Genomic DNA, 71,167 nt, shown 5'->3' with positions numbered 1-71,167 from the left:
TAACCACCCAGCCCAGTCCTCCCAACGCTTTCTGCCCGTCACCCGCGACCACACATGCCCCTCTTCTCTGAGTGCTGACAGCTGTGCTCTCTGAACCCCAACCAGCCAAAGAGCAGGTGTTCTAGGTCTTCCAGCTGTCGTCTCCCCAACAGCTCTTTGAAGGCAGCGACGGCGTCACATGCACTTGAGAGGCATCAGGATAGAGTGAGAAGAGCAGACTTCAGGCTGAAGTCCTAACTCTGAGTTTGCTGGTCATGCGACCTCCGGGACTCAGTTTGTATATCTGTAAAAGGGCACATGCAGCAACAAGAAGTGCTTTTGTAAGGCAGGTTCCTTTCCTTCGGGCACAACTGCGCCCCTGCCGGCCCTTTGCTCATCTCTGTCATCTCTTGGATACCTGCTGCCTTCAGCTGCTTGGCCACACCCCAGCCAGGGACACCCTTTCTCCCGCTGCACCACAAATGACCCTGGCTCCGGGAACCCGGAATGTTGAGCTCCCACGCACAGGGCTTTCTCTCACGGCCTCCCAGGGATGCAGCCAAGTGGCAGAATGGGTTGGAGAAGGCTCTTCTCCCAAGCTCCAGTAGCAGAGCAAAACCATCTGGGCATTACCTTTGCCTGGGCCTGGGAGCCCCCGCCCCCCTGCCCCTTCTGCCTCTGGGAGGTGCCACATGGGGAGGGTGTGAGTCTGAGGGGAAGGGTGTGTGTGCGTGTCCGAGCTGTGGGTGCTGGGGGAGAGGAGAGATGCTTTTCTAAAAGGGAGTGGGCCTCAGGGCACGTATACACCCTCCCTCTTGCTCCCTCCTCACCCCACATGCTCCCTGATGATCATCTGTCTGTGGTTGTTGCCTCACTGTCTGGTGGGTTGGGGTGTGTCCCCTCATCCTCTGCGTCCTGGAGGCCTCCTGCCTGAGGAATAAACGAGACTCTTTAGGGCCAGATCCACACTAGGTGTGGGCAGCCCTTGCAAGAATAGAGTCTTGCAGCTGGGACCCCCGTCAGTTCACGCTGGAGAGAAGGGACGGTGGAGGGGAAGGTGACTCCCCTGAGTTTTTCCCCAGGGGCTGCGTTTAGGGGACACGTCTAGAAAGATATCAGTGTACCTCCCCAAAGAAAGCCTCATTTGTTGTGGCTTTTTTTTCAACTTTCCAAAGTTAGAGCACCTAGCACCTTGATTCCTACCTCTTCTTTCCCCGAACTGCTCACAAAAGGCTAAGGCAGAGGTGGGACCATTGTCAGGGGTAGGTTTTCAGCCCTAGGGAAGGGGCTTGTCCACTCTGGGTAGGAGACTGGGACCAAGACAGGGCTTCAGCCTGGGACACACCCAGGGTTCCTCTGTCCAGTCAGTTCTGAGCAGCTTGAACCCCAGTCTCCCTCTGGGAGTCAGGGGGATGGGAGACGTGCATGGTTTCAGTGTGAGGGTACAGGAGAGGACCAGGGGCCACTTCTCTGGGTCTCCTAGCAAAGTAGGCAGAGGTGGAGATGCTGGAACCTGGCTGAGTGGCTCTGGGGTCCGAGGCTTAAGAATCACATGTCCTAACTCCTCCGAGTGCAGGAAACAGGCCACAGCAGAAGCGGGTTCTGAGGAGTCCTGGGGACAGCTAGGTTGGCTGGGGCAAGTTCCTGTCAGCCCTCCAGGGCTGCGCTGCGGCCTGGGCTGCTCACAGAGCCGCATTGTTCCCTGGCAGCCTCTTGAGCACTTAGCTTGTCTCGTCCTGCTGGTACACTTGTTGGCTGTGATTCCCACTGAAGCACTGAAGGCATCTTCAGGGGCAGGCAGGGCGCCAGGCTTGCGGGCAGGACCCGAACTGCTCCACTGAGCAGGGAGCTCGGAGCAGTCGGGGCTCGTCAGCCTTCGAGGTGACCGTTGGGGCTGTTTGCCAAGGGTAGCAGCAAGTTCGTCTGGGACATTCTGATGCCACTGCTGGCCCTGGCGATGAGGCTGACAGCAGACTCTGCAACCAGAGTGTCCTGGGATTGGCTCTGGCTCCCTAGGAACAAGCTGTGTGATTATAGGCAAGTTACTGCACCTCTCTGAGCTCTCAGTTTCCTCATCTTCAAAATGCGAATAATGACAGCACCCACCTCAGAGTGATATTGGGGAGATTAAACAAGGTGATGCATGAAAAGCATTTAGTGCAGAGTCTGGCAATTTCCATAGCACCTATCCCACCTGCCCTGTCCTTTCTCTTATACCCTGTCCCCATCTAGCTTGAAATGTTCTCCCCTCTCTTTCAGTTCTCCAAGTCCTTCAACTCAAGTCCCACACCTCCTCCATGAAGTCCACCCTGTTTGCTCTGATTGCACGCACTCTCAGGTGATAACCGCAGGTGGACACTTAACCACGAGCTTTTAGGGATGTGGCTCTGATGGGTTACAAGAAGCTACCTTCCAGTAGCATCGGATTTGGGTGTTTCGCTTCTATCGTGTCCCTCACGGACCAAATGTACTAAGCATACGAACAAGAGTGCTTGTTGTTGACTGACCTACCTATTGACCGAATTCCCATCCTGGGTCCTGCCCCCGGCAATTATAGAAGAGCCATCATTTATTGCGGTTCTAGCCATGCTCCATGAAGGGCCAAGGGTTCCAAAGAGGTGCTTCATTTGCAGCCACACCCCAGCAGCTGGTGAGCTCATATTATCGTGACTTACCCACATTTTGCCTGTCGCGCCCCCTCCCTCTGACTCAGGGCCTGAATCCCCTCCCCGGCCGCAGTTCCCTGTGGTTAGGCTTGCAAGGTTCCCGGGGTCTCTGGGAAGGGGTTTCTGCTCCAAAATCATTCTCACTGTCCATTGCCCACCTGCTACGGAGAGAGGGCCCCTCCTGGGAGCTCTGCTCTGCTGCCTCCTGGAAACACAGCCCTTAAGGGTCCAAAGCCTCATTGCCCACTGTGACCAGAAACCACTCCAGGTGGCAGCTTGTCGCCAGTCTGTGCCACATTGTGTTGGCTCAACCCTAGTGATGCCGTGGTGCCAACTGCTCCCTGCCTACCAGAGACCGTGTTATGGAGGGCACATGGCGGCAAGCTGGACTCCATGTCCCAGGCTCCTTTATGATGTACCTGAACCCTCATCGAAGCATCACAGAACAAGGTGAGCCACTTCCAGGTCATAGCCGTAAGGGCCTGGGCGTGCTTCCTCCACGCTCTTGCCTCTTCCTGCCACGCTGGTGACCCAGCACCGACCATGCAGGGTGACGATGGCCTGGCAAAAGGGAAAGCCACAGATGAAAGGGATCTGAGCTTGTGAACGACCTCATGAAGCCAAAGGCTCCAGTAGCCTGCCCACCTTGGGAGCTGTAGGAGAGAAAAATTCCTATATTCTGCAATCCAGTGTGTTGGGGTTCTTTCGACTGCACTGCAGTTCAGTCTTTAAGAAGCACAGGGGCCCTGAGTGTGATGAGAACACAGCCCCTTCAACTTCTGCTCACAGGCCTGTACCCCATCCCTCTAAGGTCTGGACTGATCCCCAGGGCTTGACTCGGGAAAGAGGACATAGAAGTCCATTTCCTGGATTCTCTTTCTCTGCCCCAGCGACTTGACCACAGGAACTCTTCCTCCCCAGTAAATAAATGTCTGGAGGGCCTCTGATTCACCAGTTCGTCAGACACACCCAGTCTCTGGATCCCAGTTTGGGCCAGTGGGACTCCCAGCCCAGTGCTTTGTAATGGATGCCCCCAGGTAAGGCGAGCCTCCCTGCGCGAAGGCTCAGCTCTCCTGCCTGGCTCACCTCTGTCTCCTGCTTAGAATGAAAAGACAGGGGAAGGGTCGGGGGTCTTCAGGGTTGAAAAAGAGCCTTGTAGGTTGGTGGCGTCTAGACTCTTAGAGTCTCCCTGGGAATAACAAGCAGGTAAGAGACGGAGTTTTGCTACTAACTGAGGTTAAGGGGGAAAAAATGGTGCTTTAAGAACTCCTACATTTGTAGAACACTTAGAGTTTCTAGAATGCTTTCTCATGCACTATCTCATCTAATTTTTGGCCCCAGCCCTGTGACGTGGACAGGGACTATTTATTCCTGTTTTACATATGTGTTTTTCCCAGTTACCCACACCTAGGAAATGCCCAAGCTTGCATCAGATCTCGGGGTTCCTGACTTTCTAGCCTTGTGCTTTTATTTTTATATCCTGCCAGGCTGAAATATGATGTATTTTGACTTATACTTGGAACCTGTTGGACACTGAGGATCGAAGAGGGCATTGTGGAGACTTCGGGTGAGCTGCTTAACCAATCAGCCCTCCGTTTCTTCTTCTGAAAGGGGAAAAGACATCCTCGCCATCCCCAGACAACGTGGAGGATTTGTTGTTTTTCCCACACACCCTGTCTCTAACCAGTTCCTGCCCTTATTCCAAAACCGCAAGGCAAATGGGTCTGTGGACCTAAAGTGATCTGGGGAAGTTGGGGTCTGGGGAGGAAGAGGTGTCCTGGGGCTGCTGCCCCGAGATGGGCATGCCTGGGGTGAACCATACTGAGGAGGTGTCACCTGAGAAAGTCCTCAGCCCAGGAAGACTGGGGGATGGAGACTCGCTCTTTCACCTCGAGTGGCTCAGCCACACCAGGTGCTTGGGTGGAGTGCAGGATAAAGGCCAGCGGGGAAGAAAGGTTGGTTTGACCCCAGTGTTCCTGATTTTGCTGCCCCACCAATTACACAAACACAGCCCTGCGCACCTGACACGAGCACATTCACATGTCTAGAGCAGAACAGACCCCAGGTCCCAGGCCTCATTGGCTTCTATAGTAAAGCAGCATGCAGGATTTAAGTTAGACACAAAGGAGAACTTCCTGGGGTGCGGGTATTAGATCAGAGACTAGACAGCATGGAGTCTTCTGAAGGAAGACTGTATAAATGTGAAAGAAATGCTTATCCCTCTGGTTTTTTGGGGGTGAGGGAGACACTCAAGCTGGACTTGCTGGTGGGGGAGGGTGGTAATAGCTCAGCAGTAGGGCCCACTCATAACATGCACAAGGCCCTGAGCTCAATCCTCAGTACCTCCAGTAAAAAAAAACCCCAAAAAAACAAACAAAAAGCAAGCAAACAAACAAAAACTAGACTTGCCCAGAGATAATCAGATGAATAAGGTGTGTAGTCCCTACTGATGAACACCTTCAAGCTAGGCAGATGGAGAAGCAATAAAAGAACAAAGTAAGGGGAGCGTGGGAACTACGTCCCTTACTTATTTCCTTGCCTGGGAATGGGAGAGAAAGAGGGAATTCTGGGCTTGGGATACTGCAGCCAGGGCGCTACTTGCCTGCTGGTCAGAAAGTTACCAAGGAAGAAGGACTCTTTGGTCCTTAAACAGGGAAATGGTGAGGAGTCTGTGAGATGACATTTCTCTGAGTCCATCGTGCCAGTAACATCTGGAGTGGTCATCAGCTTGGCTTGAGCCAGAACTCAGGGGACAGAGCAAAAGGGAAGTGGGGTGAGGAGGGATAAAGAAGGGTCCTGGTCCCCCTGTTCACTCACCAGAGTCAAATGAATCAAGACCTGTGAGAGGGGCTCAGAGGGTCCCAAGGGGGCAGCACGACTCCCTGATGCTTTAATTCTTTTTATTTTCACATTTTCTTATGAAAATTTTTAAACATACAGAAAAGTTGAAAGACTTCTCCAGAGAACATCATATACCCACCACCTAGATTCTACTACCATTAACATTTTGGGGGGAGGGTATAGCTCAGTGGCAGGGTACATGCCTAGCATGTGTGAGGTCCTGGGCTAGATCCCCAGCACCTCCAGTAAAAACAAATGAATAAACGAATAAACCTAATTACCTCCCCACCGACACAAATAAATAAAGAGCTAAAAAAAAGAAAAACATTTTGCTGTATGTTCTTTATCACATGTCTATCCAGCTCTATTCATCCATCATCCCTCTTATTTTTGGATGCATTTTAAAGTTAGGTGCAGACATCGAGCAGCCATTTGGGCCAAGCTGTCAGCATCATATCATGAACAAGGGCTCAGCATTTGTTGCAGTTACTTTGGGTTTTTTGGTGGTAAGTTTGACATACGATGAAATGCACAGATCTCAAGTGCGCCAAGGATGAGTTCAGACAAATGTGTACACCTGTGCAGCTCAAATCCCTGTCAAGCTACAGAGCATGGCGATGACTCCAGAATGTCCCCTCCTGCTCCATCCCAATAAATCCCCACTCCACCCCCGCCCAGCAACTCTTCTGATTTCTTTCTACCACGCGTAGTTTGGCCTTTCTGTGGCTTCATTCACATAAATGAAATCATACAGAAGGTACTTCTGGGAAGGCTTCTTTCCCTTAGCATAACAGTCCTGCATTTTTTGGGGAAAGAGTCTGCTTTATAATAAAGTCAGACTGTTTTTTTAACCACCAAAAGACATGTCCCCAAATCTAACCTTCATTAAGTGCAGGGACACTGTGTTTACAAAAGCATGATCAACACTTCAGCACCCATTCTGTTTGTCCTTGACCAGCTAAAGGTAAACAGGGCTGGCCTGCTCCCCTCCAGCCTCTAGGGAGATCTGCGGTGGGGGGCATCGGGGGGAGGAGGGGGTGCAAGGTTTCTCAGCACCCTCTCTCCTCCTTCAGCTGCGAATTGAACTGCTCTTTTGGGCACCCCCCACCCCTTATATCTTCTTCCCACTCTGGGCACGTAGGGCTCTGCCTTCACGCCCTCCCCCATCTCCCTAACCCCCACCAGGAGGATCTGATAACCAGTCATTTACACTAGATAACTGATAGTCCGGTTACACTGTAACTGGACCGCCTTCCCTTGAGGTGCTGCCTCTACCGGTATTGACTTGTACCCGCTTTTATCTCCAAGTGGGGCCCGACAGGCTCCCCAGGCCATGCCTCTCTGACTCCCCCAGAGGCTCCCTGAGGACAGGGAGCCCTGACTGCTCCCCACAGGGGCCTGATGTCACAGATTTTTAGTCATTCTTAGAATCAACCATAGATAAAGCACAGACGCCTTAAAACTTCGACGATATAAAGGCAAGGCTGTGCTGGGAGAAACACGGAAGGTGGAATGGGAGAGATGTCAGTTTCCAGTTCTGCGTCCTTCCCCTGAGGGGAGGCTGTGTCACTGTCTAGAACTGACACGTTAACAAAAATCATAACACATTTAAACATATTGAAAAACCCAAAGGCAGCTGCCAGACGACTCAAAATAACAATAATTGTGAAAAGGAGGAAGGGTGATTAGAACAGTTTCAGAAGTGTCATTGAAGAATTGTGTATTTCCTCAAAAGTGTATGTGAATGAGACATCCCACTACCCACTAAGGTCAGGTAATATGACACCACCCCCGCTAAAAAAACCTTGCTGAATCTCTGTGTAACCTCGAGACTCTAGGATCTGTGCCAGGTTCTCCCCTTGGCTTGGGCTCCCTGACTCCCCCAAGCCCCACCTCCCAGCAGGCCCTGTGATTGAAATTTGCACAAAGGCATTCTAGGCGTTGGTGGGAAGTGGGAACCAGTAAGTGGGATGCCAGGGACTCAGAAAATCACTCTAAGTCCACTCCACTGGCCCTGAAGGGAAGTCCAAGTTGACCTACTTATCAGGACGTAAGTTGTGGGCGAGGGTGCACAGTGGTCTGGTGGCCTCTCTGCAAACCCCACCCCCCACCCCAGAGCCTCTGCTTCCAGGGGGGACTGCGCTGTGGCAAATTTCTTTCTGAAACAGCAAGTCCAGTTTCTTCCTTGACCGGCTCTCCCAGAATCAGGAGGCCCCCACGAATGCGCGCAGAGCTCCCTCCTCCCCACTGTCCTTCCTTTCTCAGACCTGGGCTCCCTGCCCCTTCCCGCCCTAACCCAGTGGTTCTTCCCCCCCAGACCCCATCCTCATCTTAACCACAGTTAGGATTCCCCAACTACCTGGAGGGTTCAAAAAATAAATGTACAGCTTCTCAGACCTTGTCCTTAGATATTCAAATTTACTATGTCTCAGGGGACCTGGGCATGAGTATTCTGTAAATGATTCAAATTCATAGTTAGGTGAGAGGAATCCTGCCTACCCCTAATCGTGCTGCTTCCTCCACTAGCCTCCCAGATATGTTCTCTGGGCACAAATGATGGGATTTTGATTGGTAATTGATGATTTTTCACATCATCACTTTAAAAATCATCATTCTCTGAAATGTCCCTCAGTCTCCTGTGCTGTTTCCACCCTGATATTGAAATCCATCATCTCTGTCATCAGCAGTGTCATTGAATGAGACATGTCCCTATCTTCTGGAGCTGCTCTTCATCCACTGAGGCTCTAGAAGGCAGACCTCCCCTTCAGGAAGAGAGAGCAGCTTCCCCTCATTCTAGCCAAAAGAGGAGTGGTCAGACAGGAGAGTGGCCCCGAACCCAGAGGCTCTTCCTCTGAACACCTGGCTTCTCTCATTCTTTTCTTGGGAGACTCTCCGCAATCCCCAGTGTGGGGAGGGCGTGGGTAATAAGGCACCCCAGCCAGGACCCCTGATCTGTCCCCAGGGACCACTCCCCTTTCTGAGCTCTTTAAGCGGTAGAACCAATAATATCAATTTGGTCTGTGATCTCTGCCGAGGAAAACATGCACCACCAACAAACGTGCGTCAAGTTGTTGGGATCTATCAGATCCTGATCTTCCCGGGCATTTGTAGTGGGCGTCGGGGGACGGGGAAGGAGAAGCTATAGGAAGAGGATGAGCAGTGCCTAACCCTAAAATAAAATTCCAAACCCCAGTGAAGGAAAGGTTATTCTGGGTTGGAGACATTGTTGATGCCCCTCAAATTGCAGTGACTTCCTCCAGACCCAGCGGAATGGATGAAGAAACTGGCAGTGTCCTTGTGTTTGAATGATACACCTGAGTTCCAGCTTGCAAGTTACTCCCTCCGTCCCATTTGTCCCAAAAGACAAACAGAGAAAGATCCTACTAATACTGAGAGTGGTTTTTTTTTTGAAGATGTCTATAGAAAACTCCTGTGAAGATCAAAAAAAAATTTGTTTTTGTAAGTGACCTTGTTTAAAGAGCTTCATGCATTTCGTCCTTCACTGGTCTAGTCCAGTTCCAGGCTAGAGAGTGAGGTGGTGGAACAGAGACAGGGGCCAAGAGAAACACCCCGATGAGGCGCCTAGAGTTCCCTGGTGCTGCCAGTGGGCCCGTCTCCCCAGCTCACTTCAGCGTGAGAAAAGTGGGAGCTTTAGCTGGCAGCCCCGGAGCCCCAAGGATCTGCTTGCTCCCTGGAGCTATAGCTGGAAGACATCCCGCTCCAGCTGCCCTGCGGCTTTCCTGGAAAGGACTTGCCCAATTAATGAGCCCTGCAGCCATCGCTTGCGGGCTGGAGTCAGACCCCACTGCTGCTCCAGGCCCTGGGGACTTTTGACAGCTCTCTTCGTTTTCTCCTCCAATTTTACACTCCCCAAACACCATGCTTTTCCAAATTCTATCATTCACAAAACATTCTAGTGTTTTGGTGTACTAGTTTTTTTTTTTTTCTGCTGACGGACGTCATCCCTGCTCATTGTAAAACATTTCAAACAAAATTAAAACGTGCAAATAAGAAAGCCAAAGCCTGCACAACCTAATTTTCCTGAGATAACCAGCCTCAGCAGTGGAGGATACACCCTTCCAGATCTTTCTGTAAGCATGCACAAGCAGCTGACGCACGTCTCACTCTTTGTTTCCCCATACCTTTGCTTGTGCTTTTTGCATCTGCTTCCTGGAATGTCCTTTCTTCTCTGTCTTGCCAGGTTTACCTCTATACATACTTCTGAACTCAGCCCACTCTCTCCATCTGCCGTCCCCCAGCCTGGACCAGGTGCCCCTTCCTGGGCTCCTTGAGCCCCTGCACAGCCTTATCAGAGCATCTGCCTCAGCGAATGGTCAATTCCTCCTTGATGTCTCTGTCTCCCCTGTTAGAACACAGGGAAGTCTAAGAGGCGAGAGCCAGGGAGGACCCCAGCCCCCCTTGGAGCCCCGTCCCCTCTGGCTCTGCTGACTGTCCTAGCCTCTTGAGCAGCCTTGGTGCCTCACACATGGCCCGACACATGGTGTTTGCTGAATGAGCGAGTGAGTGAGTAAGTCCTGGCTCACAGTAGCTGTCCCCACCATGGGACTTTTATGTACAGGTGGAGGGTTATAGGGAGAGGCAACAGCCCAACAACAGAAGACCTCCACGTGGCCCAGTTCTGAGAGCCACCACTAACTTACAGTGGTTGTGAAACTTTGGAGACAGTCCCGTCAAGATGTTGTGAGGATAAGAATTTACGGAGTGAGGTCTCCTCTCACCTCCTCCCATGGCCACCCTCCCACTCCCACTTAGGAGGCAGAGGGCCCTTTTCCCTTAAGCCCATGAAACACAAAGACCTCAGGTCTCTAACAGAGCTGGTCTTGATTGGCTTCTGAAGGACAGAGCTCTTGATGTGTTAGCTGTGTGACCTTAGGCAGGTACCATACCCCCTCTGAGCCTCTTCCACTACAGTAAAATCAGAATGCTATGGATAATACCTCCCTCACAGGCTAGAGGAGAAGACTAAATAAAAGGTGAATGTTCCAGGGCTTTGTACATTTCATGGCTCTTTATCCTGGCTCCCTCCCAGTAGGGTTCTGAGTAAGATCAGGGTGCTAGGAAATCTGGACTTGAGCTCTGTCCCTCACTCCCGAGGTGACCTTGGACCAGTCACTTCCTGTTTCCTTGTCTGTAAAGTGGAGGTGGGAAGGGATGTGGGACTAGATGTTCCCTAAGACCCCTTCCAGCTCTAATATTCTATGTTCTCTGAAAAGTACATTGCAAAACGCCCCAGGTCCTCATAATACCATTTGGCTATGAGCACAGAGGTCTTCGTCAGCGGCCAGCATGACCAGGGAGGGTCTCTCTCACCAAAGCCTCTGAGAAGGAATGGTGAACACTGTGGCTGGCAGGCCACCAACTGGGACATCCCCAACCCTGAATTTCTGTGCTGGGCCATCATGACATCACCTGATACTACAGAATCCTCTGCTAGCTTCCAAGTCCCCAGAGAGGGACAAATTTGGGAATGGTTCGTGTGATGTGCTATGACATTTGACTTTTTTGGAACTGTATCATTTAAAGCTGGGATCAAACAGGCAATTCCTAGAGTTTGCTCTTGGGGAATGTGAGGTCTAAGTGGGGAGAAAAGACTAACAGGTGACCCTGATTTGGGGAGCGATGAAAGCATTCCTTGCCAGCTGGAGTCTGCAGGCTTTGGGAGATACATGTAGGTATGTGAGGGAGGGCGTGGGGGTGGTGCAGAGGGCAGGATGTCTGAGGACAGGTGACAAGGCCAGGCCAGCTGGGGCTGAGCAGGCGATGTCTAGTCAACAGAACGTACATTTGATTGATCAAGCACTCCTTTTCCAAGAGTACCAGGTACCACCCTGAAGAAGGACAACAGTGAGGGCATCTTTATTTTGAAGTCACCTCCTTGAGCATCAGATAAGCTGAATAGACGTCTCTCTTCATGGTTTCCCTGGATGGGGCTCTGGTAGGAACACAGAGAACATACCAAACTGGGTGCCTCCACATGGTTTATTTCATTTGATCCTCATGGGTTCTCTGGGGGGTGGGGATTATCAGTCCCACTTTACAGATGAAGTAACTGGGGCTCAGAAATGCTGGGAGGCTGCTCTAGCTCACACTGCTAGCTAGAGGGCCAGGCCTCCAGATATAAATCCGGAATACCTGGAGCTCCCCGGGGATGGGGTGGGTTTGCACAGAGCCTGACAGAATCAAAGGGTCCGTCGGGACGGTGGTGGGGGCCCGAGACCAATGGAGTGAAGGGGTGATGAGGGTGTTTGCTGCTTATCTGTGGATGGGGCATCTGGGGATGTCAGGAAGCTCAGGAGCCTCGAGCTGGGCTCAGTTTCAGGGGCCGAAATGACTCCCAAGAGACAGAGAGGCAGAGACCGGAGGGACAACTGGACAGCCTTACAGATCACTGAGGGACCATTCACCAGGGTTAGGGTTGAGGACCATTGCCTTGCCCTTCCCCATCAACCAGGCGGCCAGTCTCTGCCTGTTCAGTGCCCTGGGACAGAGCAAAACTTACTCTGTCACTGCAGAAGCTGCCCGACATTTCTACTCCTGGGGGTGCTTTCTGCTCCTCCCTCCACTGGCTTCCTGCAGCTCTGGGCTCTGAGCTGGAGGATGGTGGGAGGGGATTTCACTGTCTTGAGGTGGCCAGATCCAAGGTCCTTGCCACTGTCCTGCCCCCACTGCTCCATCTGCCTCTTCTACCTGGGAAGGGCAGCAAGACCAGGTCCCTGCCTCCCTTTGGTTTCCTGGGGAGATGGTCCGTGAGTATTTCTGGACCATCAGCATCTTGGGGGCTGGCTGAAAATAAGCCTCAACCCAGATCCTTGGAATCAGAATTTTTGAGGATGGGGCTTGGGGATCTGCATTCTAACAGGCTCCTCCAGGGAGTGCTCAGGAATGGTCAAAGTGGAGCGCTGAGAGCCGGGGCACGAGATCATCACACTGTATCCTGCTGGGAGGGGCTCGTCCCCCAGGATGCCAGGAAGGGGTCTGGGCTGGTGGTGGTAACATAAGATGGCTTGAATGAGCAGTTTCAGAAACTCGGGCAGGGAGGTAGTGCCCTGGCTGGAGGCCCTTGAAGTGGAAAATTGCTCTCACCTCCGGGTCCCCACCCCCACCCCCACCTCAGGCTTCTTCACACAAGGGCTCTCTCCTTGGCAGAGCTGGCCAGGAATGCTCAGGGTCGGGTCCAAGGCGGAAATCTGAGGAAGGGCTTGGAGATGGGCCAAGAGGAGAGCCAAGGAAGTGATGAAAGATATTTTTAGGATTACTTATTCCAGAAAAGGCTGCGGGGGCAGCTTATCTCCATCCAAGACCTTGGAGAGGCTACTTACTAGCTCTTGACCCAAAAATCAGGGATTAAATGGCAGCTGAAAGGACTGAGGGGAGGTGAGAGGAAGGGGCCTGTGAGGTTCTGATGCGGAAGAGGCTGTGGGAGCTCCTGTCCCGGTGGTTTTTGAGGACAGTTCATCCCGTTGTTCCTCAGGTGTGCGTAGGCGCCTGCTGTGTGCCTGACACTGGCTCAGCACAGGGGGAAAACCACAAACAAGGGCCTGAGCCCTGCCTTCCCGAGCAGCTCGGGTGGAGAGTCCCTTCCATTTGGAAAGCCTTCCTCCTTGTGGAGCAACCTCGTCCAGGGCAGACACTTGGATGGTGGTGCCCCACTTCCTGCCAACTGCCTCTGTGCCCTTGCAGGGAAACATCCAGAGAGCTTACTGGCTGCCAGCTCCCAAGCATGTCACCACTTTTCCGTGGAAGCCTCCTTCCATGTGACTATAAGGCAGGTCAGCAGGCTGGGCAGCCCAGGCTGCCTTGGGCTCTGATTGTCCTTTTGGGGAAAGCCCGTCTCATAACCAGTGCCCCGGCCCGACTTGCCAGGCCTGTCAGGTACCCTCCCAGCGCGCCCCTCCCCAGGCTGCCAGAGTCACCTGGGCACCGCTCCCCACCGTGGGACCTCTGGACCCCCCAGACACCCCTGGTCAGCACGGGGCTCCTTAGTTCAGCTTCTCTGTGGAGTCTGGCGGGATCAGGGGACTGCTGCTCTGCTGTCTGTCTCTCAATTCATCAGCCATCCCACTATTTCTTTTTTGAGGGTTTTTATAGCCCAGCACTGCCAAGCAGGTAAGAGGGACACGAGAGAAACTTCTGTCGCTGCCTCACTGGGTGGCCTGGGCCTGCACACACGAAGTAGTGAGAGAATGATTCAAGTCCAAAACCATGAGGAAATGGGAGTGGAAACTGGGGCGTCCTGGGTCTGTGTCCACCTCCCATCTCTGAGTCACCGCTCACCTCTGGTCAGTTCCGGATCCTCTCTGGGTTCTCCCTCTGTAAAACGGGAGGATGATCTCTGCGTTTCCCTGAAACAAGGTGAGGGTGAGTGCAGGGACGGACAGGAGCAATGGGCTGTGTGGATCGGGCACTTGTTAGGGGCTGGAGACAGTGCTAAACACTTTATCTAGTTATCTCATTTAAGCTTCTTAGCAATCCTGTGAAGCAACACTGTTATTTCTGTTTTACAGAGGAGGAACTCGAGGCACAGAGAAATGAGTAACTTGCTCACTAAGTGGTTGGATTCAGCCCCTGGCCTGTCTGACCAGCCTTGTTGCTTCACCGGGAGAGTGAAAGGGCAAGTGAAAAAGCAGGGTGAGCTGGCCTTCAGGCTTCGGCGTGAGCCGCCCAGTCCCAGAGGTGCACCCTCAGACCCGGAAGCGGGACCCCGAGTCTCCATCCCAGCGCCTGTTCCCGGGTAGCAGCAGGGGGCCTGCTTGGAGAACTCCTTCCTCTTGTGAGGGGGTCAGTCCCTTTGCCTCCAGCCAGGGTCCTTCAAGCCCCCCACGTGACAGCTCATGTATCAACGCCTTTGCGATTTTCAGAGCTTTCTCTCACTCCATCTTCCCAATGTTATTCTCCCCATTTGCCAGATGAGTGGACCAAGGCTCAGGTGCGATCAGAGGCTTGCCTGGAGTCCCCTGGTCGGTGGACTCAGTCCACTGCTTTTTGCTAAACAGAGAAGTCTCCATAGATGGCAGTGAGAGATTCTCAGTCTGTCCCTCCCTGGGTCCCTTCGTGGGGCTGAAACACAATTATAGTTAGAATTCAGAGGGCTCAAGGACCAGGCATAGCCCACACTTGCTGCATTCATTCAATCATTCATTGGTTCAGCCATATTTATCTTCCATGCTCCTTAGAGCAGTGCCACATGAGGGCACAGTGATGAGCTGCCCTGGGAACCTCAGAGGCCTGGGTGTCGGTGGGACAAGGGAAGAAGACAGTGAACAGGCAGTTACAATACCAGGTGTGAGTGCTGAGGAAGGACACCTAAAATTGGGAGGCAAGGATGGCTTCCTGGAGGAGGTGATGAGACAAAGTCTAGGGTAAGACCAGAAGGATGAATAAAACTAGCCTCTGAAGATTATGCTGGGGAGTGAGGGAGGAATGTTCCAGGCAGATGGAGCACATGGTACACCTGCTGCTGTGTCCTCAGCTCCACCCAGGGCTCTCTTGCCCCAGATCTTTCCACCCCCAACAACTGTCTGTGACCCCTGTTCACTCCCAGGGTGCCCAGCTCCCCACTTCTCCTGTGATGGGCAAGCCCAGGCGTGGGCACCACTGCATCTGCCGCCCACCGCCCTGGTGCAGGGATGATGGTGTGAATGTGGATTATTTCCCTTCGGGTGTAACTGGAGAAGAAGCGGCAGGTGAGGCAGCAGGTACAGTATCCAGGAACATCCTGGCACTGGCTCTGTCCTGGAGCCCCGTGGAAAGCCTTTGTCCTGAAGGCCTGTAATGGGTTTCAGGAGAGAGCTTCAATATTTGCAGCAAATACAGTCACAAAGGATGTGGAGGGCTATTGTGGACTCTCCAAAGAGGAGCTAATCCTCAGGCGAGCCGCTTGGGCCAGAAGGAGTTCAAGTGCTGGGCAGGCCGCTGGGGGAGTTGTCATTCATGCGCAATTGTAGGGGATAATAGCACAGGTGGAGGGAGGTGGCGAGAGGCACTCCCCACGGGGGATGAAGGGGGACAGCACCTGTCCTGGAAGCTCAGCACACAGGTGATACTCTCCCCGCCCCCACCCATCTGACCTCTGTGCTTCCTCCAGGCAGCCTGGGCTACCTTGTCAGCTGTCCTTCACCCAGGGTCACGAGTCTGGGGAGGGGGACTGTCACCAGGGCTCTCAGGCCTCTCTTTCTTCCCTTCTCTCTAGTTCTCTCTCTGGGCCTCTTTTCGGTCCACTGCACATAGACAAGTCATTTCTTGGCTCCAGGGGGCCAAGAAAAGGAAACCAGCTGTATTTGCATATCATTAGCATAAAGAGATTCTATTTGCATAAGTCTATTTTCAGCTCCTCCCTCCTTCAAACTTGCCCTGTCATCGCTGAATACGGTATATAAAAGTCCTGTACAGTCACTGGGACAAGGGACTAGTTTGAGGGAGTCAGGGTTGGTAAAGGATTTCCCTTTACCATTATCCAGGTCCCTTCCAGTGATGCCTTGTGGCCGAGTGGAGGGAAACAGAACCAGAGTAAGAAATCTGCAGTCCCGGGGTTGGGAGAGGTTGGAAAACTCAACTCTGCAAGCTTTGCATCAGCACAGGAAATTCTGGCAAGATCCTCTCACCCCCGACACCTCTAAGAGTACAAAAAGCTGGGGTTGGAAATAAAGAGGAAGAAATCGGACTGTGCACTGATTTCCAGTCTGCATAATTCTATCTGTTTGCATGGGGGAGATAACTCAGTTGTCCAGAAGTTTTCAAATTCAATCTTTTTGTTTCTTAAAAGTTTTCTTTCTTGGAGTTTTCTTTCCTTTGCTTCTTGTCAGCTTCCTAAGATTGTGGATCAGCTCCCTCTCCAGGAGAGAGAAGAGGGCTGTGTAGGAGCATGGTGAGGGGGATGGGGAGGAGAAGACAGGCAGTGTAGACATCTGAATTGGAGAAGAGGGGCAGTGCAGACATCCAAGGTCTCTACCAGGTCCCAGCAGTGCCATCTCCCCTTTCCATTGTCCCTATTCTGCGGGATCTTGTTTCCACTCACAAATTCATGGTGGTGAAGCAGGAATGAGGCTGGGCTTGTCTGCCTGTTTCCCAGAGGGCAGCCAAGGCTACACAATAAAAACCCAGAAAACCTGACTCGGGCTGCATTCTGACCAAGACTGAACTGCATCTAGAAATCAAGAGCCTTGCTCCTGGGGAGAAGGCGCTGGTCTTAAAAATCCTCCTCCAAACTATTCAATGGATACCTTGCTCCAGAGAGCAGATGGGTCCCCACACCCTTGGGGTTCTGGGCCACCTCTCTCCTTGAGGGTGGAAAGAGAAAAGGGAAAAAAATCTGATCTCTCTCACAGCAGAGCCCCAGAAATCTATTTAGTTATTTCCATTTACAGCCCTTTAATATCATATATAAGATAAATGAGGCTTAATTCTGCTGAAGCTCAGATGAAGGGAGACACCTGCAAAAGTCAGTTGCTGAACCACTGTCCCTTCCCCCAGCCTAAGTCCACCTTCCCAGACCTCTTCTTCTCACTGTCTCTTGTCATCTGAGCATTGTTATAATTATTATTGGCAACCTCCATGCTATTTAAACAATTAATACTATTAATAGTATTTCTTCTAAAGCATAAATTCGATCACATCGCTCTTCTGCCTGGAAACCTCGGGTGGTCCCCATGCTCCTTCCCGCAGTCTATGAGGCCTGGCAGGTCCAGCCTTCTTTTCTTACCTCTCCTCTTACCACTGTCCCCTTTCTCATGACTCTTCAGGTCAGTCCACTGACTGCCCTACAGCGTGAATGGAGCACATTCCCAGCTCACTGACACCTCATCTTCCTTGCTTCATTGGCTCTCCCTCCAAGGTCTTCTGAAAGCCAGCTTCTTTTCATGTTCGGGGCTCTGCTCTGCAGTGCTCAGTTCAGATGGGCCCTCCTTTGCCTCTCCACCCAGATGGACTCCCAGCGTATCACATCTGTGCCTTATTTATTTATTTATTTATTTATTTATTTATTTATTTATTTATGTATTTATTTATTTATTAACTTACTGATTCTGTGCCCCAGTGTCCAAAGTGCTCAGAAGATTGCCTGGTACATAATAATCCTCAATACATATTTGGTAACTTAAAAAGAGCCAACCAACCCACCAAAGTATCATGACTCCAAGCCTAGTGTCCTTTCTCTACGCCGCTATGCAGAGCTGTATAGTTTCCAGGCAACTAACATATTCATGATTTTATTTTATCATTCTATCATCCTTGTGAAGTGAGCAAGGAATAATTATTGCTCCCATTTTACAGGGGAGAAAGCTGAGGCTAAAAACAGTACTGGCTCAAGATCACACAAAGGCGTGGTTAAAATTACCTGATTTCAAATCCATGACTCTGTGATTCCACAAGTCATTTCCTCCCCTAAATCTAGCCTGAAACGTTTGGAAAAAAATTCAAATCAGTGACTAACAGAGATTCTCAGAAGGCCTAAAAATCTCAGTCTCTCCTACTTTCAGGGTTTGGAAATCCATTTAATTTTCTCCAGTCACGAGCTGTCACTGTGTATGAAACAAATGTTACTGAGACTTTAAAGTCAAGGGAAACTCCTACAGATTCAATAATGATGGATCCAAGGCTGCATATATCTGGGTAGCCCCCTGCTGACCAAAGGCCTTTCCTCCCCAAAAGTAGCCCTCATGGGCCTAGAACTGTGCCAGGTGCATGAAGCAGGGGTGACACCATGCACAAAGGTTCCCTCTTCTCCACATCTTCTCCAGCATTTATTATTTGTGGACTTTTTGGTGATGGCCACTCTGACCAGTGTGAGGTGATGCCTCATTGTGGTTTCAATTTGCATTTCTCTAGTAATTAGCCGTGTTGAACATCTTTTCATGTGCCTGTTTGTATGTCTCCATTGGAGAATTGCTTGTTTAGGTCTTCTGCCCATTTTTTGATTGAATTGTTTGTTTTCTGATATTGAGTTGTATGAGCTGTTTGTATATTTTAGAAATTAAGCCCTTGTTAGTTGCATCATTTGTAAATATTTTCTCCCAGTTTGTAGCTTGTCTTTTCATTTTGTTTATGGTTTCCTTTTTTGCGCAAAAGCTTCTAAGTTTGATTGGGTCCCATTTGTTTATTTGTGCTTTATTTATTTTGTCTTGAGAGACTGACCTAAGAAAATACTGCTATGGTTTATGTCAGAATAACATTCTCTGACATGTTCTGTTCTAGAAGTTTTATGATGTCATGTCTTATATTTAAGTCTTTAAGCCATTTTGAGTTTATTTTTGTGTATGGTGTGAGGGTGTGTCCTAATTTCATTGATTTATATGCAGTTGTCCAGCTTTCCCAGTACCACTTGCCAAAGAAAGTGTCATTTCTCCATTGTATATTCTTGCCTCCTTTGTCAAAGATTAGTTGACTGTATGTGGGCAGGTTTATTTCTGGGCTGTCTATTCTGTTCCATTGATCTATATGTCTGTTTGTCGTGCCAATATCACACTGTCTTGATTACTATAGCTTTGTAGTGTTGTCTGAAGTCTGCAAGGGTTATGGCTCCAGCTTTGTTCTTTTTCTCAGGATTGCTTTGGCAATTTGGGGTCTTTTGTGGTTCCATGTAAATTTTAGGGTTATTTGTTCTAGGTAATTTGGTAGAGATCACATTAAATCTGTAGATTGCTTTGGGTAGTATGGCCATTTTAACTATGTTAATTCTTCCAATCCAAGAGCATGGGCTATCTTTCTATTTCCCTGAATTTCCTTCAATTTCCTTTATCAATGTTTTATAGTCTCAGCATATAAGTCGTTTACCTCCTTGGTTAGGTTTATTCCTAGTTTTTTTTTGGATACAATTTTAAACGGGATTAAAAAAATTCTCTTTCTGATATATCATTGTTAGAGTGAAGAAATGCAACAGATTTCTGTGGGGTCAGCTGGCGTCCTTCAACCCCAAAGACCCCCATTCCTGGGCTCTCAGATGTCTACCTGCGATCCCTCAACAGATAAAGTACATTCTTTACTGAGTGTGTCTGCGCTAACAAACTAACAGCCCTAGGTAACGCCTAATCTCACAGTAGCTCAGGCTGGCTCATTTCAGCCCACCTTATCAGAGTGATAAATCTCACTGCCCCTTCACAGAGCCTCAACTTCTTACCTCACCTACAACCAACCAGAGACTTGTGCACCAGCCGATCGGGCACCTTGTGACCCTCCCTTATAAAAGACCCCAACAAACGACCCTTGGGGCTCACCCAGGCACCTCTCATCTATGTGGCCTGCTGCTGTGTGTGGCAGTGTACCCTAATAAGCTTTTCCTTCCACTTTTCTTTGTCTCTAGTAAATTCTTTTACCACCTGAGACACCAGCCCGCCTTGTCCCCTGACATTCTGGGAGTCCTTATGGGGATCCCAAAGTATGGGGAACCAAGTTATGGGGAGCCCTACGAGCAGATGTCCCTTTCTCCCTTTCTCTCTCTTCTCTCCTTTTCCTACTCGGGTCTCCCCCAGCTTGATCGGAATCTCTGCTTAGGAGGCCAGATCGCCAAGGCAGGCTTCCTCTGTTCCTGTCTCTGCCCTCCCTCGTGTTCAGGACTTCCCCTATGTCTTGCCGAGGACTGAGGAGCCCTGGCTGGGCTACTCTCAGCGGGCTCTGAAACTCAGTCTGACAGATGGGAATGACCCCCACCCTGGCCCTCTAGGGTGAACACAGATGGGAAGTGCTTTCCCTTCTCTAAATACTTGACCCCTTTACTCCTTGCTACTACACACCTCGCCCCTGGGTCAGAGGGGGCTCTGTGTCTCGGTGGGGAAGGCACACATAAGGACAGGCCACCTAGTGCCTTGAGACAACCAGGACCCTGTCTCCTGTCTCCCCGGACACATGATAGGGAGAGGCCCGTCTAGTGGGTAAAAGCACTGGAAATTCCTCCCCAGAGCCAGCACACCTCGACCCGAAACCCATTTCCTCTCACTCCTGCTTTTTACTCCCTTCTCTGCCCCTCCCCCTCCTCTGGCTCTGGCCCTCAGGAAACTCCTTAGTTCTCAGGCCCAACCACTTGGTGTACCTCTGTGCCTTCTCTCTGCTTTTTGGGGATCACACCTCCAGACTGGCCGAGCCTTCCGCCTTTGGTAGCCAAGCCAGGTAGAAGCCGCGGGTGGGTGAGCTCCCCCTACACTTTTTCCCTCGCTTTTGGGCCCCTGGTGCCGGCTTTTCAGCCCTTGCACTGGCCTTTTCCTCGGCTTCTGCCCTGGTGGGCTTGGTGCCGCTTTGGGCCCTTGCACCTGTTAGCTCCTGTTTCTTGGACGGTGCCCACAGTAAGAGGATGCTGGGAGTTTAGCCTCTCTCTTTCTGGGGGACCCCCGCCCAGAGCAGAATCTGCGCTGGTTTCCTTCTTTCTTTGACACCTCTCTCAATGGCTGTGGGAAACACTTGCTCTGCCCCCCAGGACTCACCTTCGGGTTGCATTTTAAAGAACTGGGGTAAGTTTGGTCCCCAGACCTTTAAGAGACAGCTGGCCACAATATCAACTCCCGGATCAAGATGATTGGCTCCTTAATGAAACCCTAAATGATAACACCGTCTGCCAGCTTGATCTCTTTTGTCGCAGCTTGGGCAAGTGGTCCAAGGTCCTGTATTCCAAGCCTTCCTGGCTCTCTCTCAAAACTCTGATCTGGTTTTAGAAGGGGCTGCCTGATGAGGGCTTTCGCGGGTCAGTCTGTGACGGCCATGCCTGTGTGTATTTTGTACTTTGTCTTCCGTCTTGTGATCTGTGATTGTCACGCCGTCTTGGGAAATGGAAACTTCTGGTTCTGGCCCACCATGGAGCCCTGTTGGGCAAATTCTGTCTGGCTGGGAAGATTTTAGTTATGAGCCTATAAGCTGTTATAACACTGTGCGGCCACAATATTCTATAGACTCAGAGAAAATTGGCTCAGGGAAGCTCTTTGAAAATTCCAAAACTGGTTCTTTTTGCATATGCAGTTAGAAAAACTAAAAACTAGCTTGACACCCTTTCAGAATTCTGACCCTAAGGAAACAAAATCATTGCAGGAGGAGCCTACTTTTCTATGCCTTTGAGAAGCAAGCGTTCTCCCCTGGTCTTCTCCGGGATCCTTTATCTTGCCAGCTTTTAAGAAGGCAAATTATGAGAATGGGGGTAAGCATTTTGGCACCTGACCTGTTAAGGACAAATAGACATCTTACCTCTTTTCCATAAGTATTAGTAAAAAGGATTCAGCCATCTGGATGATTTTGACTTGTTCCTTCCATCAGAAACACAATTTGAATCCAGCCTCTTTTGTAACTGATGGGTTTTACATCATTGTACCTGATTCATAGCTAAAATTTTGAAATGGGAACTGTAAGGTCTCTGTGTTTTGTGTGTTTGTATGTGTGTCATACGTTGGGTGCCACGATGGGCCTGTGCGTGGGTGGTCAAAGAGTTTACCGGAGACAAAGGAATGTTTCAGAAACAAAGGGAAGTTTAATGTAACAGCAAGCCACACAGACAAGAGGTGCTTGTGTGAGCACCGAGGGTGAACATGCAGGGTCTTTTATTGGGAGGAAGGGGCTGTGAGCACAAGGGTTGGGGGCTGTATGATCCGTTCGTGCACAGGCACCTGACTGGTGGTTAGTGAGTAAGACTTCTCAGGGGCGCCTCTGCTTAATAAGATTTAGGACTCTGCAGTGACGCCTGTCCACCCAGGAAACTGTGAGATTAGCCATTTCCTGGGGGCAGTAGTTTTATTAGAGTAAACACAAGTCAAGGGAAGATGTTTTCATCTTGCATAAATGTAGCTATGCAGAGGTCCTGAGGTGGGGAGTGGGGGTTAAGGGTGACAGTTGGCTCCAGGCACTCGGAGAGCCCAGGAGTGAGTGTTTTATGGACTTCAGAGTGGCTGTAGAAAGCGCCAGCCGGCTCCGCATTGCAGAAGTGTGTTTTGTACATTGTGTTCTGTGTTGTGACTTATGATTGTCATCACACACACAGCCTGCTGTGCCTGAGTCTTCGCCTCGGGTTAACTGGTAGAACTTCAAACCAAAGGAAAAAGTGGAAAAAGGCTGTTTAAAACTCAAGCAGGAAAACTATATCTGTGTGTGTTTATCTGGACGTACATGTCTGTGTACAAGAGACATCTCTACCTCTAAAAATGTTACCAAAGTTAAATTCATAAAGTAGCTCTATTTAATTGGCTTAAAGGAAATTAAGCGCTTATATAAATTCTCGGAAATATAAAAGGAAATTGGCCAGAATAACTTTCAGTTCATGTGAACTGGGAAGTATTCAGTATTAATATCTGGTATTAAAGTTTGTGGATTTGGTTGATATATAGGTGTGTCTTAAGAGTCATCAATGTTAAGCATAATACTTCTGTTGTACCTAGGTTTAATAGAAGTCAAGTGAGATCTTGTCATATCTGTTGCAAATTCGTCAGCAAAAAAAAAAAAAAAGATTTGTTGTGATGAAATTCTTAAAATTAAATTAAATGCAAATGAGATAAGAGCTTTTGGATGAACTCTTTAGAAATAATTATGTTTGAGGAAAGTCTATACTCAAAAATAGTCTCTCCAGATATTTGGTTACTCAAAATTTCACAATTGTGCTAAACTATGATTTTATCTGATCAAGTGTTTTGAAACTTTTTAACAAGCTTTGCAAATATCGAATTTTAATTAAGATCCTTTTGACTTCCAGCTAACTTTGGGATGCTTCAGAGGGCCCCTGAAACGGCTGAAGAGAGATATTAAGCTAATTAAGTCCATCTGATATGTTAAATTGCATGGGAAGTATTGTGAAATAAGCAATAAATCTTCTTAGGTTATACTGTATGGGAAAATGTTATTAATATAGATATTCTAAAAATTATATGGAATTCCTAAAACTCTGGTATGTCTGAAATGTTACCAGTCATAATTCTAGTCATTGTAACCAGGTTTCTTTATCAGTTACAGTGTAACCTGGTGTTTAACCATACTTAAGTCTTTTGTCATTCATAAACAAGTGTGGTTTTACTCTAATGCCTTTGAAAAATGCTTTCTCTTTAAAAAGATTTATAGAAAGGACTTTTTGACAAATGCAGGTTTCCGAAAACTTTTATTTATTTATTTATTTATTTGTTTAATTGTTTTATTTTATTTTTTTCAGGTATATTTCTTTTTTTTAACTTTTTTTTTATTGAGTTATAGTCATTTTACAATGTTGTGTCAAATTCCAGTGTAGAACACAATTTTTCAGTTATACATGAACATACATACATTCATTGTCACGTTCTCTTTCGCTGTGAGTCTGAAAACTTAAATCATACTGATGAACTGGGTAAGAAATTTAAAAAGTCGGATGGAAACTCTGATTTCATAAGACTGTTAACAAAAAGGATTAGTTACATGGGAGCTGAGTGATAAATATAATTATAATTTTTGGTTTTGTCTAAACTATTACTGGCTTTTAATCCGTGTTTTCCAAATATAAAGAAACCCTTCTTGAGCTAACTATGCCTTTGTAAGTAGAATTAAATCATTTGTCCTTTTTCTCTCTATCTGATCCCTCCAGAGATTGGAAACTCTTAGGTTCCCAACAACTTAATCAGATAAATTAGGAAGATCACCTTCTAACAAGTCCAGGAATCTTGAGGTATTTTGGAACCTCAAAAAGAGAGGAATTCACCTAAATCTGTAAGGTAAGAGCTGTGACAGCTCCCTGGCGTGGCTTTCCTGGCCTCGAGTGTTTTGGGGAATTCCTTCTAAGGCTCCTTCTAAGGAGGTTCAACACAGCCAATTTAAAAGAACCTATATGATCTATTAGTCTTCATTTGTCTACATTTGATAAAAATGAAGATACTTATAGAGAGAAAAAGATTATTCTTCAGTGGCTATTAAACTCGAGTTTTATTAATTGAGGTCTGTATTTACTAAGATTCACTTCCCAGACCATTCTTTACCCTTAGGTTATAAGGAAGGGGGCAAGACACTGCCAGCAAAAAGCTGTCTTGCCCCTGGGGATCATTACAAAGTTTAATTACATTATTTTAAAAAAAGCTCCAGGTTTATTTCTAAAACTCATCTAAATGTTTTTCACAATCTTATGCAGAGTTAAAATTAATCCAATTGCTACGTTTACGAAAAATTACATATATCCAGTACTTCTGGGTTACCTTGGTGGATTTCTCTACTCTAAAGGTCTAACTGGAAAATTATTTTTCAAAACAAAAGAAAAAGAAATTATAGTTCTGTTCAGGCCCCTAGTGATATTACTAGGTGAGAGTCCCTCACTTGGCCAGTTAATACCTGCTCTGATCCTGGCCGTAAAAATACATTTTCTTCTAAAGTTACTCGAGCTCAATCACAGCAACAAGCAGCAATGGAGTAGTGAATCACATGTAGAGCTTATGGGAGACTTGTGATGATAACAGTGTAACTCTAGATACGGGAAGAAGCAACAAGCAGGAATAACTTCCTGGACCATAACAGACTAATAAGACAGGTGGTCCAGAGGCTTTTTGCTACTGTTAATAAAGCTTCATCCCATAATAGCACATTGAGAGACCTATCAGCGAAATCCTTGCCTGACCTAGGAATGCGTTTTCCTAGCACCGTAGGACGAAACAGCCACGAAATGCCTCCCGAGCCTTGGTCGAATTTATGCTCACGGGGGCACGTTCCATCTGCCTCTGCGAGGGTGAAATCACCAGCCACTGAAGTCGCTGCCCTTCAGCACACCCTGAAAGGAGCTCAGGGTGGAGATCGAGAATGAGACACTCTGTGCTCTGGGAAAACTGGCAAAACAGGCCTTCAGGTAGTTAGATATTTTCTGGGAAGATATTATGAGCCCAAAGTCTTGCACCTCCTCAGATCTAGGAAAAAGGCACTAAAGCCATTCATGGTGACATCTGCTTTGGCCATAAAGGAGAGCTGTCTTACAAAACCACATGGCTCTTGACATCCTTACAGCCTCTCAAGGGGGAACATCGGCAGTTCCACGTGCTGAGTGCTGTGCTGAACCCTGGATGAGTCAGACACGTCAGCGCTTACAGCAAAGCAAAGACTGGTTCTCCCATGCCTTTTCCTGGATCCCTGAAGAGATAAGGTCTTTCTTTTCAGACATCTGCTGGGTTTATCCATTTATCTTGGTATATGCTTAGTTCTGTTTTGTATTCCTCTCTTACAAAAACGGTTATCTCTCTTTGAGGTCCAAGAATTTAGGGAAAAACACACCCTTCCTACCAAGATTGCCGCCATGAACCAAGCCAACATCCTGGTGATGCAGCCCTTGGATGTCCCTGGGGTCTCCTTCCGCTCCCACCTTTAAGGCTGCAGGGATGCCAGGGCCCCGTAACCCCGAACAGACTGGCGTGATAGGCAGGGCCAGCGCGACGCCCTCATTCGGCAAGAGGTAGATACGGAAGAAGAGAAATTCACCCCTATTCCAAAGATTTGCCACTGCCAATCTGTCTGGGAGTGGGGGGCATGTGGGGCCAACAGGCACCCCTCTAAGTCCAATGACCCCTATTCCTGGGCTTCCAGATGTCTGTCTGCAGTTCCTGAGCAGATAAAGTGCATTCTTCATTGGGCATGTTTGCCCTAACAAACAGCCCGAGGTAACGCCTCATCTCACAGTGGCGCAGGCTGGCTTGTTGCAGCACACTTTATTGGAGTGATAAACCCCACAGCCCTTCACGGACCCTCAACTTCTGGCCTCACCTACAACCAGTCAGAGACTTGTGCACAAGCCGATCAGCCACCTTGTGATCCTATCTTATAAAACACCCCAACGACCGGCCCTTGGGGCTCACACAGGCACCCCTTGTCTGTGTGGCCCACTGCTGTCTGTGGCAGCGCGCCCCTAGCAAACTTCTCCTTCCACTTTTCTTTGTCTCTGGTAAATTCTTTCACCACCCGTGACACCAGCCTGCCTTGTCCTTGACAATTTCTGCATATTAATCGTGTATCCTGCTACTTTGCTGAATCCATTCATCGGTTCTAGTAGTTTTTATGTGGAGCCTTTAGGATTTTCTGCATAGAGTATCATGGCATCTGCGTATAATGACAGTTTTACCTCTTCCCTTCCAGTTAGGATATCCTTTATTTCTTTTTCTTGTCTGATTGCTGTGGTTAGGACTTCCAGTACTATGTTGAATAGAAGTGGTGAGAATGGGCATCCTCGCCTTGTTCCAGAATTTAGTGGGAAGGCATTCAGCTTTTCATCCTTTAGTATTATGTTGGTTGTGGGAGAAAATTCTTGATCATGTCCTCTGGTGCACCAGCAAGGGCTGTGTATATGCAGGGGTGCAATTGCAGGGGTGGAGGGTCTGTATGCAGTGCCTTTTACTCAGTATAGCCAAAAAATAGTTCTTCCAGTTTACTGTGGTGTCCATAAGGTAGAGCAGCATGTTTTCAGGGGTCAATGTAGGCTTAGGGAAGGGGACTCTTGGGTGCCGACAAGCTGGTAAGCCCTGAGATTTAACATTGGGAAATTTCTACCCCTAAGTATAGTCATTTATATGGTAATTCACAGAGCCCTGCACAGACTTGATAGTTTATCTCCAGAGCTGAGCTTCTTAGGTTGGAAACATTCGCCCAGTTATTAGCTAACACTCCAGGAGACAGCTTCCTCCTATAGGACACAGGAGAACCAAGAGAACTTGAGGTGATCTCACCACATCCCAGGGGACTTGGCATCTTGGCCAGAGCACGTGGGCTTGGGGGATTTCTTAGGCATGTGCCCTTCTCTGGCGGCAGAATCCAAGTTTGTCAGCCTTGGATTCAAGGCCATAGGGTGTGACTGACTGGAGGCAGCCAAGTCCTGGTTGGAGTTTTGTTTCTCTCTCTGCTTGTTCTTTCTTCTGCCAATACTTGTTTTCATTTTTGCAAATGATTGGTTACATAATGTCTTACAAGCGTTCAAAATTTGCAGTGTAAAATGATACAAGGAAAACTCTTGCTCCCACTCCTGACTCCTGCTTGCCCAGTCCCCCCTGAAAGGTAACCACTTTTGTCCATTTCTTATCTATCCTTCTAGAACTTTCTTTATATACAAGCAAAAATGATATAAAATCTTAGTTAAGCCTCCTGTTGTAGAAGAGGGCATGGGCTACCCATGGTTCTGCCATTGCTTTTTTACAATGCGTTATTACACCGGACGTTTCATTGTTCTTTTTAAAAAAATTATTTTATTTTATTTTTAAGAATTTTATTCTATTGTATTCTACAATAGTTATTCATCATCTACAAGCACCGATCCTCTATGCTGAGGGCTGGCGTTAAAACAGGCCCAGCCTTCAGGAAGACTACAGTTTTAGGGCTGACAGCAAATAATTATGATACAATATTGCAGAAGCTGTTCCTTCCAAAAATATTTCTTGAGTCTCAACCACTTGTCACGCACTGCTCTGGGCACAAGGGAGGTGATGGTGAAAAACGGATGAAAACACAGATGGAAACCCCAGCCCCATGGCACTCCCATCCCAGCGGAGCTGATGTTCTGGCCCTGTGATCGTGGGGGCTGTGGGGCACATGCTGGGGCCCCTAACCTGGTCTTGGGATGAGGGAAGCCTCACTGGAGGAAAATGATGCTTTAGCTGATCACTAATAGCTGAGGAGGAGTTAGCCCAGTGAAGCACCAGAGAGGGGCCAGTGTTTCCAACACAGGTCCGCCTGCCAGGCAGGGCAGGGAAGCGAGAGGCATCCCTGGGGACTGAGAGCAGGTCCTCTATTTGCAGCATCAAGAGAAGTTGTGGCCAGAGCTGAGCCCTGACGAGCAGGCGGTCGCTGGCGGTGGAGGGCCTTGCAGATCACATGAAGAACTTGTCCCTGTGAATGTCACTGTGATGGTTGCCATTTGGAGCAGCTAGGGAAAGGGACAAGAAGGGAAGGCAGTGTGGTCCAGGCAAGGCATGTGATTGGCTGGACCCTTCGGAGCAGAAGATGAAGGGAGAAGCGAGTTAAGGGAGACAGTGACGAGGTGGTGTTGACGGGACTTGGTGGGATGTGAGGGGGAGGGAGAGGAAGCCTCAGTTCCCTTATCTGAAAACCGAGGCTACTGCCCCTCCTCTGTGGGCGGTTCCGGGAATTTACTGATACAAGGAAGGCTCTTGGCGGTATTACTGCCTCCCACGGCCAACACCCTCTTACCTGGGAGTTTTTGTTTTTGTTTTTGTTTTGTTTTGTTTTTGCTCCCTTCCAAGCTCATAGAGCTTATTTATAATTTTCCTGTTCTTCAACAAAGGAAATCTGTCCGATCTTCCAAGCCCTTGCTCCCCTCCCCGCCACACACACACACACACACACACACACACACACACACACACACACACTCACACACACAGTCTGGTACTGGCCATTGCCCTCTACTAGACCTACACTTCCCGCCTAGCCTGTCCCCTGCCCCAGCACACCCTCGAGGGAGCCTAAGGCGCGCACGCCACAGGGCTGGCCTCACGCTGGCCTGCTGTCCCAGCTGGGTCTGCCGTGCGTGGCTGTTAGTTTTGGGTGTCGCTGCCAGCGTGGCAGTTCTGTGGCTGCCACTGACTGTGTGCTCCTGGGAACAAGACCACATTGTGGGGGCCTGCCACGTACCTGACTCTGCTTGGAGGTGCCCAAGGCTGGTGGACGAGGCAGTGGGTGCCTTTGCTGAGTAGGAGACAACGCAGAACCAGACAGCATTTCTCAAGGTCCCCCTGGGCAGTGTGGTACTCAGTGGGGCTCAGCCTGGTTTATCTGGTGATAAGATTTGGTTGTTTTTTCTCAAGCCCAGGGGCATGTGCTCTCCAGAGCCCTGGACTGCAGCCTCTTTTTTTAGTTCACTAGCTGCCTGGAGTTGCCCCTCGGAGCAGGGCTGCAGTGGGTGGAGGGGTGGCCTGGTCAGAGCAGCCTTCTTAATCCGATCCTCTGCTCTGCAATGATGCTGCAGGAAGTGCCTCCCGCCCCTATCTGGCTCCAGTGGGCTCCACTTGGCTCGGAGTCACAGCCCCACATGCTGCCTCTCTGCCAATACCTGCCCCTACTGGGTGGTACCCAGGGCCAGTCTCTGACTCAGGGGTGGGGGTGAGGAGTGGCCCCAGTGTTTTGGCTCATCTCCCTCTGCGCTGGTGATTGGTCACTAGCCTGTCCCCTAGTCATGATAGGAGGGATTCTGTGGGCCCTCAGCCCCCCCCTCCACCCCCACGTAGGATGTTTGGTCCTGGCTCCTGACTCTGGGGAGATTCAAAATGTGTGGTCGAGGCCTGAGGTTGACTCTCCAGAAACTTAATCTCCCAGCTGCAGTGTGTCCGCAGCCTGCGTGAGCCTGGCCAGGGCGCTGTCATTTCGGAGGGCACTGAAAACACAGTGCTTATTCAGGCTTCCCGGGTGTCTGCCACCTGTGCTCAGAAGGACCCTGTGCTCGGTTTGATGATCCACTGTCACCATCTTTGAACTCACTGATTCTGGAAAAAGGGTGGGGCATCTTCCTTCTGCACTGGGCCCTGCGAGTTCTAGGCTGGGTCTGTTCTACTTTTTTCTTTTAAATTCATGCACAAGATTTTTATTATCACAGTCCGAATGTCCACTCTGAAGCAAATGATTAAGAAAACAGTCATAACACTAAAGACTATTATACAGTTATGAAACACGGTGCAAATAAAAAGCTTCCTTTTTTTTTCCATTTTACTTTTTGTTATCTTTGTATTCTCTTTGGTATCTTCTAAATTTTGAACCATGGTGACATTTTTCAAAAATTCAACAACCAAATACCACAAAGGATTAAAACAAAGACAGACACATTTATTATTTGTTGCACACATTTGGAACGGTCCCTATGTCAATTGTGGTTCTTGAGCTGCTGTATAAACACCGCATGTCCAATCCACAGCCCGACTGAGTCCCAGGAGGGCCTGTGTGATGTGCAGAGTGCCACCCCCACAAAGGACACAGAAACAGAGGTGTGCTCCGGGCCACCTGCTCCCATGCTAGGCCCATGCCGCTGCGCAGGACGAGCAGTTCTTATTTCACAGCTGTGTGGAGAGAAGGCGTTCTCTAAATTCTCTTGCTGACCTCCCCACCTGCCACCCCCCTACCTCTATGCACATCTTCAGAGTCGGATGACACTTGGAAGTGATAGGCTAACATCCCCAGCTCTGCTTGGAGCTCAGGGAAGGATATGTCTGTGTAGACAGAAGATGTCTGTGGTGGGCATGGATGTGGCCATGGGAGACCTTGTGGGGCCACCTTGCCCACTCCCTTCAGAATGGGCCCTGTCTACGCTGCCTGTCACCAGAAGAAAAAGTAGCTTATGACCTTAGAGTCTGCAGCGACAGAGAACCATGAATTCTCCCAGCCCCTCTCAGTATTTGTCACTGACGTAGATTTCTGGCCTGAGTCATTGATGTTGCACTTTTTGCCCATCTCTCACCAGGCTTAAGAAATTGGGATTCTCCTGCCCCACAAATCTCGAAGGGCTGAAAATACCCGGAGACAGAGAGCCAGCTTTGAGCATCAGCACAGGAAAACGCTGTTCTTCAAGTGCCCAAGGAACTTGTGCTGCCTGCCGGGCCTGGAGGGAAAGGAGCACTGCTGCCCTCTGGTGGCCAGTTGGCAGAAACTCAGGGAGTCATCCAGGGGGCGGGGTCCCCTTTGCCTGTCTCTGACACAGCAGCTTTTAAATTAATGTCTTTTCACTGTTTCTGTAACAAAGCAAGCTGGTCCTCGCCCTGGGGCCTTGGCCCCTGCTGCTCCATCTCCTCAGAATGCTCTTTGTCCAGAGTTCAGGTGGCAGCATCTTTCTCATTCTTTAGCCTTCGGGCCAATGTCACCTCCCCAGGGAAGCCCTCCTTGATGACTTTGTCTGAACTAGCACCCAAACCCACCCCCGTCCCTCTCTGTCCCATTACCTTGTTTCACTTTGTTCAAGCACGTACTGGCTCTTTGCAAATATCTGCGTACATTCTGTGTCTGTTGCCTGTCTCCCTCATCAGAGTGTCCGGTCCCGGAGAACAAGGGCTTTGTAACATTTGTCACTGGACCTCAAGGCATCGTACATAGTAGATACTCAAAACTACTTGTTGAAAGAATAGTAAATGTATCTCAACAAGAGCAACTGAGATTTAAATAGAGCTTCTGGTCCTGAAAACCGCACTTTGATGTGGACAGGGCACACGCCACCCCATTGGACAGACGAACAAGCTGAGGCTCAGAGAGATTTCTGGGGGTAGCCTGAGCCCCAGCAGGGAGAAATGTGCCAGTTCCTGGTGGGTTTTCCTGGGCTCCCTCTGTCTTGCACTCTGGAGGGGGCAGACGGGGGTGTCCGGGGCCTGAACAGCTGCTGATGGGTGGAGGTAGACCCTCACTCCCTGGTCCCAGTTACAGAGGGAGCCTGAGCGGCACCCTTGTCCAAAGCTGTGCTGGGGCTTTGCGGGGATGCGGTGGATGGGGTGAGGAAGGCCAGGCCACAGGAGAATATGACAGGACTCCAGAGACAGCAGCTTGTCTGCAGAGATGTGCCTCCTGGAGCAGGAGTGTGTCTGGGGAGGGCAGGTAGCAGGAAAAGCTGGAGACAGCAAGAGAATTGTGTCTCTTCCAGGACTTGGCTGTGACATTCTGGGTTTCATGCAGACTCCCTGTCGTCACTAAACTCAGCCTGTGGCAGGGTTGCCCTCCAGGTCTGAACCCAGTGCAGATGCGAGGGGGTTCAGGGCTCTGGCCGCAGAGCCTAGAGTGCTGGGTGGAGCCAGGGCAGGCGGTGGGGCTGGTGGGGCCGGGATGACCAGGGATGACCAGGCCCCAGGCATGCTCTGTCTTTAGGCCTACAGAGCAGGAGTCCGGAAGGTCAGCAGCATCGACTCCTGGACTGGTCTTCTGGTGAAAGCTTGATGGAGTCTGTGAGGTAACTCTCCAAGATGCTTCGATACTGCAGGAGGAAGAGGGGAGTCAGCGTGTGCATCCTGATGGGCCGAGCACCCCCTGCCCGCTATTTCTTAATGACCAATGGCCCTTGGGCTTTCTGTTCCCTCCCTATTGTGCTGTTGGGAAACTGAGGCCCAGAGGAGGAATCCATGGTCTTCCCCGCCCCCTCCTCCAGCTCCTTCCAGGGACCCCACAGCAGTTGGGCAGCTGCGTTAGGGGCCCAGGTCTCCTGATCAGATCCTGTAACTCCATTCTCCAGAGGGGACAACAGAGGTGACGTTTGACCTCAGAAAGAGATGGCCATAGACCACTCCTCATTTCTGCAGGGGACCTCTCCCCACAAGCGTCCCCTCACCCCAACCTTCTCTCACCATATCCACCTCCCAACCGCCCACCACCCTCTGTCCTCCCCACATCCAGGGAGCTCCCCCACCCAAAATAGATTCACTGTATTTATGGGTCCTTTTTGCTTCTCTGCCCATGCTCCCAAACCCTCCTGTCCCAACGAGAGCCAGAGAAAGCCCTTTCTCAGTCTGACAAGACTCTCCCCACCCAGTTGGCCACTCCGCACCTATGACCCACTCGGCTTGGTTCAGGGGAGAGGGTGGGGGAGGGGAGAGGGGGTCCTTCTTCCAGGAGACGGAAGGGTCTCTTCTTAGAGGGGTCACATCTCTTTCCTTGGCCATGGCTCCCCCGCTCTCTGAGCTCCCAGGGTCAATGTTCCTCCTGCAGCTGGTGGTGTATGTGTGAGAGCAAGTGTATAAGTGGATGCACTGGTGTGGACCTGACCTAGGCAGAGCCCCCAGTGGGGCCGTCTGTCTCAAGTGCCCCTCTGAGGGGACAGCTTCCAGAATGGCGGTTGTGCCTTCACTGATTGTTTTCTCCTCCACATCTGCCGGGCTCTGGCTGTGGTGAATGTCAACCAAACCCTTCATGCCCATGACCCCGGGCCCCAGGAGGCTGTTAGGCTTGCCCACTGCACCCTTGTGATGGGGGCCCCCAAGGCACATGAGAAGGTCCCCTGAGGCCCCATCACTCACTGCCACCTCCAGACTGAGCTCTAATTTAGCCTGACTGCACAGAGCCCGCGGCGCTGGGCCTGGGACCCAGCCCTTCTTCACAGAGTCTGCTTCTTGGGGAGCCCTCATTTCTCACCTGCTCCCGGGTAGGGTCTCGGGGCCAGAAGAGCCCCAGTGTCCTTAGTCAGCCTGGGTGGTGGGTCCTGAGTATCCCTCAGCAAATTCTTTTGAGCTCTTAGAATTTTATTTGTTTTATATATATATAATTTTTTTTAATAGGAAGGGTTAGTGTTGGGGAGCGGGGAGCAGTCTCTCCCAGTGAAAGCCTGTCCCTCCGGGGATGTCTCCGCCCCCAGCTCCATCTCCCGGGGGAGGATCCTAGCCGGCTGCCCGCAGACCCGGCCCGGTGCCCCGCGCCTCCCCCAGCGCCTCCCCCTGGGAGAGGAGGTGTCTGGGGAGAGAAAACGCCCCGAGGCTCCTTCCGCCAGCTCCGCCCGGGCCCCGGGTGCCGGCCCGGGTCTGCCTAGCGCCGGACACCGTCCAGCCCTCCTGCCGGCCCCTTCTGCAGGCGCCCTCGCGCCACTGAGCTAACTGTAGTCAAAATCCTGCCATTTCTGAGCCTCCCAGGGATGGACAAGGAAGAGCAGAGTGTTACTATTTGAGTCCCTTTCCAAGCTGACTGATTCATTTCTCCCGGAAAGACAGGCTTTTGAACGGATTCTCTTATTTTGGTACTTCCCTGGTTGCCCGTCGCACCGTGAAAGCCAGAGAACTTTCCTACTTGGCTCTTTCGGACCCAGAGGGGGCAGGCCGGTGGGCTCGCCGCCGCCGAGGGTGCCCCACCCTCACGTCCACACAAGGCGCAGCTGGGACCGGGAACCCGAAGCCCTGCCTCGTCTGCGATGCCAGGCTTCGGGGAGGGCTGCCGAGGGCCGGGCAGCTGCGGGCTTTCTCAGCTGCTGCCCCGGGAAGGTGTGAGACACGCCCTCCTTCATTACACCGGCAAAGCCTGAGGTCTTCACGCCACCTCTCTTCACCCCGTTATATTCCCACCCTCCCCAGGTCCAAGGAGCCCCAAGCTCTTCTCATTCCTGACATCATCTCACGTGATGCCGGCACCATCTTGCTCCTGGGGTTTCCTGCAAAACTTCCAAGTATGGGGCAGGTCATAATTAGGATGCCCGTGTAATTCTTTTCTCCAGACCCCGGTCCTCTTGGCAAACAAGTAAATTAACACTGTAATAAACTAAAGCATCATTTCAGTGGAGATGCGACGTGGGAGTCTGTCCCTCCCAGCCTGGTCACCTCCAGGGCCCTACCTTTAGATTCTGCATCCTGAGGACCTTAGAAGGGCCCTATAATTTCACTAAGCTCACCTGCTAGTCATCCTGCTTCCCTCCCGGACACGGCAACTTTGTCCTTCTCCAATGAATCCTAAAGGAACTGGGCCACCACGCTGCGGCTCACACCACCAGGGCCCAGGCTGACCAGCCCCGCAGGGATGGTATTGCCAACTTGGTAAGAGCAAAATCACGTCATCCCAATTCCCCCAAAGCAGGTGGGTGTCCCTTTATGATTATGAGGGCATTCTTTTTAAAAAATTTTTTTAAATTATTATTTTTTTAAATGGAGGTACTGGGGATTGAACCCAGGACCTCGTGTGTACTAAGCATGTGCTCTACCACTGAGCTATACCCACCCCTCATGAAGGAATTCTTTTTTTTCCTGTAAAGTAATTTAATTCAGTTTTTGTTTCACTTTACATATATATATACATATACATATATATATATATATATTTAATTGAAGTATTAGTCATGTTTTGAATAACCATCCTAATCTTTGAAAGTAGCCAGATTGGGACACTAAAGTAACTACCCACCTTCTCTCCTTTCAAAATGTAAACTGGGTAACTAGGCCAGGGCTCTGCTTGAAAATCGCTCTATCCATCCAGAGCTCACTGCGAACTCAGACATTCCGAGGAACCTCAGGGAACCTCAAATGCCACGCGTCCCAGTGGACCACTCTGCCCCCTCCTCTGGTGACGCTCCAGCATGCTCCTCTCTTTTCTGTCTTGGTCACTAATTGATTGTCCCTCCGTTCACCAACCTAGAAACCTCGTCATCAATCACAGCAGCTCCTGATTCCGTCTCTCCCACACTTGACCATCATCAACCCCTGATGGTTCTCCCTCCAAAGCTGCTTTAGTCCTCCAGGCCCTGCCATCTCCATCCTCTCACGCCTGGACCACTGCAGTGCCTTCTGGATCACCCATGCGGCCCATCCTCTCTGCCGCGTGGAACTCCCCGGCTGGAAACTCTTAGACGTAGCTGTCATTTAAAAATAGCTACCTTGTCTTTAATACCTTCTCTGTGCTTCGATATGATTTCATTTAGCCCTGGCAACCACTCCATGAGGAAGACACTATTACTTGTGCTTTAAAGGAAAGGAAATGTTGGCTGAGGGAGGCTGCATGACTTGTCAAGGACACAGTGAGTGAGAGGTGGGGCCTGGATTTAAAGCCAGATCCACCCAGCTTTGGGGCCTAGCTCTTCCCACCCGAGGAACAGCTCCTCTCACATCTTCCTCTCCAAACACTCTAGGCAGGTGGGAATGAGCACATGACCCCCCTGGGAGGGAAGGGAGAGGTCCTGGTAGAAAATGTCCTTGAAAACTCTTGTTTGACTTTAAAATATAGATTTGCAAACTCCAGTTTCACCTTAAGAATCCATGTGAATTTTTAGATTTTGTGCCCCATAAGTATGTTTGTTTTGGTGTGAAATGTTTCTCCTCCAAATTTCTGAATAATACAGACATTGCAGGAAGACACACTCTGCTGGACTTCAGGTCCCGGGTGGGTCCCTGAGTGCCCTGGGGGTCCAGCAGCGGGTCTGGAAAGCGTGGGTCCATGGCATGAAGCCCAACGTCTGGTTGGGGCTTGCCAGACCCTCACGGTCTGGTGCTGCTGACCTCGGAGCCTCTTTGCTCGCCTTGGCCCAGCGCCCCACTTCCCTCCATGCCACATTTCTCCCTCTTAGAGGTGGAGCCTGCAGTGGTCCACGGGCCCCGCCTGGGCATCTGGCCACGCCCTTCTCCCTGCCCTTATGCGGCTCCGGCTCACATCCCCAGTGGCCCACCTCCTGCAAACTGTGAATCATCTTTCAACATCCAACTCACACGCCACTTCCATGGATTAGCATCCTCGCACACCCTCATCACCAGTGCCTCTGAATCACCTCTTTGCCTTTGCCATCCCCTCCCCAATCCCTCCCCATGGCACTTACTCCATAACAGTCTATCTCTGGATGCCTTACTCCTCTACCTGATTGTGGAGCCGCTGAAGTCCAGCCTTAACCTGACAACTCAAGAATGTTTATGGAATGGAATTATTTCCATTTTACAGATGAGGAAATTGAGGCTCAGAGAAGTCATACATCTTGCCCAGGGGTCTCCTTGAAAGCACCGGGGCAGGATCAAACCCAGGTCAGTCTGACTGTGGATATCACACCTGTGAGCTCCAGACTTCTCGTCAGTAAATCTTCCCCAACATCGTGAGGGATTGACATGGGGTTGCCAATTCATTCTTTTGCCAAGTACGCACATGAAAACCAAACCAAAACAAAATAAAACCAACTACAAGCAGATGAGCTACTGTCTGCTAACACTACCGTGTCATGAAAGTGACACAGCAGGAAGGACGAAGCTTCAAGAATGAAGGACACTCCTTCTCCAGCAAGGACAGCTGCTAACCACGCCCAGACACTGCCTGTGGGCTGATGGGGCTTCCCGTGACCAAGCATCTGGCAGTCATTGGACTATGTTTGTTAGGATCAGCGATCACGGATCACCCTACAGGGTCGAACGGCATCCTTACCTTCCAGGGACCAGCCTGAGCAGGCACCTCTGTATTACTGACTGTGATAAAGCTGCACGTCCTGCCCGAGTGCTAGAGATGGACCCCTCATCCCCGCCACCACCGCCACTCACAGTGAGGGCTGGAGGCTGGGAGGGGAAGCATAAGAACAGCTCCCTGGGGGGAAACCCTGAGATCAAGGCAGTGGGGTGTATGGACGGCAAGCCGGAGCCCTCTCCCTGGGCAGCTGCTAGAGGTGGCTGCTGTTCCTCTCTGTCATGGACAACCCACGGGGCAGGGCCAGGCAGACCAGGGCCAGCAGGCACTTCTGCAAGAGGGGAGCCTTCTGATCGCCCCTCTTCATTCGCTCCTTTCCTCAATTCAAAATCACTACTGTGATGGCCTTCTCCCCTTTTCTAAGAAGCCCACCCTGATTAAATGTGGCAGAATAATGAAACAAGTGGAGCTCCTCCCAGTGCAGATCTCTCATGGACTCTCTCTGGAGTTTCCAAACTCCACATCAGAACGGCAGCCTCCCTGCTCTTCCTCTCCTCTCTCCTCCTTCCCTTCCCGCGCAGCCTGGGCTGCCTGCCCCTCCTCTGGGGCCCCATCAACTGTCCCTTCCCCACCACACCATGTGCTGTCTGAGGCGCCCATGTGCTGTCTGTCTCCCTTATGGGAGCGAGGGGCCCGAGCCCTGCACACATGGCACATTCAGCATGCTTGCTGAAGGACCATGCCAAGGGGTCTACATCTATCCGTCTTTTTGACTGGAGGACGTCAGAAACTGCTGCAGGCTTGATTATTCCACTTGGACCAATACTTGGCACCACGGGGCTTCTCTCCCACCAGTGAGGATTGATCTAGATCATCACTTCTCAAACTGTTACTAAATTAGAATCTCCACGGGTGAGGTACTAGACTATTTTTGAGAAACTCCATAAATGGTAACCAGCCAGATCGAGGGACCACGGACTACGTGCTCGATGGAAGCTTTATGCCTCTGGGATTCTGTAGTTCCAGAGCTGACGTGCCGTTGAACTTATTCAGCTATTAATTAATTGAGATGATGAGCAACCCTTTCCCACCCACGTCCCTACCCACACCTTTGCTGGACGCTCCTAAGTTCCCCCCTCCTAGGGTACAGCCCTGGCAGGGGCCACTCACCCTCGACAGAGCCCGACTGGCCAGCATCTCGAAGGCTTGTACCACATTGATGTCATTCTTGGCACTGACTTCAAAATAGGGAATATCCTTCTCTTTACACCAGCCTTGGGCTACCTCCTGCGGCACCTGAGTGAGGGGGAGAAAGGATGATTGTTCCTGTATCACCAGCACCACCATCACCACCATCCCTGCCATCATCACATCCCCATCATGATTGTCTTCATCACATTCCCTTCATTCCCGCCTTCCCCACCACCACTCCCATTTCTTAAGAACTTTCCATGTGTCCGTAACTTCACATGTATTTTTTTTAGAAATAAATTGTATTTATTAATGTATACCAATAAATATTTGATATACTTCCTTCTAAGGTTTTTTTTTAATTGAAGTATAGTCAGTTTACAATGTTGTATCAATTTCTGGTGTACAGCATAAAAGTTCAGCCATGCATATACATACATATATTCATTTTCATTTTTCTTAAACATAAAACAATGAGGTGGCTATTGTTAGCTCCATTTTACACATGAGGAAAGCAAAGACTGGGGTGTGTGGGGCTGAGTGGGATTTGAACACAGGCTTGGCAGAATTAGAGCCCACTGCATTATGCCGCCTTCTTAAGGTCTACACCAAGAGCTTCTTCCTACCTTAAATCTGTCCTCAGTACCTTCAAAGGGAGGTGGATGTGACTGGCACTAGCCAGGGAGGGATGGCTTCCCTCCCCCGAGCTGGCTGACAGGCCCGCACCCAGGAGCCTGCTGCTGCGCAGAGACCCAGGTCCCTTCTTCCCTAGGGTAGAGTCCAAGGAACAGTTGATAATAAGCTCCAACTATGGGCCAGATGCTGTGTTAGACATCTTAACAGATTAACTCATTTAATCTTCTAATAATCTTGAGAGATGGGTGTTTTTAGCTTCGCATTAGAGATAAGAACACCGAGGCTCAGAGAGGTTCAGCAGCATGCCTCAGATCACACAGCTAAGAAAGGCAGAGCTTGGATGCAGCCCCAGCTCAGGGCTCCCGCGGAGTCTGCGCTGCCCTCTGCAGGGCACTGTCTCGGAACTGTGCGTCTGTTCTGTCTTCCACTGGACTGTAGGTTTCTTGAGCTCAGGGTCAGATACCACACCATACAAGTGGAATGAACACATCTCTACCCAAAGGCAAATGCCAATCACAGTTTGAGGATGTTGGATTGGAAAATGCTCTGGCAGCCCTGTGGGTTTCTTCCAATGATAATTGGTTTAACTGAGTTTAGTTTAACTGATTATTTTGGGGAGGAGGAAATGACCACCCACTGAACATTTCCTGTGCCTGGTCCTTTATAACCATCATTTCACTTTATTTAAGGGAGCCATGGTTTTTCTCATGGAGAAAGGATCATTCTACCCTTTTCCCTGAACACAGGGGAGCCAGGGGAGATCAGAGACTGTCCTCTACCATGTTGTTTCCCACAGGTTCTGGAATGTCTGTCTCACTGGGACTAAAGGCACCATCACGGTCCCCTGTCTCTTTGGTCCTTGTTGCCTTGGCCTCGGGAGTGGCAGCAGAGCCCAGGGGCTCAAGGCTCTCTTTCACAAAGCCTCTGCTCTCTGTCAGGCTCGATTCCTAAGACGAGAGGCTGGAAGCTGGGGTCAGCTAAGCAGCCTGCCCTTCGGGGAGCTGGGATGACACCTCCACCCACCATGGTCAGGCTCTGCCTGGTCTGTCTCCCAGGAGCTGCTGCCCTTGAGCAGATCAGGGAGAAACCCCAGGCCTTGGTTTTGACCTCTGATCTCTAAGGTCCCCCTGCCTTTTGGGGCGAGGGTCCCCCAAGTTGGCCAGGACTGCTGCCTTCTGTGGAGCAGAGATGCCCAAGACCTGGTGAGCAACCACGCAGCCTCACAGCTCGGGGGAAATCCTCAGCTATTTGGATGAAGGATCAAGGATGGCCAGATCGCTGATTATTACTGTCCTCGCTAGTAACATGCAAATAAATAACCGTTAGAAATTAACATGTTGTAATGGCTCGATGGCATCTTAGAAATGCAAAAGGTTTTGTATCCTTTAAAGTCCTTTAAAAAACTTTAGAGCAAGGATGGTACTTACACTTCTTAGCGCTCCCTCCTTCTTTACATCCTGCCTCCTGAACAGCTCCCACCCCCACCAGGTGATGAACATTTTTCTGGGCACATCATTGGTGTTCAGGAATTACAGTAAAAATTGAAGTAAATTAAAACAAAATCAAGTGCCTCTGCTTCTCCAAGAGGCAGGGAGATTCTTTACATTTCATGGCGTGAGAAGCAGAAGCCTGGACTGGTGCCCGAGGTCACCCAGAGCCAGGAAGACAAGCGCCCTGCTCCAGCCCCACTGATCCCTGCTGGCCCGTCTCTCCCACTGTGACCTGGCTTGCCCGGCACCTGGTTAGGACAGACATTTTCTCTCCTTGTCCCCCACTCTTTCTCCATCCAGTTTTTATGGAATGCTTAAATACACACTCCAGAATATCCTTTGAGTTTGTGTTGCAAAGAATTACCATTCTTTTTATATCGCTTGCCCTCTCCCACTCGACCTCAGAAAGCTGCCCTGGGGAGAAAGTGCCCTGCACGGCACTTTTCACTTTTTCCTTTCCAACTTCGGTTACAGCGTCATGATTTTTAAAATCACCTTGTCTTTTATTTATAAAACAACAGTTATTTATAACTTAGGCTCTGACTGTGGAAATAAACTCAGGATCCGGTACCTGGGGACAAGGGAAGTATGAACCGTTTCAATGTGTTACCTCCATTAATTTTGCTTTTGGCTGACTATATATTAGTAACATTTTACTTTTCCTGTCACAGTTTTGCTTGTTCATCAGAGGTCAAATGTTTGACAAAATTAGTCCATTGTGCATAATTTTATTTCTGATGCTTTTTATTGTATGCATTTAAAGTGATCTACTGCGTGTGTTAAAATTCACGTGTCAGATACATCTTAAGCCACTATCAAAAATAAAGAATATTTTCAGAAAACAGAATCCCAAAGTTATAAATCAGCAGTAAGTCAGAAACTGCCTACCTGAGCAGAGAATAGAGAATTCATACCCTAGAGAATAAATTCCTTGCAGCATTCATGCTAGCAGGGCTTTCTTTGTAACAAACTAATATATATATATATTTTTTGACCGTTATCTTCTGTAGAAGGCGTAATGGTTTTTTTTTTTAAAAAAATCGAAGTCAGTAATTTCTTTAAAATTATCCTGGTGAGATATTTACTTATTTTGGTAAAATATACATAAACATAATATTTACCATTTTAATTTTAAGCATCAGTTCAGTGGCGTTTAGTACATTCACATCATTGTGCAGCCATCACCCTTACTCATCTCCAGCACTTTTTCATCATCCCAAATCCAGCATAAATGTTTTAAATGTTCATTTACTTTTGTTAAGTAGAAAGAGCTTCCGTGTTTTCCCAGCCCACACCTTGGTGATGTTAAGAAGGAGGATGATCATCACTTCTGTGTATTAAGATTACCACTGCTTTATAGCTGTCATTGCCTAGAATCCTCAAACAACCTCATTAAATCAGTGTCAGGTCTCCATTTCACAGATGAAGCATCCGGAACTGGCCAAGGACACACATGAACGTGAGCATGAATTTGAGCCCGGAGAAGCGCTCCTTCAGGTGGTCCTCAGTTCTCATCCGCTCAACCCTGTGCAGGTGAGGACTGCCTCCAGCCTCCTCTCCAAGCCCGTGCTGCGCCTCCCCATAACCTTTCTCCACACCACACCCGGCCAGCGACTGCTGGCATCCTCTCTGCTCATCCTCTGCTCAGTCTGTGCCACTTGAAGGCAGTCACTTCCCAGTCTCACCTGGGGCTCCATGATCCTGGGTTTCTGGATTAAAGTCCCGCTGCTCCCCCCTGCTCCCAGTTCCTCCTCTGCACTTCCCTGTGCTCATTTCATTACTGCTAACACTTCCTCACCTCTGTTCCCCCTGCTCTACCCACCTCCAAACCCTTCCCCCTGGGCCTACCTGCAACACCCCCATCCTTTCTCCTCCTCCAGCATCCTCTCTCACCTCCCTGTCTGGACTGCGCCCTGCCTTTTCCCGGAGGACCCCTGTTGCCCTCTTTGGTGGGGGCTGTTTCCCATTCCCCACCTTACTCATCACAGACCACAGAGATGGGTTGGGCTTGCCTGGGAATTTACTGCTTCTTTCAAACTCTTATTCTTCCCCTCTCTGCAGAACAAAGCTCATCCCCCTGTGGCTTGGCCTGGACCCCCTCTGCCCCTTGGAGGCATCCCCTACACTTCCCATCCTGCCGGCTACCCACTCATTCACTGAACGCTTGCAATCTGCTGAAGCTTCCTCTCCGTGGAGCTCCCACCTCTCACGATAGCCTCACATTTCATCCCTGCCAACAGCCTTCACCTTGTTTCACCAGCTTCTCCTCTCTGGGCCCGGACCCAGTGCCTCCATAAACCACTAAATCCAGTCTCCCATTCCGTGGTTCAGTCTCCTTTCCCCTCCCTCCTTCTGCCCTGCTCTTCTGACAGCCCCCTGGCCCTTCAACCTCTCCTTGTCTCTCTTCTTTCCTCCGTGGTTTCTCAGCGCCCCCACTGCTTAATTCTTCAGCTGCTCTTGTCTGAAAAAACCTTCCATCAGGTCCCTGGCTTTTAACCCCGGCACCGCTGTTGAAGGAAAACACGACACAGACTCCACCTCAGACCCCCAGTCTCCTCCTTCAGCTGAGCCCTCGGCGTCACCCGTCAGTTCTGGTCTTTGTCATTGACTAGCTCCTTCCCTGTTTCTTTCCAGAGTAACTGGTGCAGTTTCACCATGAGTCTTAAGCCTCCTCCTTGGTTTCCCTTCCTCCTCCCTCTGAACAGAAGATGCTGCCTCTTATTTGTGAGGAAAAGTCACACTCTCAGTCTTGAACTCTCCCAGCTTCCCGCCCCGCGACCTACAGACGTATGAAGAAGGACGTTAAAATAAAAGTTTCGGCAGAAGCACTACGATCTGATAGATGTCAGATAGCAAGTTGGTTGGGAGACAGACCCCCCCCAGGACCTTGCACATTTCCCAAGGTTCATGACCAACCATCTGTTAGGTGACTCTGAAACCCCTGGCACGGATATAGAAAGATTGGAAAGGAGGGTTAGACAGGATTTCTTTTGGAGAGAGCTGTGTTGTAGGTACACCCACCCCGCCAACCTCATCAAGAGGGAGAACACGTAAGGCCTCACCTCCAGCCAAAAGGGGGCTTCAGGAGAGGCCACTTGGAAAGGATAAACTGTGACCCCTGGAGTTTGGTGGCTACAGCGGATTCATATCTGACATGCATCTGAGGGATTTAAGGCAAAAGGCAGCAGGGCAGAGAGAGGACAGACTGCACTGAGAACTAATTACTCTCGCCCCTACAATGGAGCCAGAATGCCCGGATGTGCCTTATGATGGAGAGGCGGGCTCAGCAGAGAACTAGCCAGCCTGGAGCTGTTGTAAATCCCATTAGGGTGAGTGCCTGCAGGAGGAGGTAACACAGTGGGGTGGAGAACGGCTCTTAAACTCCTAAATTAGGAGTTGAGGAGAGAGAGGAAGAAAATGCAAGACCCTTGTCATGGGAGGTACAGTTAAATGTTCCCTGTGGAGGCTTTTAGGACCCAAAGGAGTGACCTGTGACGAGACAGCTTGAAATACTTGCTGGGTCTGGAAAGCACAAACTATCTTAAGACAGCACCAGTCAACTAAGGGTCTTCCTGCTCTCCTGACCTCTTCTCCTTCTTTTTGCTTCTTTCCTGACGAGGTCTGAAATCAGAATTATCCTGAGAAGGGGAGGAATTGTGGACACAGAAAGTTGGCAATGAGAAGCAAAGGACTGTACGCCCCTCCTAGACCCCGGGTCCTCACCTGCAGTGGCCCCAGTGGGGAAAAGATAGACTTGACTGTGAATGAACTTAGGACTTTGATTCCTATTTGAGGTTGGATATTTGTAGTTAGAGAATTGACACTGAATTTGCAACCTGAACTGACCATAGAATTGATAACTTCCAGGTTTCTATTTCCAGCACAGACTTCTCCTTTGAAGTTTCACTCTTATGTGCTCTAAAGCCTACTGGTCATCCCAGATTAGCTGGTCTACAAGCTCCTCAGACCCAGCATGTCAAAACCAAACTCCTCTCTCTGAGCAGGACGCTCTTCTTTATGGAGGTGATAACTTGGCTGGAAGTACCATCACCCATCCATCCATCCATCCACCCATCCATCCACCCAAACGATGCCTCAGTTCTACCACTTTTGTCTATTTGAACCCTCATGAAAATGCGGTTCAAATATGATGACTTACTTCCCCATTTATTTTCTCTATTTGAAACACTAAGACAGCTTGTTCAAACGGCTCTTTTTGGTGTCATTTGGGCTTCATTTGACACAAGAGCATCTTTTAGAAACTAAGTCTACTTCTGTTCTTTTCTCAGTAGTAGGCAATGATGAACAGAGCTCAACTCAGTGCTCCTGCAATGGTAGACAACTATGTAAGCGTGGTCACAGTAGCCGCGGGGCAGGCAGGTCATCTGTCACGTGGTTAATGGGATGATGCTGACTATGCATAAGCTAATAAAAAGTCTACATTACTACTCTCCCAGAAAATGTGTAGATTCAGGCATTCATAACTGCAGACCCTACATCTCACTCTGGTTAGAGATACTGTTCTACAGGTTAATTCAGTTCCACCTGCCTGCTTCCGATGCCTTAATTCTTCGATTCCCTGTCTCTAGACAAAATTGCCTTCAGTTCTTGGCTCACTTCATGCCATTTCTTACTTTTGCTCATGCTGTTTCTTCAGCCTGGAACCCACTTCCTCTAGGAAGCCCTTTCTCTATTCTGGGTTTCGGTAGGTGCCCCTTCACTGTGGTCCCCAGACGTCCAAGGTGCATCTCTATGATTGCTTATGATTTACCATATTGTATCATAATCGTCTTTTAAGTGCTCTGTATGTATTACTAGGCTGTGAAGTTCTTAAGGTAAGGACTACGCCTGATTCAGCTCTACATGTGCGGGACCTAACCCAGTGCCTGGCATGTAGCCAGTGCTGACATGTTTGCTGAGTGAATGAGTGACTGGTACCTGCCGGTCTGCCAGATCGATCTTGTTCCCCAGCACCACCATGGGGTAGGACTTCTCCATTGGGATGGTTTTGGCCAGAACATCACCCCTCCAGGTTTCCAAAGCTTCAAAGGATTCCAGGTCGGTGACATCAAAAGCCAGGATGCAGCCATCAGAGCCTTTGTAGAATGTGGACACCATGGAGCGGAACCGCTCCTGTCCGCCTGTGTCCCAGATCTGGAGGGGAAGAGCAGCCGCCCCGTGAGGCTGTGATGAGTGGCTGGAGGTTGGCCCAACCAGGTCAGTCACATCGTATCAATGTTTCCTTTTCTGTGTAGGGACAGATAGCCCGGGCACAGGTGCACACAGTCCTTTCACACACGGCCACCCACGTACACTACAGTATCTTTGCATTAACATTTAGCATCCCAAGAGTTCTTTCACATCTGAGCCCTCATTTTCCCCCTGGGTCACCAGGACAAGCATGTTATTCCCATCTGATAGATTTGGACCTTGGGGGTGACTTGCCCAAGGCCACTTGGCAAGTTTTCCAGGGAACCTGAGCCTTGGAGCAGGGTCTCCCAACTCTGGATTAGTGTTCTTCTTTCTAGATCGTGGATCAGCAAAATTTTTTTTGTAAAGGGCCACATTGTAAATACTGCTGTCTGTTGCCACTACTCAATTCCGTTGTAGTGTAAAAGCAGCCCTAAGACCATAAGTAAACAAATGGGCATGGCTGTGTGCCAATAAAACTTTATTTTCAAAAACAAATGGTGGGCCAGATCTGGCCCATGAGTTGAAGTTTGCTGATCTATGCTCTAGACTACTCTAGCTCTTGGTGCACATTGCTGTGTGAGTCGCTGTCCAGGGAATGTGGGTCATTATCAGGTATGTGTGTTGAAGACGGAGAGGGAGTGCTGCTCACCTGTAGCTTCAAAGTTGTGTCATCCAGTATAATAATCTTGGAGAGGATGCTGGCCCCTAGTGTGGTCTGGTAGTCCTCATAAAACGTCTTGTGCACATATTGGTGGAGGAGGGAAGTCTTTCCTACACTGAGGAAAAAACCCCAGACACATGAACACACACTCAAATACACACACATGCACACACACACGCACACACACACACATCCCTACCAGTCTCAGCATCTTTCCATGCCCCTCTCACTGCTGTCTCTCCCTGAGATTTTGAATTTCTAACATTTGCAGTTTGAGTAGCAAGGGACTAGCTAATGGACCTTAGAAGGAGGGACCAAAGTGAGCAGAGAAGTTTGCAGAGAGCTGAGTGCCTCACAGCAAAATGGCCAAGTCTTTACTGTATGTGGCAGGAGGTGGGAGGATAGGGAGATGCTAAGTGACTTGCTTGATTCACACAGCTACTTACTGCGGACCTACTGCTGAGCTGGGACCAGAAACCAGGCAGCCTGACTCCCAGCCTCTGTCTCCCATCTCAGCTCCTTTCCTTGGGGTGGGATGCCCTCCCTGGTTCCACTCTGAATCAGAAAGGGATCCCAGGGAGATGGGAGCACATCCAGGAGGTCTCACTGACCTTGGGGAGGGGCTGCTTCCCAACCCCCAGACCCCGCAGAACGTAGCTTACCCCAGGGCTCCAATGATGATGAGTTTGAGGTCCACCTTCTTCCGGGGATTCATGGAGGTGTGTCAGGGCCTGTAGGGAACCAGAAGTCATTCACATGCTGGCCAGAGCCCCCCACAGCCATTGTCACTGGGTCTGGCCTCTACCTTCCTCTCCTCCTGTGCAGATCACTGCCCTGGGCCCACCCCAGGCAATGACTCAGCTAACCATCACACACCTGTCCCTCACTTCCTTGGGGGTCTCCCCGAGGCTGGAAGGACAGTGGCCCCACTGGACAGGTCCACCTCTCACCTTTTGGCTCTACCAACCCTGCTCTTGGAGGCAGCCAGGAGCACCCAGAAGGCTGGACTGGACTGAACAGAGGCCTCACAGACAGTCAAGCCTGGAACCAGGGATGGAGGGCAGTGTGGGAAGAGGCGATGGGGGTGAGCGGGACAAGGGGTCCATTGTTAGCACTGCTGGGAGGCTTGGATGGAAGTGTGCCCATCCCCCAGCCCGAGGGGTTGCTGCTCTGGCAGAATCAAAAGGCTCTTCTCCACTGCAGCTGGTAGGGTGTCACTGGTACATGTTTCTGGAAAGCTGCTTGGCAGCAAGGATGTCCCTGCCCTCCACTTCTAGGAATCTGTCCTTAAAAAAATCTGAAATGCAGGCAAAGACCCTTGTTCAAGAATATCACTTTCCAGTATTTATTTATAAATATCCAACAATAAAGAAATGGTTAAAGAAATCATGGCATACAATGAACTATTAAGCAGTCATTAAAATGGAGTTTGTGAGCATAGTATAATAATGTGAGAAAAGGCTAATGCTACAGGGTCTAAATGAAAAACAGAAGACACCAAACTGTACATGCCATACCCCTTACTGAACATACCCCCCCCCCCCGGTCAAGTATTAAAATGAATTCCTACTTGCATGGAAAAGAGTCTAGAAGGAAATATATAAAAAACGCAAGTGGTTAATTCTGGGTGGTAGGCAACTGCATGATTTCAATTTTGTTTTCTATGCTTCTTAGCATGTTCCAAATTTACTTTTATAACCAACATGTCAAATATGTATTGTTCCTATAAGAGAAAACCACTTATACGTGTGTTTTACATATGTGTATATATATAATTATTACTATGATGATGATTTTTAAGAAGATAAGCAAAACTGTCCCAGGGAATCGTGTTTCACTGGCTCTTTGGTTCTACCTTTGCAGGCACGCACACATACACACTATTCCCAACTCCTGGGTCTTCTAACCTTAGATGCACTAGACGTACTCCCTTAACCTTGATCTGACTCTGCTTGGATCTGGGAAAAAGCTCTAAATTGGATGTCCTGAGGTTTTGGTTCTAGTTCTCACTTTGCCACTGTGTGACCTTGGGCCAGTTTGAGTCTTGACTTTCCAACCAGAGAAGGAGCCATTTGGGACCCAAAGGCCCAAGGCCCTTCTGGTTGAAATATGTTGTATCTCCTGGAGCTGTAACTCACTGGGCCCTGACAGCCTGGCCTGGGGGTGCCTAGTTAGTTAAAACAGAAACCCCGGGAGACCTAGGATTGTTAGCGCTCTTCCATGAGCCATGTCATGGCCCAAAGGTGATTTGAGGCTCTGGTGTCTCAGAGCTGCCTGTCTCAGGAGCCAGAGTTGGTGGCACTGGACCATCTTCTGTAACCCAGGAGGGCTGGGTGGACATGATGGGCAAAAGGTCTTCTTGATGGTCCATGCATTCATTCAACAAATGCCTACATGTCTGCTGCGTGCAAAGCCTTGATCTTGACACTGAGTTGAGCAAAAAGACGAAGCAAATTGGAGCCCACCCCAGGGAGTCATTAGGGGAGAAAGGACAGGGGCTTAGTGATTACAGCAGAGACAACTTGTAAAATGTCACGACAGAGGCCCAGAGAAAGTGCTGTGGGAATTCAGGGTGGGGTGGAGGGGAAGCCGGCCATCCATTTGGGCCCTGAAGAAATGACACATGTGGTTGGTGGGGGGCGATATTTCACAGGAGGGAATGAAACAATCAAAGCTTGAACAGGTGCGCGGAGGTGAGACGAGCACAAGGGAGGCTCAGAGAAGCCAAGTCACTTGTAATTCAGTTTAAGACGACACGCATAGTATACGGGTGAGCGGATGCCTTAACGGGTGAATCAAAGACCAGAGAAGGCTGCTCTATGCCGTGTTGCCTCTTGACCCCCAGAATCTGTGTGCACAGGACCCAGGGCACTCGGCTTGGGTTTGGTGAACCCCAACAGAACCCCAGTAGAGCTGTCAGAGGATCCAGAGACAGGCAGCCAAAGTGACAAGGGGCACAGTGGAAGAGGAGGGAACAGGGCTGCCATATAAGGACTGGCAACAGGGGTCCAGGCTGGGTGTGCTGACGCGGAGGGGAGCCGGTCACATGTCCTCGCCATGCATCCTTGACGCTTGCACTATAAGCTAGCATTTACTTGCTTGGTGGCGTGTGGGGGGACTTTGCTAATATGCAGATAAACAGCATGCATATCATTGTGAGGCTAATGAACGAATACATTACACTACATTTAGCACACATAGCACATTGTTATAATACATTTACTGGCACAGATTAAGGGCTCAAGAAATGTTACCTATTTTATGACTGTTATTAACACACAAAAACAGTCTGTGGGATTGGCACCGTTATTATCTCTATTTTATCACTGAAGAAACAGATGTTTAGAGAAGCTGAGTATGTAGTTCATCTGTAAAAGCACAGCCTGTAGGTGGGAGAGCCTAGATTTGGAGCTGGGATTTGAATCCAAGCCTGACTCCGGAGACCACATTCGTAGCCGCTAGGTCCTTCTGCCTTCTGTGAAACTAGAATGAGGCTCACACACCCTGCCGCGAGGTGCCCCTGTCAGAGATGCTTCAGGGCTGGATGGTTTGGGTTTGACATGGTGCTGCGGAGCTGGTGTGCTTAGGCAGGGAAAGCCAGAGGTGAGGGCAGGGGAGGCAGGAAGCAGATGTGTACCCGCTGCATGTAAAGCACTCTACAGACAATCAAAGATAACATGGAACATAAAAGAGGGCAAAGAACACAAATAAGTAACCAGTAGAGAGATCTTATAAATGATAGGGAGTAAGCTTTGAGAGTTGCTCAACCTCACTAATTTTTAAGGATATGCAAAGTCAAAAAATACTATTTTTTTTTTTACCCACCAGAGTGGCAAAAATTAAAAAGATTGATAATAATATTTGGTGTTGACAGGTGGGTAGGGGAAACACTCTTGAATTTTTTGTTTTGTTTTGTTTTTTTATCAGTATTTCTTTCTTTCTTTCTTTCTTTTTGGGTTTTTAAAAATTTATTTCTTTTTGGCAGGGGGAAGTAACTAGGTTTTTTTATTTATTTATTTTTATAGGAGGTGTGGGGAATTGAACCCAGGACCTTGTACATGCTAAGCATGTGCTCTGCCACTTGAGTTACACCCTCCCCCTAGCAACACCCTTGTTTATTGCTGATAGACTATAAATGGGCACCGGAGTTTTTGGAGGGCGATTTGACAGTATCATAATTTAATATGCACATAGCCTAGATTCTAAGTCTAGAAGTCTATCCAACAGAAATACACATATGCTCAAATATGCATTTTTACAAAGCTGATTGCTGAAGAACACTCTAAGCTGACTGTCTGTCAATAAGAGGCTCGTCATATAAATTATAATCCATTTATACTCTGGAATACTAGGTAGTTTTAAAAAGAGCAAAGTAATGAAGTGGAAAATATGATAATTTAAGTAAAAAAAAAATCACTGAACATTTTCTATACTATGATTACAACCGTATAAAAACAAACAACAACCCCTTGTATATGACTATGTTTAATATTATATTCATGCCTGTCCTGTAATTCACAGAAAGCTATGGAGACACGTGCACTAAACGATTAATAAGAAGTGGGGAAAGGTAGATGAGAGGCTGGGAACTGTTGTTTTATTATATATATGTCTTGCGTTAAAATTTATTACACAAGCCTAAGTTGTTATTGTAATTAAAAATATCAAATAAAGACAACATTTCTTTAAAAAGAACACGTGGATGGACAGTAGCCTAAAGTCATCTGAGTGTAGCTTCCTACAGGACAAGTCACTTCAGTGTCTTGGGCAGGAGAAGGAGGCCTCCTGGTAGCGTGGAGTGATCATGAGATTTGGAGTCAGAGTTTTCATCCCACATTCAGACGTTCATGACCTTGGGTGATTTACTTAACCTTGGAGAGTCTGTTCCCTCATGGGTAAAATGGACATCACTCATGGCTGTGGCTTATTCTATGGAGGGGTGTGTGTCATGTTCCTATAGCAAACTGGAAAGATTCAGATAAATGGTTAAGCATGGTGGGGGGCAGGGACCTGGTCTGTAGTGCCTGCCACTTTCTGGGGTATAAATACTCCCAGCACAGCTGATTTTAAGCTACCAGTGTGGCGCCTGCCCCAGTACACTATGGAAGGACCTCAAAGTACGTCTGGCCCAACCTCCCACCCACTGCTTGAGTCATCTCCACCATATTCATGGAAAGATGGAGCCAGACCTGCCCCCACAGAACTTCTTCCCTCCGCTAGGCATGGATTTCTCCTGGAGGCCACAGAAAAAATGCTTAATTCCTCTGCTACATGCCAGCCCTCCCAAGATTTAAAGTCTTCTCTTTGAGTTTTACTTGCTTTTTTACAATAGCCTCTCTCTCTCTCTCCTTCTCCTCCACCTTGGTGTGTGCATGTGGTGGATTCTGTTCCTCACCATGTCTTCTTATAAGACTTTCAGGATCAATCAATTCCTGGCCAAGAAACAAAAGCAGAATTGTCCCATTCCCTAAGAGATTCACATGAAAACTGGGGATAAAATCAGATTCTACTCCAAGAAGAGACATTGGAGAAGAACCAAGCTGGGTCGTAAGGAATCACACACAAGATGGCACACATACTGATGCTGTCTCAAGGTCACTGACATCTTACTACATCTAGCCGACATCACCACTATCTGGGTAGCTGGACATGCTCTATTGGGAACATGATCTATCTCCTTGTTTCTATGCTTCTGGACTAGTAGGCTGGTTCAGTAGTAACTATGTGAGCCTTTTTGTTTGAAAAATAAAATAATAAAATAAAATATCCCGATCCTTGGTCCCAGGATAATTAGCAGCAAGAGGGTGACCAAGACTGCATCAGCGACAATGGAGGGTGGCCTGGGGGTAGACACGGGCTGGGCTCACCGAAGAAGTGTGTGCAGATTTCAGACTGTGCCCGAAGTCCCTTCCTGTGTCCTCTGGACTCTGCCTTTGGCTGAGCTTTGATAATGGCTGTCCTTTTAAGCCTCCTCCCTCCCATTTAGCTGACTCAGAGGCTTTAAACCAGTGCATCCTCCTAGAGGCCAGATTGAGTCTCCACCCTCCACTGTTAAATAACAGTGAAAAGCAGGTTGGAATGCATGGCTCCCCTTCAGCCAGGGCAGAGCCACACAGAGCAGAATCGGCCAGGGGCTGTTCTCCACTGCATGTGACATTGCAGAAAACTCCCTTTCTTGCCTGGCAGGGCATCTATGCTCTAGCCTTGTCCATCTGCCAAAGCTACAGTGTAGCTCAGTGCCCAGGGAGTAAGAAAGACTGAGTTCATGATTCCCGAACCCCGCCACAAATTTTTTTTTTAAACCCGTCTTCTCAGAACTCTTAGACCTGCTCTGTTTTCACCTTCCCAGTTCCCTTCTCTCTCTGCCCTGCTGGCCCCAACCAGGACCCAGACACAATCTTCTGCCTCCTTCATGTTGAGTGAGGTGTCATGTCTGCTGACAAGGAGGAGGGAGGAGGGGCAGTGAGCAGGGGCAGATGGGAATCCTGAAGCAGGCAAAATCTCCCCAGCCGCCTCATACTATCTTCCCCTACTTTCAGCCCCTCCTTCCCTGCCCCCATGCCTTGGAAAATGACAGATGTATTCACCCTAAAAAATTATGGGGTTTACAATCTTGGGAGTAAGTTCGTCTTTGAAAAGAGGCTATTCAGGGAGCACAGGTCTTTATTGCCTCTCAGGAAGCCGTAACAAGTGTGCCTCACCCACCCAAGTCCTAGCAGGTCTAGACCTGCTCTCTCCGGGAAGTGTACCCATAACCTTGGTTTCAGGAGGCTTAGCCCTCCTGCTCTTAAGTTCTTTGAGGGTATTAGTCCTAACTCCCCAGGTAGACTGTCAGTGCCCAGAGGGCAGGACAGTGCCTCACACCTCTCAGTATCCCTTCAAAGAGCCTGACCTATGCTGGAATGCTGAGTCTTCAATAGTTATCCATCCATCCATCCATCCATCCATCCCTATCCATCCATTCATCTTGATGTCCATCCATCTAGCCATCCATCTGTCCATCTATCCATTCATCTGTCCATCCATCCATCCATCCATCTGTCCATCCATCCATCTGTTCATCCATCCGTCCATCCATCCAGTACATGTATGCCTACCACACATCAGCATGTAGGTCTGAGGATATAGACAAGTTACTGTCTCTAAGGGACTTGTCTGGTGGGGGCTTGATTGGTTAAGTCCAAAGAACTTATTTTTTATTAACCTATAATGCCTAGCAATTAGAGGACATTTTGCAGTTAACAAAATGCCATCATAGCCCAGTGGACTCCAGAGTCAGGAACACCTATTTGCGGCAAGCTGGGGCAAAAACCCAGGTCTGTCCAACTCTGTTCGTTGGCTCCCCTCGCATTGCAGAGCTGTGCTGAGAGACACATTTAGAATCAGAGGGACACTTTCCTACTCCAGGGGTTCCCCCTTCCCTGATGAGACGCTTTGGTTGACACGGTTCCATCTCAGAAGGTACTGGGCCAGTGGGGAAGGGGACTGTGTGCGAGCAGGACCCAGCCCTGCTGAAGGCCTCCGGTTTCTGGATGGCCCTCCTCTGACTGTGCTGCCGGCTGCATGGTCCTGCCACTGACTGCGGGCTGTGCAGAGCCCCGAGCTGGGCCCCAGCTCCCGGGCTGGGCGGGGACTTCTGTCTGCCTTGGCTGGCTGCCACCTCCTGGGAGTTTCTCCAGACGTGAGGGTCTTTGGGCAGAATCTAAACCCCGCAGCTGCCAGATTCTAAGGCTCCCTTGCCTCCATTCCTCCCCGCACCGCAAAACCCAAATACCTCTGGGGCCGCTGGAACAGACAGGAACCAAGAAAAACTTCCAGGGCCCTTTCAGCCTCCGACAGCCGGTGGGGGTTCTCTCTGAGTTTGGGGGTCTTCTCTTAGAGTGACAGTCTCGGCCGGGTCAGAAGAAAAAGGCTTTGGGAGCCAAAAAAGAGTTGTTGAGGCCAAGGCACTTCCTTCTGAGTTTTCCTCCACTCCCTCACATGCACAAACTTGGGAAAGTTGCAAAAGAGGCTGGGCCGGGGTGACCTCAGCCGTGTGGGTGGAGGGGGTGGGGTGGAACGGGAGAGCCCGGTTTCAGAGCTGACTGGGTTTGGGGCCCCGTGAGGATGTAGTTTACAGGGCCTGGGGGGATCGAGGAAGGGAAGGAAGGCTTGAGGGTGGGAGCTGGTGGGTTCGAGGGTCTGCAAGGTAGCACGCCGGTTTGTGGGCACCAGAAAAATCCTCTGGCTGGCTTTAGGAACTTCTGCCTCAGCGGCTGGAAACCATCCAGTAAAGGGGCCCTTTTCTTTGCTGAATTATCAGACTCACACGTGTCGTAGATTCTGTCCTGCCATCAGCCTTGGGGGAAGAGGTTCTGGTCCTCATGCCTTGCCCTCTCACACTGCAGACACATCACAGCATCACGTGACCATCACACACACACAGACCCCTAGGCTTGTGAGATGGGAGGCAAGTCCTGACACTTCCCGGGGCCTCTCGGATGAGAAGGTCAGACCCAACCTGGACTACTTACAGAGACCACAGCAAGTTAAAAATGTTGTTAGCGTGAGGCTGATTTGAGCTGCCTGGAACCACGCCTCAGGTAACTATGGTTGGAAGGTGAAAGCGGAAAAAAGTGAGTTTAGACACACCCAGATGAAGTGGGTCGCTAGATCCCAGGGGATCCCTTTAAGGTTTATAATACATTCGATGTGCTTCCACCCCCCACATTCCTTCTGGGATGGGATTTCCCTCCCTGGCAGCCCACTGTTTCTTTAATAGTCCTCACTGTCAGAAAGTTCTTCCTTTTGTCCAGTCTGAGTCTCCAACGCTGCTCCATTGCTACTGTCCACGTCTGTCTGGTCAGCTGAACTCTGCACTCCTCAAGGGCAGCCGTAGGGTCCTTGAACCCACACAGTGGCAGGCAGAGGCCTTGGTGAGGAGGTTTTGGTGGAACAAAATCTCCAGTTGAAGCTGATTTGTTTATCTCAATTAGCAAACATGCCTGGAGGGAGGGTGCAGTGATTTCCATGAAGTGGAGTATTGGACGGGATATGTTAAAAGAAAAATTCCAGGGTAAGTTCTATGTGATTTACTTTGGAAAAGGGTGCATCAGCCCACCCCTCAGGGCAACCACTGGCTTATGACAGCCAGCTTGCTCTTAAATTGTCGCCCTTTGATGGGGAGAGGGTATAGCTCAAGTGGCAGAGTACATGCTTAGCATGCATGAGGTCCTGGGTTCAATCCCCACCTCTCTTAAAAATAAGTAAACCTAATTACCTCCCATCCTGCCCCCCCACAAATTACTGCCCTTTGGAATGCCCCTACCTTGCCCCTATTCTTCCACTTTTCTGAGACCAGGTTTTAGATGTGTATGTGTGTTTATGTGTGTGTGTGTGAGAAAGAGAGAGAGAGACAGACAGACAGACAGAAGAGTATCTGTAGAGATATAGCGGTGTAATGCTTGAGTCTCTTTCAGAGCACATGTACAAGTTACCCCAGGCCCCCAGGCCCCTGTAGGTGCTTTTGGGCAGGGGAAGTGGACTGTCCTCGGCTAGTGCTTACAGCCTCTGAACATGGGACTGAAACTTATACTTTTAGGGGATGTTTGCAGAACTACCCTTAACACCTTTGGAAGCCAAGTCACCAACCACCCTCAGGCTCCGGTCCCACTTCCTCTGTCTATATGGATTAAAGTCAGCAACTTCCCTTCTCTTTCTCTGACACGTGTTCCAGTGGAAAATGACGTCCAGCCTCTACCCTGCGGAAGAGATCCTGACACTACGTTCGCTGAATTTCCTTCCCTTCTTCCCTCTTGCATATGTTCATTCAATAATCTGAGTGTGCCAGACCCTTCCTTTGAGGGGGCACAAAATGGATACCTGCATTTTATCAGTGGGAATAAGACGAGGTGCAAACAGTGATCTAAGAAACATAGCTAAAAAGTTGTGGGGATTTAGAGGATCTGAAGGACGGAAAAGCTTTGTGGAAAGGAAGGATTTGAACTGGAGTTGAGGATGCATAGAACATGTGGTAAGCGGAAGAGGGTGAGGTTCCATATAAGATGTGGTCTACGGTAGGGTGGGCCCTCAGTGGAGGGGAGCGAAGAGGCTGGATCTGTTTGGCAGAAGAGAGAGCGCACAAAAAAGTCTTTGGTCAGGGCTGAGCACCTTCACAGTGGGCATCCCGCAGGACTGAGACTCCAGCTTGGATTTTTGTTGCACTGCATCTGACATCTCACAGCCATAATCTTAACAACCATTGAAAAGGGTCCTCATGGGGACCGTGCTTCTCTAGTGAATGGGGTAGAAGGAATCTTGGGAGTAAAACTGTGCAAGAGAGAAAATGGGGGTGGCTCTGTGTGGTCCCGGGTGGAAGAGAGGGGTGCGGAGGACAGGAAGTCAAGTGGAGGCAAGGCCCTCCAGAGCCCTGAGAGTTGAGAGCTTGGACTTGAGGTGCGTGGAGATGAGCCACTGGGAAGTTTGGAGCCGGGCTTCATAGATGGGTCTGGAAGGAGGAGGGACCAGACCCAGCCGTCAGGATGCTCTTGAAATACTCCTGGTGGAAGGTAATGACTAGGGGACAAGGAAACAAGTGGTAGAAGCGATTTTGTGATGGAACAGACAGGGCTGTGGTGAAGGTTAAATCACTGACTTGCTCCATCATCCAGCAGAGGTCGTGTGTGCCAGGCGCTCAGCTGGGTGCTTGTATTCAGTGGGAGCCAGAAGCTGCCTTCTCTCATTTCCAGCACTTAAGAGGGTTATCAAAAAAAAGTTGATTGAACCTGGAGATGTGCCGGGGAGTGGAGAGGGGAGTGAGGTGGACTCTGGAGGAGCCTTGGCCCTGCAGATGGAGCCTGCATGACTTGGGGTGCGGGGGTGGTGGTGCCGCTAACTGAGGTGGGAAACAGTGAGGTTGAAGGGGATACCGAGCTTCCGTTTTGTCTAAATTGGGGTTGAGATGCCAGCAGACATCTTCATGACACTAGTCAGGTTCCATGAGAGCAAATTCTACGTGCCTTGTGCACGATTCTGTCCCCAGACCACAGCAACGGTGCCGGGCACCTGCTCTGTGCTCGGCCCTGCCTCCCCTCCCCGACACAGCCCCCAAGCAGCCCCCGCCCCTCATCTTGCTTCTGGCCAGAGCAGTGCGGTGATGGTTCCTGTCGGTTCCCGGTCTCACATCTCTGGATGCTACCACCTTAGGTCAAGGAGCCTGCAAGCAGAGTACCGACTGAGAAGAGGACGCAGGGCCTGCACCCCAGCTGGTGGGACCGCCGAAGCCTTGGCTTCCCAGCAGCCCCCCAGAGAGGACAGGGATACAGATCAGATGTCCAGGGACCAAATCCCCATGGGAGAGGCTCTGACCAACAGAGATAGGAAGGAAAAAGATGCCAGCAGATAGAAGTTCAAACTCACCCCTGCTCTTCCCCACCGCCCTGCCCGTGGTCCATTATGAGCTGCACTTGGTCCATGGCCTTGCTGGCGATGCCCGTGGAACCGAGCAACAGCTGAGGTTGTTGCAAATCTGTAGTCAGCTTGGAAACTCACCTCCTTGGATTTGTTCCCCTCCTCTCTTCCTCACTTCCTTTTTCCCTCTCTTGCTTCCTTTGAATTAAACTTCCTAATAAAGTGTTAAATATAAGCTTCTGACTCAGGCATTTAAAAAAAATTCCCCTTAAGGAAACAGGACTGAGATAGGGCTTCATATATATTTGTTGGATAAATGAATGAATTGTAGGACCAGAGCTCAGAGTACATAGTGCAGGATGAGAAACAAAGATACATATAGGAGCTAGTGCGCAAAGGTCACAGACTTAGAGACTGCCTGCTTAGAAGTGTTGACACAGGGATGGTCTCCATAGGTTACACCCAGCAGAGGCACCTGGTCTCCCAGGTGTGAGAGAGGAAGAGGAGGGCGGGAGAGGGAAGAGGGCCAAGGCGGAATCTGAGACGCACTCACTTTTAAGAAGCAGGAGGACCGAAAGGATCCCAGCTGGAGGCAAAACGATTCAGTTATACATATACATACAGATATATATTTTTTTCAGGTTCTTTTTCATTGTATCTTATTATAAGGAATTGAATATAGTACCCTGTGCTATACATTAGGTCCTTGTTGTTTATCTTAAAAAGGATTTTTCAGTTTGTTTTTTTTTTGTTGTTTGCTTTTGGGGGGGGAGCAATTAGGTTTATTTATTTATTTTAATGGAGGTACTGGGGGTTGAACCCAGGACCTCATGCATAGCACGTGCTCTGCCACTGAGCGATGCCCTCCTCGACCTGCGCCTCTTTCAAACCTGGCCTGTGACGACTTCTCCCAGGAGCTGCCACACTGTCTTCTTGTCCACAGGGCAGTAGGAGTGACTCTGAGGTCCTAGGGGATGTGGGAACCACGACACGGAAAGAGCCCAGGGTTTTGAATCATCAGGCTGTTGAGCTGGGCCCTCCGTGAGTGCCAAACACACTTGCATTGTGTTAAGACACTGAGGTTTGGGGGTCTCTCTTATAGAAGTTAGTGTTACGTCAGAACCTGGCCGGTGTTGAAAAGACAAGAAGCAGAGGATAAAGCTGAGGAGCGGGGGGCGTGTGATGGTCCCGAGGCCTGTCTTTCACACACTCGGGGTTTGTGGGCTGTTGAGTAAGTTCTCATCTGGCTCCTCTCCCGTCACCGTCCTTGTAAGCACGTGCTCTTCCCTCGAGAGCTCCCCAGCCAAAGTCGCTGAGCCACGCTCTCCAGCTTCACTTAGAGAAAAGGGCCGACCTCACAGTCCTGAGACTGCTGACTCCCACGCAGGACAGTCGTCCTGGCCTCCGTCCTGCAGGGAGATGCGCGTGCCAGAGCGCTTGGGTCGAGAGCAACAGCAACAGTAGGAAGGACAGAGGCAGGGTAGCCCGGGCGAGCTTGGCACTGGGAGCTTGGGAGCTCTCTCTTTGTGTGCCTGGCAGGCACGACTCAGCTCCAGGCACCCACCCGCCCTGTGGTCCCACTCAGGATTTGCTTTCCCAGGAGAGAGTCTGACAGGTGTGAACTGAGGCCTGGCTCCTCCCCTGCAATGTCGGCGGTGCCGGTGACAGGAACCCAGGACCGTTAGCCCATCAGGAAAGGCTACAAGGACTTAGAACAGGACAGGGGCAATTCCTCAAAGGAAGTGATGCCCCCCCCCACCATAGCAGGTTCTCTAGACTCCTCTTGGCAGGGTCTTATTTCCATACGTGGAACACACAAGAGGAAGTTGTTTGGGTCCTTTTTCGGATCAGCAACCATTAACTTTTCAGCACCATGTACATTTCTGTTTTAACAAGTAAACATTGTTAGCGGAACTGGCTAGAATCTACCTTTCATCCTTTTATTCCTTTGAGATATCCTGAATTGGCAGCTACCCGGCGGGGGGAGGACTATAAATTAGAAGCAGTGGGCCCCCCCCAAGGATAGTGACTTCTAACATCATTGATTACTGTGACCTGTGTTTGAAAAGTATATAAATGGAATCAGAAGTATATTTTCTCTGGTGTCTTACCTCTGCTCAACAGGGAGGCAGAAGACATAGATTCTACTTTCATCTCTACTTTTGACAAATCATTTCATTGTTTTATACTCCAATTTCCCCATTGAGAAAACAGGGTAATAAAGCCACTTTGCCTAATTTACAGATTTGTCATGAGGGAAGGGAAAGAGAAGAAAAAAAACAAGCAACAAAACTCTTAAAAGGAACTTAAGAAGCCAAAAGTCAAATATAAGAGCAGTTAGTTAGCAAAAAAATTCTGGGTTGAATTGTGTTCTCCTAAAAGATACGTTGAGGTCTGTACCCATGTACCTGAGGACGAGCTTGTTTGGAAACAGGGTTGTTGAAGATGCAATTAAAATTGAGATGAGGTCATACCAGAGTAAGGTGGGCCCTGGTGTCCTTATAAGAGGGAAGAGACAGAAACACACAGGGACAGGAGGCAGAGATCGTAGACTGCAGCTGCAAGCCAAAGGATGCCAAGGATTCCGGCCGCCACCGGCAGCCTGCGTAGGTGAGGAAGGATTCTCCCTTACGGTTTCAGAGGGAGCATGGCCTCGTGACACATTGATCTTGGTCTTCTAGCCTCCAGAACTGTGAGACAATAGATACCCGTTGTCTTAAGCCACTCAGTGTGTGGTACTCGGTTACCACAGCCCCTTGGAAATGCAAACAGCCTCCGTTAACAACTCCCAGGGCAGGGGGAAGCTTCGCCAAAGCTCTTGGCCCACCCCTGAGAGGCTGTGACCTAGTATCAGACATGGGAGGCTGGACAGGGTCCTGGATTTCAGAGCTAATGCCTCTGATGGGAAGGTCCCAAAGAGCCAAGGTCAGTTTTGGAAAACTCAGAGTAGCTCTTAGGGCTAAGTAGGTTTACTCAGGCAGCAGGGGTTCAGTCCACCCTGACTGAACGCATCACTTCTGCCTTGAGGGGCCAGCATGCTCAGAACAGAGCCTGGTTAGGGCAGCCTCGGGACCCAGCGTGCTTTCACTTCCTACAGGTGTGACAGAGGCACCACTTCACACTCCAGCCTCCGCCACTCAGGCTTCTGGGCCGCAAGCATCAGGCTGGCACATCAGGTAGCCAGCCCTGTGAGAATCAGCCTTGAGGGCAAAGCCTGCAAGGATGCTCCCTAGTGAGTGGCAGTGGCCCCCCACCCCACACAAACCCTGTGTCCGCTGTGCTACTTTGAGAGCGCATTCGGCTCGGGTTGTTCTGAACTCACTCTGAAAGCGATAATTTAGTTTAAAATACATGCATATATAAAGGTAAAAAAAGTAAAAACAAAACAAAAATGTGTAGGTATGTATGTAGCCGTCATCTACTTGGATCCTGATACTTAGAGCAAAGGGAAGCTAACATTTTTTATTTTTTAGTGAAATACAGTCAGTTACAATGCACCCATTTCTCAGGTACAGCACAATGTCCCAGTCATGTGTATATATATATACACATATATATTCGTTTTCATATTCTTTTTCATTAAAGGTTATTACACGATATTGAATACAGTTCCCTCTGCTATACAAAAGAAATTTGTTTTTTTAATGTATTTTTATCTATAGTGGTTAACATTTGTAAATCTCAAACTCCCGAATTTATCCCTTCCCACACTCTTTCCCCCATAACTATAAGATTGTTTACTATGTTTGCGAGTCTGTCTCTATTTTGTAGATGAGTTCATTAGTATCTTCTTTCTTCTTTTCTTTTCTTTTCTTCTGAGATTCCACATATGAGTGACATCATATGGTATTTTTCCTTCTCTTTGTGTCGTACTTCACTTGGAATGACAATCTCCAGGTCCATTCATGTTGCTGCAAATGGCATTATTTCACTCGTTTTTGTCACTGAGTAGTATTCCATTGTATAAATCTAACACAACTTCTTTATCCAATCATCTGTCAATGGACATTTAGGTTGTTTCCATTGGCTATTGTAAATAGTGCTGCTATGAACATTGGGGTGCATGTATCTTTTCAAATTAGAATTCTCTCCAGATATAAGCTCAGGAGTGGGGTTGCTGGATCATATAGTAAGTCTATTTTTAGTTTTTTGAGGAATCTCCATACTGTTTTCCATAATGGATGCACCAAACTACATCCCCACCAACAGTGCAGGAGGGTTCCTTTTTCTCCACACCCTCTCCAACATTTATTGTTTGTGGACTTTTGAATGACGGTCACTCTGACTGGTGTGAGATGATACCTTCTTGTAGTTTTGATTTGCATTCCTCTGATAGTTAGCGATATCGGGCATTTCTTCATGCGCTGATTGGCCAGCCACATGTCTTCACTGGAGAATTTCTTGTTTTGGTTTCTGCCCATTTTTGGTTTGGGTTTTTGTTGTTGTTGTTGTTAAATTGTATGAGCTATTTATATATTCTAGAAATTAAACCTTTGCATCTTTTACAAATATTTTCTCCCATTCCATAGCTGGTTGTTTTGTTTTACTTACGTTTTCCTTTGCTGGGCAAAAGCTTGTAAGTTTAACTAGGTCCCATTTGTTTATTTTTGCTTTTATTTCTGAAGCTAACATTTTGAGCCAAGGGCTTCCATCCAGGTAAGCTTATTGACTTTTCCCAACAGCTCTGTTGGGGAAAATAACTCAGAGACATGAAGTGACTAGCTGAGGTCACCAGATAGATGAGGGTGGAGCACAGATGTGGATCCAAGTTACCTACTGTAAGCCTGCTGTGTTTTCCATGACCCCTGCTGTTGAATGGGATAAACAGGGCCTGCCCTAGATGTCTTACAGTTCTTAGAGGGCCCTGCTTAGCACCTGGCATGCAACAAATATTTATTGAACTGGATTGAATTAAACCCCAAATGAGCCTAATGTTCATTAGGAGAGAGTTTGATAAATAAATGGACACAGTACTGATGTTAGAAGGAATGAGCGGTCTGTACTGACATGAAATCTACTGTTAAATGAGGAGCAGTTTAGAGATGAGCTTAAGTAGCACAGTTCCTTTTTTTGTAGAAAGAAAAAGTTTTCCTTACCAACAGCCATCTCTGTTTATATATGCAAAGAAAAATGTCTTGGAGGGGAGGATATAACTCAGTGGTACAGTATGTGCTTAGCATGCATGAGGTCCTGGGTTCAGTCCCCAGTACCTCCCCCGCAAAACCAACCAACCAAAAAAAAAGAAAGAAAGAAAGAAAGAAAGAAAGAAAGAAAGAAAGAAAGAAAGAAAGAAAGAAAGAAAGAAAGAAAGAAAGAAAGAAAGAAAAGAAAAAAGCCTGCATAGGATAGGACAATTTCAAATTCATTGTAATGCTTCTCTCTGAAGAAGAAGTTCACGGAGGGTATTTCATGTATTTTATAAGAAGAAAAATCCTGAAGATATTTCCATTTTGAAAAAATTAAAATGAAATCAAAGAAAAGAAAGACAAATTGTTTCCAGTGGCAATGGATGTTCATTAGACCCAGATTCCCCATGTCAGCTCCCTCAGGATGGGCCTTGGGTCCCAAAGGTGAAAAGGGTTCATTCAGAGCCTCTCCCTCCCTCTCTCTTTCTCTTTAACCCCTGCCCCCATGTACTAGGAAATATTTTCATTTACAACAGACACGTGGGCACACTGCAAGGAGTCAGGACTATGGGAAAATGGGCCCGGAACATCTCTTTGCATTGAAGTCAAGCCAAAAGTTTACAGGAACTAACTTGAAAGGGTGCCCACTGGCTAAAAGTGGGGGGATTTGAGCAGTTAAAAAATGGCAGTAAGTTGAAAAACATTCGTTATTCTGAAAATGTAAATAAAGGGGAAAAAAAAACCAAGTCATCTTGTCTTTCCTGTATGAGCTGTACCTCATAATGAACAAAGAGTTGATGAAAGAATTTTAAAAAATTTTTTTAATTTTTATTTTTTGCCCCTCTCATTATATTCTTTTTTTTACTATTGCAATTTACAATGTGGTGTCAGTTTCTGGTGTACAGCATTATGTTTCAGCCATACATATACATATATATATTCCTTTTCATCTTCTTTTTCATTATAGGTTACTACAAGATATTGAATATAGTTCCCTGTGCTATGCAGTAGAAACTTGTTTATCTATTTTAAATACAGTAGCTAGTATGTGCAAATCTCAAACTCCCAAAATCTTCTTTGGATTTCTTTGGGTTAGGAAAAACAGATACTAATGCAAGTCTTTCATAAAAGCAAAATGATGCAAAGTAAATTTTTGAAAAACAGAGGGTATCTATATTAGAAGGATTTATGGATAAATTCTTGATGTGATGGTTGATGATGAGATGCTAAGAATTTGCTTCAAAATCATCCAGGTATGTGGGGCTGGAGAGAGGAGTGGCTGGTGGTTCAGATAAAATGGGCTTGGCCATGTGCGGGTGGGTTGTGGAAGCTGAGGTGGGGGATGGGGGCACAGGGATTTATTGTACCATAATGTCTGTGTACATGTTTGAAGATTTCCACACTAAAACGTTAGCAAAAGGCAATCAAGTGTATGAACATACAACTTAATTCTTCCATCATGATGTTGGTGGAGGTGGTGTGTATGTGGGTGTGCGTGTGCATATATTTCATGCTGGTTTTTTTCTTGGTTCTTTTTTTGGGAGAGTGAGGGAATTAGGTGTATGTATGTATGCATGCATGTATTTATTTTAATGGAAGTAATGGTGGTTGACCGCAGGACCTCATGCATGCTAAGCACACAGTCTACCACTGAGCTGTACTCTCCCCACTTCATGCTGTTTCATCCTAATTCAGGGTCCAGCTCTGGAACGACTGCCTTCTGTTGAAAATAACTTTTTGATAGCTGGACTCCAACCTAACAGGCCCAGTTGAATTTCCAAGGGCTGTCAGGCAGGTAGGCACAGACACAAGCCCCTGTTAGGGGAGCTGCTGGGGCCAGCCCCACACAGCTATTTCCACGGTCAAAGGCAGAGTCAAACTATCTAATGAAGATATCACCTAGGGCCCGGAAGCACCCAGTTGGAGGTTGGATATCAGAACCTTGAAAGCCGCCGATTCACAACTTCATTCCATCACAAATTCCTGGGGTTGGAAAGAAGAATGTAAGTGACATGTTGGAGAAGAAGGAAGTAGTGCTGCCTAGAGGCTGTACTGTGTGGTCATGGTAGCTGTACCAAATGGCCTTGGACAGCTGCTTCACAATTTTGTTTAGTTCTTCCCACTTCATATACCTATAACTGTTTACTCAACAAAGTGTTTTTAACAATTTCATATATGTGGGCTTGGGCTTCTAAGTTTTACAGTTCTGAGAATTGTTCATCTGTCTGTTGACTGAAATAAATGCGCAGCCGAAAAGTTGAGAGCTATGTTTTATTTGGTGGGAGGACTCAAGCCGGAATGACAGCCTCTCAGATCGCTCTGCGGTACTGCTCTGAAGAGGTAGGGGAGGAGCTAGGATGTATAGGAGCTTTACAGCAAAGACCAGGTAGTTGGAACGATAGAAGATTACTTGTTATCTAAAGAAAACCAGGCATCTCAAGCTACAGAATTTAGTGCTTTTCTATGTATGGGAGGAAGCAAACATTTGGGCTCATTGAATTCATTCCTTTGACAAGTACCTAGCTATCTAGGGCCAGTGTCCCGTCCTTTCTTACTCTGAGTCCCCTCGGAGGGCACCATTGTGAGTGACTGCAGAGGCCTGGCTGCGGGCTCGTCTTCACCAGGGGCATGGCGGCAGCTGCTGATGACTCGATGGCTTCAGCCGTCTTTGTTGACTGATATGGTTTGCGGTACTTTCATTCACACGTCTTACCCCCTTACCCTTTACCACCCTTTTACAACTGGGAAAACTGAAACCTTTGTTGCATGACCAGAACAGCAAAAGGTCTGGCATTAGGAGATCTTGACTTAAATTCTGGTTTCTTTCGTTTCTAGCAAAGCTCAACTTTAATTTTTTAAGTGGTTGCTCTGTAAGTGACTAGCCACTGCCGCTCTCTTGTTGATATTCTGCAAAGAATCATTTGAGTGATTCCTTTTGGTTATAAGGCAAGTAGGCATCCACTGTTCTGTGTGCAGAGTGTAACCTCCCCTAGCCTTATTTTTCAGTTTGGTAAAGACTTGGAGTCTAAAAGGCAGGAATTGTCTTTCCAACAATGATCTGAAATTTGAGGTTGCTGATGAGGGTTTGGGGAAATTTACCGAAGGCTTCATGAGACTTCTCGAGAGGAAGGGGATAAAAACACAAAGTTATTACAGCATCCTTGATGGATTGAGGGGATCTGATCAAAAACTGCTGGCATAAAAGGACAGTGGCACCATATTGGGTAGAGGGGGTGTGTGGGCGAGCAGGGACTCATACTGGGTGAAAGTGACAGCGTATGGGGGTGCTGGAGTGGGAACAGTGTAGAGACTGATAAACAGCGCAGTTGAAACGTCCATCTTGTCCTCAGGATGGTGTTTACAGTGGCAGCTCCAGAATTCCTTTGTTGGAGGAGCTTAGGGGACTTGACATGAAACTGTGTTTTAAAGCAAAACATTTGTTTTCACTCATATTGTCTGTTTGTATCTGGTGGTTTTGGGAAGGGGTTATTGGAGATCAAGGTGTGGGGGTAGGTAAAGTCCTCAGTTTACACCTTAGTGTTTCCACCTTGGCACAGCCACCTGATGCTGCAGGTGACTCTTGGGCAAAGTTGATGCATTAAAATGTGTCGCTAAAGAATCACAATATTGAAACATGTAGGTTCATAGATTTTCAGAACACCCAGGAGTTCCCTTTCTACCTCACCCTCCAAACTTACAAATCTGTTGCAACCAGACATTTTCTGGTTTGCGGAGAATGTTAATTTGAAGATTAAAAGAGTGATAACCTTATTCTGTATCCCGCCCCCCACCCCCAAGCAGCTCATATCTTGAACCATTTAACTCTCTGAGTCTTAATATCTTCATCTATAAAGTGGGATAATAACATCCCAGTCTGACTTGGTGGTTTGGGGGATTAAACCTTGTCCATGGAAAAGTCCTACTTGACAATGTCAGAAAACCTCATTAAATGGTTTGTCCAAGGTTTGCTGCTGCTTCATGGCGGAACAGGAAACTAGAGAGGAGCAGCCCAAGATGTTTCCACCTTGGACAGCTGTGCCCCTCCCAGAGGGAACACCGCATCAGAGCTGGATAAGATGGGAGAGGGGGCTTGGGATAAAGGCAGCCTGAGTAAGGGCAACTGTTTGAAAAGGGGAAGTGGTAGGCATGTGGGGAGGGCCCTGTGACTTGCAGAATAAGGAAACAGTTCTCACCAGCAGGGTGTAGGCAGTTGGCTGGAGGGTACAGGGGACTCCATCAATGATAAAGGTGACAGCTGGCAAGATGGTGATGTTGACACACTACACGGCAGACGAATCTACAACCCAGAGGATCCAGAGGACCCGTTCAGAGGTATCTCGTCTCCCAGGAGGGCCTGTGGCCCCTGCTCCCAGCCCCTCCCCACTGCAGGTAGGCACTCACTTCTCCCTCTGTGGGCTCTGCCCCCCTGGCCTTGTGCGGCTGCTGTCCAAGGGGCTTGTGATGCGGGAAGTCCCTGTGTCTACAATGGCCTGGCAGCTCTCAAAGCAGATCATCACCGTGCCCACCGCTTGGATTCTGAAGACAAAGAAAGCATCGTCAGCCACCTCTGCCCCTACTACTCCACCCTTACCCCTCCTGTCTCCCTTCCCCAGAACTTCCCTGACCCCCGAGCCGCCCTTGTTCTCTGCTGGGATCTCTACTACCCTGAAGCACATGAGTAATTTTTTCCATTTTGGTCTCTCTTGCCATGTGAGTGTTTCTCAATTTTCTGGGCTGAGATTCACAGCAGGAAATACATTTACCTCTTGACCCAGTACACAAACACAAAATAAAAATTTCATGAATCCATGCTTAACCTTAATATGTGAAGTGCACTCTGATGTTTTCTATTTTATCCCATTTCATTAAAAAATGTAGGTAGTTAGAAATTATCATATTAAGTGAAGCAAGTCCGATAGAGAAAGACAAGTATCACATGATATCACTTATATGTGGAATCTAAAAACAGATCCAAATTCTATTTACAAACCAAAAACAGACTCATGGACATGGAAAACAAGCCATGGTTACCAAAGGGGAAGGGGCAGGGGAGAGATAAATTAGGAGTTTGGGATTAACAGATATACACTGCTATACATAAAATAGATAAACAATAAGACCTACTGTATAGCACAGGGAACTATATTCAATTTCTTGTAATAAGCTACAATGGAAAAGAATCTGAAAAGAAAAGATATGTATGTATGTATATGTGTAACTGAATCACTTTGCTGTACAGCTGAAACTAACATTGTAAATCAACTACACTTCAATAAAAACTAAAATAAAATAAATATAGGTCATGGTCCCCTAAACGATGTCATGACACATAAATAGGTAAACCACTAGTTTGAAAAACCCTCAGTAGATGGTAAACATTGGAGCTTTATTTGCTTTCTTTTCCTCCAATTTTTTTTTGGTGGGGGTGGGGAGGTAATGAGGTCTATTTATTTATTTTCAGAGGATATACTGGGGATTGAACCCAGAACCTTGGGCATGCTAAGCATGTGCTCTACCACTTGAGCTATACCCTCCTCTCCCTTACTGGCTTTTGTATCTAGCACGTGGCTGTTCATTTGCAGGACCTTATCCTCAGCTTGAAACTTGAACTACATTTCTTTGAGTTCCTGCAATGCCTAGTACAGCGCTAGGTATGTGGCAGGAATCTAGTTCTGCTTCCTCCTGATTACCCCATGTCTCTCTGTGTGTGTGTGTGTGTGTGTGTGTGTGTGTGTGTGTGTGTGTGTGTGTGTGTGTGTGTGTGTGTGTGTGTGTGCGCGCGCGCGCGCGCGCGCATGTGCGCGAAGGCTCAGGCACTGCTGACCCGTCCGTGAATCCCTTAAGGAGTTCTTCAGATAGAAGCGGTCTTGTCTTTCTGCTGTTTATGCGTGTTTTTAAGGAAAGAGAGAGGGAGGAACATTTGGGTGAAATGATACCATGTGGGCAAAAACAGGCCATAGTAGAGGCAACGACCCAGTCTCTTAGCACTGAGAGAGGGTCCTGGAAGAGGAAGAGAGAGGAGAGTCTCCCAGAAATGTGGACTGGAGGCTGGTTGGGAGGTTTTGTCTGTTATCAGAACATTTGAAAGCTGTTGGTGATGACACTATCCAATGAACTTCTTTCTGGAGCTTCGACTTCTAGAAGCTAAGTTAGTAGCAAGAGGATGGTTGCTCAGGACTCTGTGGAAATCAACTCTGCCAGGACTTGATAGTCCTGGGGAGCATGCATCGTTGTAAGACACAGCAGGGCTTCCCCTCACGCTCAGCTGTCCCCTGGCCACCGGGGAGCCAGCAACCCAGATGCTCTTGGCCCTGGCTCTGATAACATCACCAGCTCAGCATGGACATGACCATCTAGAAAACATCCCAACCTCGTTTTGCTTGAAGTTGATGACCAAAGGGAAGTCTACTATGCTGTCTGTGGTACAGAAGAAAGAGGGCCAGATGGGGTGCCTGGATCTAGACTTGGCTCTGCCACTCACTTGTTATGTGACCTTGGATAGACCAATTTTCTCTAAATCTAGTTTCTTGTCTGTAAAATGAAGATGATGGGTCGGCTGATAGTAACAAGGAACATTTTAGGTGCACAGGCTAGGTGCCAGGATCTGCCCTAAGGACCTTACAAGCATTAGCTCATTCAACACCCACACCAGTCCTATCAGGGAGGTGTTATTTTTAAGCCCACTTTACAGATGAGATAACTGAGGCATCGAGGGTTTAAGTAACTTGCATAATGTACTATAACCAGGATTCAAACCCATGTTGGCCTGACTTTAAAGTTGATAGTTTGTATTGGATGATCTCTTGGGTCTGACAAACAAAAATTTCTTTCCAGAAGAGAAAAACAAAGGGAGAAGATGGGAGGGAGGGAGGAAGGGAGGAGGAGTGAGGGAGACAGAGTAATTTCCTGCATGCTGGGAAATTTGAGACCTTTCAATTATAAGAACAGAAAAGCGTGAGTGTGGGGTGGGGTGTCATGGTGAGGAGCTGTGTGGTGAGAAATCTTATTGCTTATTTTTTGCAAGTATTTTCTGTTTTGACTTCAATGATCCTCTCTGCAAAGATCATTATTGTATTGCTGATAGGTGCAGAAATTCCACCATGCACCCCTCTGCTTGTTACCGTCCCCCAGACACTGAATTGTGAAAACCAAAAGTTTAAGGCAGTAAGACCATTTGTTTACTGCTATAAAGAGCATCTGGCACTAAATAAGTACTCTCCCCAATGGCTTGATCTGCTTTGGTTTGGCAAAATCTCTTGCTTTCATGCAGTTGGAAATAAGGAGCCAATGACATCAGCAGCTCGCCTTATCAAGAATTCAATTTGTTTGAATCATTTCCAAAACCACTGTCAAGTCTATTCTGAGAAAGTGCCTTTCAGGCCAGAAACTGTTGGGGGTATAGTCAGCAAAAGGAACAGGCACTGGGGAAGTTTCTGGTCTGAATACTGCATGTGCGTGTGCATGTGTGTGCGTGTGCACGGTCCCTGCACCTGTAAGCAGGAGGAACAGATTTTGTCTCGGGTTTACCAGAGAGCAGGACACGTGCCATCAACACCAGCCTCTGCGCTTGTCACTGAGCCCAGACTTTGAAAGCAGACAAAACAGGGTTTGGATTCCAACACTGCCACTGAGATGACTATGTGACATCCGGGTTATTTTAGAGCTTCGGATTCCTCCTCTGTAGAAGAGGAAGAATGAGTTCTTTGTCGGATGATGTGAGGATTCTAGGAGACTATTCTCAGGATGACTGCTTTCTATGTGTCATCCAGCCACTATGGAGGAAAGAATGGAGGGTCCTTAAAAAACTAAAAATAGACTTACCATATGATCCAGCAATCTCACTCCTGGGCATATAACCAGAGGCAACCTTAGTCCAGAAAGACACATGCACCCAATGTTCATAGAAGCACTATTTACAATAGCCAAGACATGGAAACAACATAAATGTCTATCAACAGGTGACTGAATAAAGAAGATGTGATATATATACACACACACATATATGTATACATAATGGAATATTACTCAGCCATAAAAAAGAACGAAATAATGCCATTTGCAGCAACATGGATGGACCTAGAAATTATCATATTGAGTGAAGTTAAGTCATACAGAGAAAGTCAAGTATCATGTGATATCACTTACACGTGGAATCTAAAAAATGTTACAAATTCTATTTACAAAACAAAAACAGACTCATGGACACAGAAAACAAACTATGGTTATCAAATGGGAAAGGGCAGGGAGGGATAAATTAGGGACTGGGGATTAACAGAC

The 71,167-nt window shown here is 48.6% G+C and overlaps 1 protein-coding gene and 1 pseudogene across 1 annotated transcript; one reads left to right on the top strand and one right to left on the bottom strand.

Annotated features, from left to right (window-relative positions):
* Positions 1-30,197: 30,197 nt before the first annotated feature.
* RAB7B (RAB7B, member RAS oncogene family) lies at positions 30,198-54,361 on the bottom strand. Its single transcript, XM_006215472.4, has 6 exons — positions 54,151-54,361; positions 47,039-47,107; positions 46,365-46,491; positions 45,461-45,676; positions 38,376-38,501; positions 30,198-32,340 (listed from the first exon to the last, which is right to left on the bottom strand). Exons 2-6 carry the CDS (start codon positions 47,089-47,091, stop codon positions 32,260-32,262), a joined length of 603 nt encoding a protein of 200 aa, XP_006215534.1. The 5' UTR covers positions 47,092-47,107; positions 54,151-54,361; the 3' UTR covers positions 30,198-32,259.
* Positions 51,773-59,228, top strand: LOC140688577 (large ribosomal subunit protein eL39-like; annotated as a pseudogene).
* Positions 59,229-71,167: the final 11,939 nt, after the last annotated feature.

Source organism: Vicugna pacos, chromosome 23 (assembly GCF_048564905.1).
Source record: "Vicugna pacos chromosome 23, VicPac4, whole genome shotgun sequence".
NCBI lineage: Eukaryota > Metazoa > Chordata > Mammalia > Artiodactyla > Camelidae > Vicugna > Vicugna pacos.
This window is presented reverse-complemented; position numbering and strand designations above follow the sequence as displayed.

Bases quoted from the DNA above. Each gene is read 5' to 3' on its own strand.
- RAB7B (XM_006215472.4), bottom strand. From the start codon at position 47,091: ATGAATCCCCGGAAGAAGGTGGACCTCAAACTCATCATCATTGGAGCC. The intron at 46,492-47,038 runs GTAAGCTACGTT...TTTTTTCCTCAG, and splicing joins ATCATCATTGGAGCCCTGGG to TGTAGGAAAGACTTCCCTCC. The intron at 45,677-46,364 runs GTGAGCAGCACT...CTTCCCCTCCAG, and splicing joins ACACAACTTTGAAGCTACAG to ATCTGGGACACAGGCGGACA.